This window comes from Ptychodera flava, chromosome 8, assembly GCF_041260155.1.
Source record: "Ptychodera flava strain L36383 chromosome 8, AS_Pfla_20210202, whole genome shotgun sequence".
Taxonomy (NCBI): Eukaryota; Metazoa; Hemichordata; class Enteropneusta; family Ptychoderidae; genus Ptychodera; species Ptychodera flava.
In genome coordinates, this window is record NC_091935.1 from 30,143,680 (window position 1) to 30,202,584 (window position 58,905).

At 38.9% G+C, this 58,905-nt stretch overlaps 5 protein-coding genes and 1 pseudogene across 5 annotated transcripts; 5 read left to right on the forward strand and 1 right to left on the reverse strand.

Moving 5' to 3' along the window:
- The first annotated feature begins 1,501 nt into the window (after window positions 1-1,501).
- LOC139139014 (peptidylprolyl isomerase domain and WD repeat-containing protein 1-like) lies at window positions 1,502-15,563 on the forward strand. Its single transcript, XM_070707701.1, has 16 exons — window positions 1,502-1,702; window positions 4,116-4,218; window positions 5,958-6,058; window positions 6,475-6,570; window positions 7,357-7,444; window positions 7,771-7,873; window positions 8,123-8,266; window positions 8,886-8,960; window positions 9,385-9,559; window positions 9,955-10,052; window positions 10,476-10,675; window positions 10,931-10,997; window positions 11,822-11,904; window positions 12,745-12,857; window positions 13,383-13,534; window positions 14,117-15,563. Exons 1-16 carry the CDS (start codon window positions 1,573-1,575, stop codon window positions 14,258-14,260), a joined length of 1,872 nt encoding a protein of 623 aa, XP_070563802.1. The 5' UTR covers window positions 1,502-1,572; the 3' UTR covers window positions 14,261-15,563.
- A 1,425-nt stretch (window positions 15,564-16,988) lies between these two features.
- Window positions 16,989-24,297, forward strand: LOC139139013 (tubulin polyglutamylase TTLL11-like; annotated as a pseudogene).
- A 2,489-nt stretch (window positions 24,298-26,786) lies between these two features.
- Window positions 26,787-34,898, forward strand: LOC139139018 (leukotriene-B4 omega-hydroxylase 3-like). The gene is made up of 9 exons (XM_070707706.1): window positions 26,787-27,212; window positions 28,121-28,268; window positions 29,510-29,682; window positions 30,129-30,250; window positions 30,937-31,189; window positions 31,515-31,711; window positions 32,118-32,254; window positions 32,808-32,955; window positions 33,570-34,898. Exons 1-9 carry the CDS (start codon window positions 26,958-26,960, stop codon window positions 33,754-33,756), a joined length of 1,620 nt encoding a protein of 539 aa, XP_070563807.1. The 5' UTR covers window positions 26,787-26,957; the 3' UTR covers window positions 33,757-34,898.
- Window positions 34,899-37,158: 2,260 nt separating this feature from the next.
- Window positions 37,159-46,437, forward strand: LOC139139019 (ultra-long-chain fatty acid omega-hydroxylase-like). The gene is made up of 9 exons (XM_070707707.1): window positions 37,159-37,537; window positions 38,454-38,601; window positions 39,448-39,620; window positions 40,093-40,214; window positions 40,897-41,149; window positions 41,722-41,918; window positions 42,889-43,025; window positions 44,306-44,453; window positions 44,919-46,437. Exons 1-9 carry the CDS (start codon window positions 37,283-37,285, stop codon window positions 45,100-45,102), a joined length of 1,617 nt encoding a protein of 538 aa, XP_070563808.1. The 5' UTR covers window positions 37,159-37,282; the 3' UTR covers window positions 45,103-46,437.
- A 144-nt stretch (window positions 46,438-46,581) lies between these two features.
- On the reverse strand, window positions 46,582-47,349 carry LOC139139021 (uncharacterized). Its single transcript, XM_070707711.1, has 2 exons — window positions 47,160-47,349; window positions 46,582-46,978 (listed from the first exon to the last, which is right to left on the reverse strand). The coding sequence occupies exons 1-2, from the start codon at window positions 47,231-47,233 to the stop codon at window positions 46,666-46,668; spliced, it is 387 nt and encodes a 128-aa protein (XP_070563812.1). The 5' UTR covers window positions 47,234-47,349; the 3' UTR covers window positions 46,582-46,665.
- Window positions 47,350-49,941: 2,592 nt separating this feature from the next.
- Window positions 49,942-58,477, forward strand: LOC139139017 (leukotriene-B4 omega-hydroxylase 3-like). The gene is made up of 9 exons (XM_070707705.1): window positions 49,942-50,294; window positions 52,511-52,658; window positions 52,935-53,107; window positions 53,391-53,512; window positions 54,026-54,278; window positions 54,608-54,804; window positions 55,129-55,265; window positions 55,487-55,634; window positions 56,903-58,477. Exons 1-9 carry the CDS (start codon window positions 50,013-50,015, stop codon window positions 57,087-57,089), a joined length of 1,647 nt encoding a protein of 548 aa, XP_070563806.1. The 5' UTR covers window positions 49,942-50,012; the 3' UTR covers window positions 57,090-58,477.
- The last annotated feature ends 428 nt before the right edge of the window (window positions 58,478-58,905 follow it).

Here is a 58,905-nt window from a genome sequence, read left to right on the forward strand (position 1 = left end):
TGAATTTGGAAACGTCTCTTCATTTGGTACACGTTTACAAACCGATACGATATAATAGGCATATATAAAATTGTCATTATGATATATTTTCTTTTAGATGGGATGCTCTTCAAATGTCTTGTTCCACATACATTAAGCACAATCGAGAGGTGTGCGTACCTCACACTTTGAGGGGAAACAACGTCACAGTTCCTGACACTATTTGTCGAAGACTATTTTTGTTTTTATTACTCCCCATTTCCCATATCCATATTTTCATTACTCCCCTGCAATAGCATACATAGACTACGTTTGGATGATATGTAGGCCTATTTGCCATGCTGAGATCCCCATTGAACCAGAAACCCTCATGTTTATTGCACTGTAGAGGTAAGCAGGAGGGTAGTTTTTGGCTGTCTTGTATAATTTATTGAAACTCATTATTATTCCCGGGGAGAAATACATTGTTTGCCCGCACAGTAAAGAAGCGTATCATCCGCACAACCGCAGACAGCAGAGGGAACTGTCAATGGCACAACGCAAAAACAGTCGATCTATTTACGGGATAGATTCAGTGCCATGCAGTCCAAAAATGAAATCATTGTGCAGTCCTCGATAATCACATGCATTTCAATTTCACATATGATTGTTGCATCTTCCTTTGTCTCCGTTTGAATAACAACTTAGTAAATACGTTTTGCGCTGTTTTAGAACGTTTTATCAAGTGTGAAAGATCGTCTTGATCACGTGACTTTCAAACATTTATTTATGGACGCCGTATACACGGAAAATTACATCAACGATTGTTATTCTAGGATTTTCTTCCTTCGCAACTGTCGGAGATGACGGATTCTCCATTATACGCCTTCCCTAAACAGGAAAGGCTTCGGAAAGCTCTAGGTATTAGCTGGTCCGACAAAGAAAGTCTTCGAGCATATAGCGCATGGACCCGCGCTTTTGTACAGATCAATTACCGTCAGTCGAAAGCAGTTCATTGTTGACGACAAATGCATGCGAATTCACCTTGCCATGGAGCTATTATTAACTCTTTGAGTGCTGTAATTTTTTTCTGAAATTTCAGTGCAACATTTACCAATTTTCGTGGATTTTCTGTATTTTTTAATAATTTTGGACCAGATGGACATAACTTTTTGTCGGCTACAGTTTCTGATCAAATTTTGAGAAAAATCTGGAACAATTGTGTGTATCTGAAAAAAATTGTATGGATTATATTTTATAAAGGCGACAAAAATAGCGCTGATCGCAAATGACGTCATTAATATGCATTAATAGATAAAATATTAGTCAACATTTACCACATAAACGACGAAAATAAAACCTGCTTGTGTTACAATGCTATTAAAAGTTACGCTAATTCGTAAGAATTTATGACTCGGACTACAAGCTGCAGCAACAGCCGCACATGCAACAACAAAATTTGTCCGAATTTTAGGCAGCGTTGTCCGATGTTGCGCGCTTGCAACTATATTCAGTAACAAACCTGATAGTCTATGAAAACGCGAGAAACTTTTCCAAGTTTTGTTTTTGTAGAGCATTATGGGAAAGCTTGTAAAAATGTGACGTCATAACAAAATGGCCGCGTCCATGGCTGGTGTGAAACGCTCGGTCGACGACAAAGATGATGGAACTGGGCAAGAAAGCTCGGAAGATGAGATGATCGGACCTATGCCCACGTTAGCGGCCAAACCGAAGAAGCGGAAAGGTACGTCCTAACTGTAAATGATACAGAGGGCAAAGCGTATGCACAGTTTAATGTTACCCGCGCCTAGGAAGCCGTACTACAACGTTGTGTCATTCAATGTCTTGTACTGCAGTCTGTAGAAGCAGGGAAGCAGCGCTGTGTACGCTACCTCCATTGTACAAGCGAGATCCACCTCCATGATCGTGCATATGTTATATTGTTGATTGATTTTGGTTAAAGACGCGGCTACAGTTTGCACGTCGGCATCACAGACACTGGGAGAGTAAAGCATTGCCAATTGAAAGTTGCTGTTCATAGCATGGAGGTAGTACTACCTCCATGTTCATAGTGAACCCAACAGCCCGAGTGCCTGTGGTCAGCATCTTGCAGTATTACAATATGTTGTCATTGTGACAGTGATATTTCAAAGTGGTAAACCCTCCTAGCACATACGTAGGACTAGCTGTCTACAAGGAAGTACTACCTCTATATGGGAAATTCTTTATTCCACATCATGATTGAACGAGGATACCGCGACATTGGCACTATAGGCATTATCGGATAATATTATCTAAGTTATCTAAGTTAGAGTCTAATATTAGACGAGTGGGGAAGGGGCAGATGCCCGACATGCTGTTTTATCGGATAATATCCGATAAAATCGATAATATCGTCTAAAATCTAAGTTAGAGTCTAATATTAGACGAGTGAGGAAGAGGCAGATGCCCGACATGCTGTTTTATCGGATAATATCCGATAAAATCGATAATATCGTTTAAAATCTAAGTTAGAGTCTAATATTAGACGAGTGGGGAAGGGGCAGATGCCAGACAGGCTCTTTTATTGGTGATATATTGGCCACTTCACTACTAGCTGCAAAATTGTAGCTCTACGGTGAGGGGGTCGGTGAGTTTCGGTTTTTGCGACCTCGCTCACCAGTAGAGCTACAATGCCGAAGGCCCTGTAGCACAGACACGTCGATCGCGTTCCATAAACATTGAGCATGTTTCTGGGAGCCGCCATTACCGGAAGTTGGTAATGGCGGCTCCAAGAAATGTTTTTTGAACGCGATCGACGTATTTGAACTAATACCAAACCCCATACACGACAAGGTTAGTGTAGTATAGTATTTAATCTTCAGTAGTGACAAATCAGTATGGCCAAAGGCAGTAAATATATGGGATTTTACATCAAAATGCCATACCATGTGCGGCGTGCTTATTTTGTATGCTACAGAGCCTTTGGCATTGTAGCTCTACTGGTGAGCGAGGTCGCAACAACCAAAACTCACCGACCGCCTCACCGTAGAGCTACAATTTTGCAGCTACTTCACTACCTGTCTAACATTAGACTCTAACTTAGATTTTAGACGATATTATCGATTTTATCCGATAATATCCGATAAAACAGCATGTCGGACATCAGCCATACCTCACTCGTCTAATATTAGACACTAAAATCTAAGTTAGAGTCTAATATTAGACGAAGGGGCAGATGCCCGACATGCTGTTTTATCGGATAATATCCGATAAAATCGATAATATCGTCTAAAATCTAAGTTAGAGTCTAATAAGAGACGAGTGGGGTCGAGGCAGATGCCCGACATGCAGTTTTATCGGATAATATCCGATAAAATCGATAATATCGTCCAAAATCTAAGTTAGAGTCTAATATAAGACGAAGGGACAGATGCCCGACATGCTGTTTTATCGGATAATATCTGATAAAATCGATAATATTGTCTAAAATCTAAGTTAGAGTCTAATATTAGAAGCAGATGGGTTGAAAATTCTAAAAACGCTGTTTTATCGGATAAAATCGATAATATTATCCCTGTTAGATCACTTTGGTCTCATGTTCCTGGAACTCTCTAACTTAGAAATTTTAGACGATATTATCCGATAATAAAGAAAAAACCTATGTCGCGCCTTCATGGATTGAACTGCCTGCTGCGACCCCCATTTTATTTATAAGCTCTAGGGGTCCTAGTAGTGCATGCTTCTCTCCCAAGGACCAAATGCAAAATTAGCACCTTGTGATCAAATAGAATCAAGAATACAGAGAAAGGTCTTGACACTTTATTTTACGACCATTTCGCAAACAGTTCTCTCTTGGATCAAACCTTAGAAGGCAAGCAAATATAATCACCACTGTACAACAAAAACATTACAAAAAGCAAAAAAAGAAACGAAAGCTTGAAGTATCAAACATATTATTTCTATCATCCACAAGATTTCTGAATTATACGGGAAATCCTTTGGTTTTGATATCTAGTATAATCATCTGATCATTTTGTTCAGTACCAAAAACCCAAAGTACTATAGTTCTTTACATCCAGCTCATGCAAACACAACCAAATCGTCCCAAAACTATATAATCACTTAACCAGCCCTTCAAGTGTTATACTAATTAACAAATATTATTTTTATTGCAGTTTTGGAATATGAACATGTATATTTGAATAATTTGCCCAGTGCGGAAACATATGAAAGAAGTTACATGCATCGTGATGTCATCACTCACGTAGCTGTTACAAAGTAAGACTATTAAAATATGGACTTTGGTGTTGTGAAAATTGCCAGGGATTTGTTATTGATTCAAAATTCGATGTTCAACCCTCAAGTATTTTTTGGAGGGATGGAGGAAATTGCTGATCGTGCTTTTCCAATGTACACAACAACAACCATTGTGTCACTCTTTTCAGCATTAGAATAAGTACTGCTGGATGCAGTATTAAAAAATACCGCAATTATACGGTGTCGCTCAAATTTGATCAGAATTGGTAAATACCAGTATGGGTTAAAGGGATATAGTCGTCGGAACTGCGCTCAAAGGTCGTATGGGACCCATACGACCCGTGGCAACAATGTATTCAAGGCACAATGGTGATTGATGACAGTTAAAACATGTTTATCATAATCTATCATCGTATAATTTAAATGTTGCAGCTCTGATGATGAGATGCATCTTGATATCGTGCAAGAAATACATTGTTTGTAAACAAGAAACTCGCACAGGCGCAGTTCCGACGACTATATCCCTTTAATATGATCAACAATAAATGTTGTTTCTATCTGTTCAGTGGAGGAAAATTCTATTTTGATGTTATGACAATGATTTCTGCACAGTACGACCAGAAAAACAACAAGAAATATTTAACCCTTTCACCACCATGGTTTGTCCCAAATCAATTGTTTTCTATGGTAAGGTTGGACCTGTATACAGGGAACTGGGGGTGAAAGGCTTAAACCAGAAAAACAAGAATGACAAAAGTAATTAAGGTCTGAAACTTTAGGTACTGGAGGTCAACTTTAGCAACATGCATAGCAGAAACAAGCCCCTCTTAGTTTGAGTATAGACGGTCTTCCCTCCCTCTACTGTCTATGGTTGCAGCTGGTCTGTTAATATGTAACAGTTCATAAACAATGACAGGAAATGATTCAAGATCAGTGGAGTTGGCCTGTTTCTTACTGGCCTGCACATTTGCAGGATTTCACTTTTTCTTACCTCATTTGCACATTTTTGACACTGATGTGTTCATTTGAACAAATTCACATCTCAATCCCTACATCTACCTGTACGCCAAATACTGAGACGGTAGCTTTGGCGGTATGGGAGCCTTTGTGTGTGACGGACATACATCCGCACATACCCACAAATATACAGACATACAGACGCCACTCAGACTCATCATATAAGCTCTTTTTGGTATCTATATATAAAACCAAATATGAGCTAAAAAACTGTATGATGTCTTCTCAAAATATGACAAAATGACAGAAATATGTCTCAAGTTTATACTCTTTAAAGGTTTTGTTTCACAGCTTTGTTTTCTATATGGTTTCAGTCGGCAATATAGACATTGACCAGCTTTGACAACATGTCATAATGACCGATCGGCAGATCGTCCATGTAGCCGACACGAACACGAAGTGTCTGTTACCGGCTACCAAAAACTATGAAAAATAGTAAAGAATGAGCTACAAAATCACTATCTGTTTTAAGTTGCAGGTAGAATAAGTCTGTGCCTTTGTAAAAAATACTATAAAAATAGTAGAAAGTGAAGAACCAGCTGAAAGTTAGTTGAGGAGACCTTGACCGCATATCATTTGCATCTCATTGTCGGCTACATGGATTGTGTGCCGACCGATCTACTAAATTTCACATCGGAGCCTCTTGTGTCTTTCATTGTAGTGTATTTACATGCTGTTTAATATTGCAAATGTACTGACCTCTGATCATTTATTTTGCTGTAAATTTCTAATTCATCTGTCAGAACACAGTTTGTAATCACTGCAAGTGTGGATGGATTTGTCAAGTTTTGGAAGAAGCAGGACCATGGCATTGAATTTGTCAAACTCTTCAGAGCTCATCTGGGTGAGTTAGCCATATACATTGATTTTCATACATGCATGAAAGACTATCTGCAGTATTTTCAAATGGGTGTCCTTGGGTAGTCACCTATACATACAAAATGGAATGAAAAGGTTAAATTTGACCCAATGTATCCCCTTTTGTTTATGATAACACCAACTGTAACACTGATTTATCAGTGGAGTAAAAGCTGTTATTTGAGACACCTCTTTGGTAATGTCAGATTAAAAGATGTTATCTTAATCTCAATGCAACAGCATAAATTCATCAAAATTGAAATCTTCTTGCTCAGATGCGTACAGTGCTCCATCTTCAAATCATTATGCAAGCATTAAAGTTTGTTATGAACTAAAGATATACAGTTTACATTGTGGCATGTCTTAAAGATAAGATTTTATTTATTTTCCATTTTTTCACAGGTACTATTCGGTGTATAGCAGTCAGTTCAGATGGTCTCTTCCTTTGCACAATAGCGGAAGACAAAGCTCTCAAAGTGTTTGACATCGTCAGTTTTGGTGAGTGCATCAATTGTATCATCAGTTTGTGTCAACATTTTCATCATTTAATGTGTATAGACATATGATGACTCTCAACGAATAGGATCACGAGCAGCTGTCATTTTAACACAAAATGCACCAGATTTTTCAATTATTGATGAAGATGCCACTCTTGATATTATTTCAACCATTTTGCTGTCAAGATCGTAATGTAAGAGGAAATTCGTTGTCTTCCATTGAAACACAACTTGTTGAGCTGTCTGGACCCAATACGTGTACGCTGTCCTTTCCTCTTTCTACATCAATGGAATACTGTAAAACACTTTGAATTATCTGCACGCCTTTTTAGCATTTTTGGATTCATTGCAATTATCAAGTCTTTAATGTAGCTAAAAAGACATCCTTACCATAGTAGGTGTTGGGAAAAGTTTAAAATTAATGAATTGACAAACTTAGTGAAATTCACAAAAAGAGGATGCCAGGTAAAATTAAAATTTTATAAAAAGGCAGGTGAGTATGTGACACTTACCAAGTAATACCTACATGCCATGAGAATGGAATTTCACTGATGCGTAGGTTGGAGTTCATCATTTTGGCATTTACTCCAGTGAACATGACCAGAGTTGTGATTTGACAGCTGACAGCAAAGTCAATAAAGATAACTTCCACCTCAAAAGAAAAAATGACATCAAATCTGTGTTAATTTACTAAAACAGAACATAAGTAACTTTTAATAAGAAAGTAGTTACACTAAAATACAGTTATAGTGAAGCTAGACATGCCATTTTCTATTATATCTCTTAGATATGATCAATATGATGAAATTGCCGTATGTCCCGCAGTGTTGTGAGTGGATATACTCACCAGGGGATCCTCTCTTTGCCGTTGCCTGGTGAGTTTGTAGCTTTCTTTATACAGAACCTTTTTGAGATGTTTCTCACCTCAGTTCAATATTTTAAACTTTTTTGTGTGTGTTGCTGGGTTTTTTTTCAGTAGTGTTTTTCATGTTGGTAGTGTAGCACCAACTCTTTCAGATATGATGGAATTATGCAAACATGTAAGTTTTATTCGTATTGCGCCCAGGCACATTCTACCTTCAAGGAGTTTTACGGTGCTGTCTCCTTTGTGGTGATATAAAATTTTGGCTTGAGTATTTTATAACTATGAATTGTACCAGTGTTAGTTTATATTTAATAACTCTGTGCATTGTCCATGCAGTTCCAATGAGAAAGGGGAAGTATTCATTTACGACGGAAACGGAGACAACACACCGCTTCACACACTGGATAAGATCCATTCCAAGCCATTGACTTTCATGAAGGTAAGTCAGTGCACAGACATACCTTATTGGTCCGTATTCTCTTGACAGTCCTTTGCTAACAGCCTCACAGGGAAACAGACACTAGTACCTTACAATGCATCAATAAGTTATCTTGTGGCTATGTTTAACCCCTTTGATTAAAATTTATTTGAGATCGTGGATTCTATGAGTATGAGTCATGTGCTGCTTTATGCCATGTTCAACGTATCGTAAATCCAATTATTTGTCATGATTTTTCTGGTTTCACAGTACAATCCATTATTTGATGTGATGTTATCAGCCGACACATCTGGTATGCTTGAATATTGGACTGGACCAAAATACAACTATGCATTTCCAAAAAATGTCAACTTCAAGTTCAAGACAGATACAGACCTCTATGAATTTGCCAAGGTAGAATACCATTGAATTAACCTGGATATATCAGTGGATGGTGTTTTTTATGACTTTTCCAATATTGTCACTCAATTATTGAATTATTGTGCAATTCAACCCTTGATGAAACTGGTGTTTGCATCAATGTCACCAATCTGCTAGTTCATCTCTGAATGTTGTTCATGTACCTTTTGAGTCTGCAAGTAGCAAATACAATTAAAAGTTGGTCAGTCATTGCTTTAAACTACAGGAAGGCCGGTACAAGTACCATGCCTCAAAAACAGGATTGAGCAAAGAACTTGCAGTTATATCATTCTGTTCAAGTAAACTGATTATGATTGACCCTTAACCCCTGACCTCGGAGGGGTCGCTGTCCTTGGCCTCCTTCATTCCCAAGGAATATTCAACAAGTCAAACACATTTGAGACACTGAAAAGTTGGCACTCTTTTATCCAGGAATACGAGTCTATGAAGTGTCAAAATAATACAATGTTACAATAATTAAAAGTCATACTGTAATTTTCGGATTAAGATGTAAGTTTACCACCAGATGGCAAAAATTTATCACCAGATGGAATTTGACCTAATTGTGTGAAATATGTGATGGCTAATTCTTGTGTCTATTTTTCTATTTCAGAGTAAAACAGTACCAACTACTTTGTCATTCTCACCAGATGGCAAAACATTCGCAACCATGGCAATGGACAGAAAAGTAAGGCATTGTATCTATTATTGAGCAACATTATTTTAAAGAAATTAGAATATGTAATTAAAAGTAATACCTCAAAGTGATGTAAGCAGTAAATTCAATGTGGCGTTGAAGACTATGCATAACTTTGGGTTTTTTTTGCAGATTACAGGAATGACGACAAAGTGAGGCTTGTTTTCAACTTTTCCACAGTCTTCATTCACCACTCTTTTTGTTGATACAGTCATTACAGTTGAGCTACTTTACTTTGGAGGTCAAATTTAGGATGTAATGATGAGTCTAATTGATGAGTCTTCATTCAAGAGCCTATTTTATCAATCCTGTCACATTACATATTGTATGCAAGAGTGTGGAGCCAATGCAAAGAAAGAAGTGTTCTCCAGACCGCAGTCAGGTTATGAAAAGTCAATTTCTCTTTCTGTTGTAGGTTCGAGTGTTTCGATTTTTGACCGGCAAACTCACAAAAGTTCTTGATGAGTCACTGCAAAGGTTTACAGAGCTACAACAAATGAAACAACAGCTACCTGACATGGAATTTGGACGTCGAATGGCCCAGGAACGTGACTTGGAAAAATCTGGCAGTCTGAAATGGGCCAACGTCGGTGAGTGTAGAAGTAGTAGAAGTGTGGTCAGTGGGGAGGGATTTCTAAACACCAGTGAATGAACCCTGCTTATAGGCAACCAGTCAGAATAGCTGAATGATAAGATCTACGGAATTTCAACATCCGACCTACAAGGTGTCTGTGAAATCATAGAAACCTGTAATAAGCCAGATCGGATGAGTACAGCACAATAAATTGAATTCTAACCATGAAGGTTTATTGTGAGTGTTGGTAATAAACTTGAACTGAAGCTAATCACAAGTGGAAATGTAGTTCACTCAGTGTCCTTATTTTATCCAAATATTCAATAGTTATATATTTTTCTCCATATTTATGGATTAGTCACAATGTCTTTATACTGTTTCTCACAATTATTGCTGTAAATATTTTTGCAGTCTTTGATCAGAGTGGTCACTTCATCATGTACGCCACCATGCTGGGAATCAAGGTCATCAACCTGCATACAAATAGATGTACACTTAACCTCGGCAAGGTAGGTCAAGGTGTTTCCCCAAGATATTGCAATGTATTCAATAGCGTTTATCTTTCGCACTGTATAGTGGTATTTCACCCTTTCACCACCATGGTTTGGTCCAAAGCTATTGTTATCAATGGTGATTGTGGACCTGATTACTGGGAACCGGGGGTGAGCTCTTCAAGTGTGTGAGTCGTCATAAATATCAGTCCTGTTCATTTTCAAATGTATGATCAATGCAAGCATCAGTGAAGCTTGTTATATAAATTCAAATGGTGGTACAAATATAAAACTGAAAATAATTTTTAATTTATGCTTCACAATCAGTCATAACTTGCTGATTAATAAGATACTTAAGACGATTAAAATCTGTCAGAACATTAGATTATTAAAAAAATCCTCTTTGTCCATTCATGGTATTTGTCAAATTTCTCTTTTCAGCCAGAAAATAACAGGTTTCTTCACCTATCCCTCTTCCAAGGGCGGATCACAAAAAACAAAGCGGCAGAGACGCTAGAAATGAAAGCTTCAGAAAATCCACTCCTTCAAAACGTCTCAGATGATCCGACGCTCTTCTGTACAGCTTTTAAGAAAAACAGATTTTTTATGTTCACAAAGAGATTACCAGAGGATACAAAGAGGTTGGTAGTCAGGTTTTTTAAAGGATTTTTTTGTTTTTCGTCCAACTTTACCTTTGAAATGTGTCACCGCTGAACTAAAATTCACTACTGAAAAAGGGCCTGAAAGTTTCTTCAAAAAAACAAATCATTGAATGGAAAAAAAGATCAAAAAATACCAAATAGTATTGTAAAATTTATAAATGTTTGTGTTAAAAGTTCATAGTGTCACTGAGAGATACATTGTTTACTTACACTTTGAGTTTGTTCAACTTGCAGCGCTGACTCTGAACGTGACGTTTTCAATGAAAAACCTTCCAAAGAAGAAGTGATGGCAGCCACACAGGTGAGAAGTTGGAATATGGAGCTTGACCTTTGAACTGTCAAAACATTGGCAGAACCTTGTCTGTCTTCCGTGGCCAAGTTTGACAACTCCAAGTTAGGAAAAATTAGTTGTATAAAGCCAGTCATCTTCTTAGGAGTGTATTGCCAATGATCTTTTTTGAGTTTTATGTAATATCGTTTATTTATGTTTTAGAAGACAGTTCACAGTACTCAACAAAATCATGCTGTAGTAGAGATATTCTGTTTATAGCAGGCATTACACGTTGAAGTCAGTATGCGCCTCGAAATTGAAAGATTTAAACTTTTGCCCAAACTGTCCTCGGGGAAGCTTTAAACGATTCCCTTTTAAATTAAGAATAAAAATCAAGGGTCATCGCACAAAATTTGGTAACAGAGAAACAAATTACCCAATGCTTAACCACACTTGACATTCAAAATTATGGGGTATTTACCTGTGTTAGAGCTTTGGGGAAAATAAAGTTTTCAATTTTCACAAAAATAAGCCGGTGAAAAGTTCTTTTACCCAATTGGCTTCAAAATGAAGCTCAACAAGTGGTAGACAAAAAAAGTGTCATGAAAGTTTTAGAGTCCAAATATCTGTCTCAGAGGTGCATTCTACCTTAAATAATTTGTCTGGTTGTGGAAGAACAACTTTGAGTGCTTTATTAGAAAGACACACAAAACCTAGTGAGGATGGTGACTCTGTTTGCCAAACGAAGCTCTTCCTTTCAGCCACTAGTATAGCACAAAAGTCTAACACAGCTGTCTGTCCTTCTTATACCTCAATTGTCATTTACTGAATGAGTTTTGTTGGTGCTCTTACAGAATCCAATTTCACAGAGGATATCAGAAAACGCCATCATACACACATCAATGGGAGATATGCATATCAAATTATTCCCAGTTGAGTAAGTAGCTCTGAGGCAGTAAATAATACTGCTTCATCTATGTAGACTTCATTAGTGTTCAAGGGACAAAGTCACTCACTATCTTTTGACATTATTTTGGCAATGTATTAAAGTTTCATGTCACCAACTATTCATGTTGGTCTGCTGACCTAAACATTCTAAATTGTCAGTCGTCAGATCTCTACGCCTTCCCAGTCTCCTTGTGGATACAGCAATAAATGTGTCAGTGACATAATTTATGGTATATGAATTATGCCATCAGTGTATTTACATGTTATGTGTGTACGCAAGATGTGAGTTGATCATTAATGATTCTATATGATTCAGTGAGCAGAACAACATGACTAATTTTCACAAGAAACAAAAATCAATGTAAATAATTTGAAAAGATTGAGACTATCCCTTTTAATGTAGGTTCTTACTCAGCATTGAAATTTATCATCGATGGAAGAATAACAATGATATCACAGCCTATTTGTGAATGTCTTTTTGTTGTTGTTATTGATTTTAACCGCATACACTCATCATTTGGTTGAAATCTGCGTTATGATCCTTGAAGTAGAGAGACAACTCATCCTGGAAGACTGAAGAAAACTTGACCCGTTCTAAACAATTTTACCAATCACCATAATCCTAGGGGAACAAGTTGGTTCATAAAGCTGAGGAAGACCCCTTAAGAAAACCCGATTGTTTCCGTGATGAAAAGTGGGGCTAGTGTTCGTTTGGTGCCACTCCTGTCCTTCAAATGTTGAGCACCTTTTTTCAACCTCTGTACGTAATCTGAGTGACTAATGTTTGTCATTTACTTACAATAACTAACTTCTTTATTTATATTGACAGATGTCCAAAGACCGTTGAAAATTTTTGTGTCCACAGCAAAAGCGGTTACTACAATGGACACATTTTCCACCGTGTTATAAAACAGTTTATGATTCAGACAGGTGACCCCTTAGGTGAGTTAATAATTGTTTAAATCTTTTGAAGTAAAAGACACCCTAGGACATTTAATTAAAGTAAATCTCATTACATTGTCTTTACAGGCAAAAAGCTATTTGAAATTTATTAAAAGTAGTATTTTTTGTTAACTGTAATCTTTGTGTGTGCAAAATATAAAAGTTCATATCCTAGTTAGGTCTGTGAAATATTAACCTGTGTGTGCAAAATATAAAAGTTCATATCCTAGTTAGGTCTGTGAAATATTAACCTGTCTGATGTTTCAATATAACTTCTTTTGTTTGATGTTTCAATGTAACTTTTCTTGTCATTCTGCCATCATTGATTTAACATTTACTTATCGTGATTCCATTGTAAAACTTTTGTTTCAAACCATCAGTGTAGAGAAGTTAATAAATAATCATCACAGAGTGACTCATAAATAAACAATAAAAACAATAATTGAATTTCATAAATATTGTCATTAAATCTTCAAGTTTAGAATTTCAGAATTGAGAATTTATTCAATGTCTTTCTACTCCTAGGTACTGGAACAGGCGGTGAATCAATATGGGGAGGGGAGTTTGAAGATGAATTTCGTCCGAATCTTCGACACGATCGGCCGTATACAGTCAGTATGGCAAATGCCGGTCCCGATTCCAATGGATCACAGTTCTTTATTACCGTAGTGCCAAGTGTAAGTTTTTTCTCATTAGCCGTTTTAAACATTAGTCAACTGTAGAACCCAAATTGAGGCTATGGTTAAATTGTATCCTGTACATAGTGTCCAACAAGATATCATATAAGTCAATAGTGATTGGCTGGTACACACTTTGTTCCCTCAGAGATATCATCATGTATTCCTCCTTTGACCCAGTTTATGTCTTGATAAGAATTCTGAAATGAAATGTTAATCTTTGCAGTATGACTGAATACTCAGTGTACGCAAAGTCCAATGCTAAATTCGTTTTTCAAATATTTATTCTTATTTATGTCAATGTGGTGTTTGCAGGGTTTATATTCATAAAAGGATGATTTCCATTCTGCTAGTTATTCAAAACTTTGAATGTCTACGCAAACCACCAATGCTAGTCTTGAATGTAGTTGTGCCCCCAAAGCTCTGTGGACTACCACACAGACAGCATACAGCATAGGACTGTGAAAAGCGTTTTTAACTCTGCAACTTTGTTTACTTGTCAATAAACATTATTATCCCACAGTAATCGATCACTGAAGCAAGACAAATGACAAGCTAACTTTTTTCTTACTGTTTTCTCAGTCCTGGTTAGACAACAAACACACAGTGTTTGGTCGCGTCGTCAAGGGAATGGAAGTTGCTCAGAAAATCAGCGAAGTCAAGACCAATCCCAAGACTGATAAACCGTACGATGATATCAGAATTATCAGCATATCTATCAAATAGGTGCTCCAGTATCAAGCTTAAGATGTCATCAGCCCAGAATGAAATCTTAGGTTTTCATGTCTCTAACAGCTCCCACTGGTCACCATGTGGCTTTTCTTCACAGCAAAATGGAACATTGACTTTAATAAAAGGGATAACTCATCTGCAAGTGGACTGCCGGGAATGTCATAATTGTAGATTTTAACCCTGTAAAACACCATGGTTTGGCCCTAAGCTATTACTTTTTCAATGGTGCTTTCAGACACGTGAAAAGAGAAAGCAGCAAACAGGTTGGTTAAGCAAGTTCACAGCTTGAAATTGAAAGACTTAAGCTTTCACCCGCAATATCTTCAAGGAAAATTTAAACTATTCCTTTTCAAATCAAGAATAATAAAAATCAATTAACCCTGTTGGAGAAACAAAATTTTCAATTTTCACAAAAATGAGCTTGTGAACACTCCGTTTACTCCGTGAGCTGCAAACTGAAGCCCAACAAGACTGTGGTGGACCAGGAATTATTTGTAAAAGTTTGAGTGTCTCAATATCTGTCCCTAATGCACATTCAAGATGGAAACAGATCCAGACAGATTGGGTGAAAGAATAAAATGTATATATTGATGGAAAATGTTCCTATGACTAATGTAAATGAGACAAGTTGTGATTAAATAAACCAACCATTTAAAACATTGTGCATTATTTGAGATTAAACAATAGGTTATTTCATAGGAAATGTTTTTAATATCAAACACATTGTGAAATGTATCTATCTAAAAGTTTCAAATTTTGTGTAATATGTTGAATTCCTAGGAAAACTTCCAATTTGTAAAATCATGTCAATACTGCCCTGTAGTTTCATATACAAATGCAGTGATAAGCCAGACATTACATCCCTACATTAGTGATACAACTGTTAAAACAGTACGTCTGTTATTTAATAATTTGGTCATAACAGGTAAAAAATTTTGCCCTTTTGTGTATTTGCAAAGTGGTTTGTCAGTTTCTTTTTCAAGTATGTCAGTTTTGTTTCACAATCACTGCCTTGAAAGAAGTATTTTCTAAATAGCTTTGAATTCTATCGAATAAAGATTTTGTACTCAGGTTTTGACAAGATACAATCATTGACCAGATGGCACTGCTTGGAACCAAAGATATCTGTTTGGAAAGAAAGCTTCCAATTTTGCTACACAGTGGAGCAGAAGTGAGGTTTTGATGACGCAGATGTCATTTCTAAGAAAGGAGTTTGTGAGAAAGACCAAACTCTACCCTTTACAGGTATTTTTTATAATAAAGTCACAGTGTGTTCTGTGTCATTTTGTAAAAATCATTCACTCTGGTATGTTCACAGCAGTACCTTCACTCACATAAGAGAGTGTATCATGGTTTTGTTGGCTAAGTCAAGCTCGTATTTTGCACAGACCCATGAATTTTAATGCTTCTATTCTACTGAGCAGGTGAACAGGCGAACAACATTGCAGGACACAATGCAGGAAATAGCTTTTTAATAATATGGATACCTGATGGGTTCGCACTGTCCACATGGATCAGACCACAACTTTTATTAGAATCTTTGTCCAGGACTTTTTTATCTCAGTGTCTCTCCAGGTCATCAGCTCACTAAAGTGGTCTTGAAAATTGTTTGCACAAGTTTAAAATAGACATGAAAGAACAAGATCTAAAACAGAGCACGTACACGGTTAAAACGAAAAAAATTAGGAAGACGTCGATGGTGGCGCTATAATTGTAACGGTAATTCTGAACCACCTGTTGATAGTAACAGCACTAGAAGTCAATGTAAACTTTGAAGTGAAACAGGCTCATGCAGAAAGAGCGCAAACAATTACAAACCTGGCATTTTGATACAAGATTAAGACTTCTTGAATGTTACTCCAAGATTGATAAACTCTCAACATTTCTTATTTCGTCTAATATGTCTTTTCCTGTTGTTTAAAAGTTTGTCGCTGACCTTGCTTGAACCGTGGAGGTAGTAGGAGCTACTACTACTACTACCTACTACTACCTCCATGCTTGAACCACGGTCCCTCCACCGTGCTTGAACGCCTATTCAATTGACTTTGTGATCTTCGAAATTCTGAGGGTCTATGGCAGTAATAAATGTCCATATTTTTATAATGCCACATTTGCACAGATACCAACATTTTGAGGACAAGCGTCAAAAGTCAAACGTACTTGGCGTATGACGTCCATATATTTTGACTCAACCCAATGATGCAAATACGGTCCCTCAACAATAGAACCGTGATGCTAACTTCATACGAGTGCAAACTATTTGTAGGAGTGTATCTGTTTGCACCCGCAATAATACGTGCAGTTGTCGCTGACATGCCTCTTTCCTATTCATTGGCGCAAAGATACGCCTGAGTGGCTCCAATAATCATCATTTTCGTTTTGTGCACAAAGAATACAGTAATGCCATTACACCGAGCTTATGGGTTTCTGCTTCAGTGCCTGTGGTAAAATTAATCTCTTTTAAATTGGAGCTACTTGTCTTAAGGGGGTTTCACTGCCTGCAATGACTATTTCAGTAATTTCGTAATTACAGGGGCAGTTGTGTAGATCTTTTGTAAATACGTCTTTCGTCCTGGAGTAACCTTTGCACACCACTTGAAGTTTTATGGTGCATAACATTGGCGAATGAGAACCCCTGCTGCGCACTGTGTTAACAAACTAACAATTAAGCGACGCCCCTTCACTCAAAATGGTACAGTCCAGGTGTTGAACAACGATAGTGTCTTGGGACGATCGCTCGATCTATTGTTCATCATATTCAAACCCCACTGTCATTTAGCAAACATTACTCGACATGTAAACTGCCAACCAGTTCCACCTTCGGCAGTTGAACTATGCGGGCTCTTCAGACATGAATGGCAGAACCACTACTACTAGACCGGAGAACAGGGTTCGACATCTAACCAGGAGACGACCAAAGACGATAGCCTTTGATGGTAAGAAGGGCACAACCATCGAACTGAATGGCGCTGTCTTCAGGTCTCACACCACCTCGGACCTTCGGGTCAACAGTGCAGGGAGAACCAGGCAACTTTTACTTCCACGGACCATATACGGAGAAGAGGACAGTCGCGTTCGGCGAATTGTCAAGCGTCGGAAACGCACGAAATACATCACCGTCGATACTTCGCGGGCCAGAACGGCCGCAGACGTCGTTAGACTTGCGATTCAAGAACTTGGACCTGAGTGGAAAGAGGTTGGTTACTGTTTTTGTGTATGATGCATTCGATTGCTTTCATGACGACACACCTACCGGCCCGTGAACGTTGTAAAGGTATTTGTTCTGTGGTCATCGGCTGCGGGCTACTCATTAAACCACGATTTGACTTCTTTATTGTATCATGGAGAGGTCTCTGCAATAACCATAGGGTGTGCAACGCATGTACACGAAAGAACAGCACACGGACGTGGACTGTGAAAAACACGGGAGGGTGAAAATTGATTGGTATCAGAGCAAGATGACATTGTACATCTCACGAAACCACGGCAAATGAATTAAACAAGGCTATGTGGTTAATTATTTCACCTTTTCACTTCACTGTCAATCGGTACACAGTTCCATTAAATAAATGCAATCAACCCAAAAAGCCACATTCACCAGGCGATTTATATTGCGCAATGGTTTCACCGAAAGTTCGATCTTCAAGAGGTATTTCACATGTATGTACGTAATTAATATGGGTTTTTTTTTCAGATTCCCCGTAGTCATCGCAACAGTTGCAACATCTACTGGCACGGATTGTCATTCTACGATTCAGCTATCCCCATAACCTCGGGAAAAATAAACAAATTTCCAGGTAAAAAAAACTCACGACCAAACAAATGCTTTGCACCACGGCACACGACCACTCATTTCACTTTCAAAATACCGCCATGGCCGCGAAGCAATCTTAGAATGGCAAGCCCTTCTAAAAAAGAAAATAATACTGAAGACTTTTAGATGGAAATAAGTCTTCCTCACGCAGCACTTGTGCACGTTTTATTTCATTAAACTCATGCGATTGGCACTCAGTCAGTTTTCCAAATAATGGGCAGCTAACAAAACAGGCAACGAAAGAAAGGAATAAAAGTCGTCTAGGTTATTGATTCGAGTCACAGCCATGGGGTATAATCAATAATTCTTCCTTCATGACTTTTTTACTTTGTATTTTATCAAGTGCATTGATCACAAGTGCTGCATGGCTGTGTAGATGTCGTGTTACTTGGCTTGCCATCAACGGAGGGAAGGGTACTGTAAACTTCAATAGCCACCATACACACCGACCAACAATCGATTATGAATTTCAAATTTAATCGACGGCATCAAATGTGAATACAGGCAATAATAACGTTTCACTGCATTTTTCACAAAAAAATTCACTTTTAAAGCCCCAATAGCACCAATTTTTGAGTATTTTTTGTTCTGAATATCACTACATTATTTTTTTTCTCGTGTAGTCCTAATCATGCCTCATCCCCGAAAACTCGTCTGTTCAACAGAGCATACATTAAACGTCACTGATCAAAACCTTTGGTTGGTTGATCATGTTGATTGATTGCATGTTGAAACACTCATTACTTTGTTCGTCAATGGTGTGGATATGTGTTGAGTCGATTCTTCTTGTCGAAAATCGAATTCAAGTCGAGCTGGAAATTCAATTGTCAACGTTGAGATACACCTAAATTACGGATATGAATTGCTTTTGCAAATATCGGGTATTTCCATGCTGTACACTGATGTTGATACGAAGAACAAGATCGATGAACTTGATTCAAGTCGAGAATAAAAAATACGCCTCGATCGTTTGAAATAGCCTATCATGCGTATCTTTGTATTGAACGCGAAATTACGTAGGTTCCCTGAGTGCAGATATCAGCGGTATTTTCTTGCTGTAAGACTGCACGCGATGCAAGTAGTTAGCGTTTTATGATTTCTAGTTTAACTAGCATGTGTCGCGTTCATCTTATTCGAACAATGCCTGGAAAGTGATCATAAATAAGAGAGAAGTGGCTTAAATGGCAGTTTAATCCAAGTCTACATCAACGTAGAAAATGTGCTAAAGATATTAGGGGTTTTAGCAGATTTAAGTCAATATAAATTTTTGGGCGAAATCATCTAAACCTTAATTGAAAACAATAGTTAAAAAAGAAAATTATACTTTTTTCAAAGTTAATTTTCTCGAGGTGTAAAATAATTTTAGTGACTGAAAGACTGCAATAAAAACAACATTGAATACAAAAAACACCCTTAATATTGATGGCACATTTCGCGGAGGGATTGCAGAAGACACGTCTACTCGCAGTGTTAGCTGATCAGAACACCATTGCGGAAAAGGCTACGCCACAATAATGAAATTCACGTGCAGACCTTGAGTCTCATCTCGTAAACTTAACGTCTGTCCTGCAATCATAAATTTCATGATTTTTATTTCTCTCACAGGAATGCTTGAAATACTCCGAAAGATCAAATTCTCCAAGATGATTCACAAAATGCAGCTTCTTTTCCCTGACGAATATGACTTTTATCCCAAATCCTGGATGATTCCCACCGAACTACAACGCTTCGTCCAGGAAGCCAGGATAGCTCAGAAAAAAGCCTCGTCCCAGGGCAAGAAATATTACATCGTTAAACCAGACAACTCTTCGCAGGGGGACGGTATTTACCTCATTCGCAACCCTAACGACATGGTGAAGTCGGTGGCGCTCAAACCTGTCGTTGTACAAGAGTACATCTCCGACCCCTTCTCATCGATAACAAGAAATTTGACCTGCGGATTTATGTAGTTTTGAAGCGGCTCGAACCGTTGGAGTTCTACCTATGCAAGGAAGGGATGGCTAGACTCTGTACCGAGGACTATCAGCCCCCTTCCGATAAAAATCTACATCACATATTCATGCATCTCACGAACTATTCACTCAACAAGAGAAGCGGAAATTTCGTCCAGAGTGATGACGTCAGCGAAGGGAGCAAGCGCACTCTGACAGCTGTGTTACAACTCTTGCAACAGAAGCAGTACGACGTTCGACAGTTTCACCGCGATCTGGAAGAAGTGGTCTGCAAGACGATGCTAGCAATAATACCCGACCTGAAAGTGCGATGTCATCTTGAGCTGCCGAGAAACCCCAAACGACCGGGGCCATCTTGTTTTCAGGTACTAACTGGTTTTACTATATTTTTAAAACTATCCTATGGTTAATGACTCTAGATACATAGGGGTGGGTGGGTGTCAATAAAGAGCAGTTTATTTATTTATTTATGTATGTATGTATGTATTTGTTTGTTTGTTTGTTTGTTTGTTTGTTTGTTGATATGTATTTCCGAACCCTAACCCTAACCCTAACCATCGGAAATACATATCAACAAACAAATAAACAAACAAACAAATTAACAAATAAATAAATAAACTGCTCTTTATTGACAAGTATTAACAAAACGGCTTTTCGCTGTTTTTTATTAAAAATAACAAATAAACAAACACAAACACATACACACAAACAAACAAACAAACAAACAAACACAGACACAAATAAACAAGGAGCACGAGTCCTCTGTGGTTCTACCACACACACACACACCCCTCAGTACACAAAAAAACACACAAACACACCATGACGCTTATAATGTTTAGATTAAGCTCATTTTCAAGTTCAATAAAGTCGGAGAATAATACGAATGTTATTCAGCTTTCTTACCGAAATCTTTGGTAGCACCAGTAAGTGCAACGGCTTTTTCGAATTTGCATGAAACTGGAGTCTCTGTCATGAATTCCCTCTGTCTAATCCACGGCACAATGCCATGCAGACTTATCCACGTACGACAATATCTCAATCAAGGTTCAAATAGTGGCATATACCATAGATGTTTCTCCAGCTTTCTGATACAGACACATATCATTATTACAACCAATGTCGCACAGTTTGTAAATCCTGAACGGGCGATCCCTTAGCTCTGCGTGGCAGGGCTGTGTGTTACCGGCGTTATAGGGAGGCCGTATAACTCCGGTAACAAACAGCCCTGCCACGCAGAGCTAGTGATCTCTGTGCCTTTCAGTCATCGGTAAGGTTAATGTGGTATTTCTCGTGAGAAAGTTATTTCAAGGCGAGAAATATGGAATATTGTGACTACATAAGTGAAGAATAGTCGCAAATAAATTTGATGACAGCACAAATATATATTTTGATACCTTCCTTGACTTTCTTTTTTCAGATTCTTGGTCTTGACATCCTTTTGACCTCTGACCTCAAACCATATTTGCTCGAAGTCAACGCAAGCCCGAGCTTGAATATCGACTTTGAAAAGGAAAAATCCCCGGGCGTTTACGAGTCAATACCGAGCCCTGTCGACCGAGAGATCAAGATTCCCTTGGTTCGAGACACCCTGGCCTTGTTGAAACCGAAAAGCAGAAAAATGTAAGGAGAAAATTCATGAAAAATGTCGATGCTAGTTTGTCCTTACCCAACCGACATCAAAGCTTAGAATGGTACAATATGTGACCTGTACCGTCTTAAAATGGGTTATAATCACGCGACACATGTTTCGTATAGAGTGAATGAGTTACGATTGCTCTTTACGTAGCTGTGGCTCAATGAAGCTGTTTAAGAAGTTTGTCTGAGTTTTGTATGAAGCTGGAGTCAAAATTTGTTTTAGCGAACATTTGACATTGTTGTTCAAACAGACACTTGTAAAGATTATCAAGAAGGGTCTAAAATGTGATTTCTTCGAAATATATTGATTACAGTCATCTTCCAGTGTTTGATATATCGACTCAAAATGATCTAGCTTAAATGAAACGTGTAGTCAAACGTCATACATGGTAATCGATGCTAAAAATGGCATCCTGTCGTAACTTGCCGCGATAGAGGTATTTTGCTGATTCAACATCCAATTGGTTGATTTCAAATCGATTTTTAACGTCGCCCTTTATTCCCATAGGAGCGCATCAGTCGTGGTGCCTCTGGAATGCAGCGAGGCGGATTCGTGCGCCGACGATGAGGGCGTCGATGCAATCTCTCATCTCAGTCTTGAAGTCAACGCTGAGTCGGATGAAGTGAATACTGGGGAATCTCCAGGATCTTGCTTGGTGGAACTTTTCCCGGCGAAGTATGTTAAAAAACTGAAATATAAGAACTTCAGAGTATTCGAGAGGATAGCTTCCATTTACATCCATTTCTTGGGTTTCCACGGCAACGGCAGGATGGGACAAACATGTTTTAGGAAGTTTACGAGGTAAGAGCTCATTTTTATGTCTCCGCTGTGACCAAACATCTCGCTAGACAATGTAACATTTGTAGAAATCATTTGCCTACTATACACACTGTTGTGACGACCACAAAGTATATACTCAAGTTATTTATAGGGAACTTATAGATCATATTGTACGAGCCAATGAACATATAAGCTTACCAAGAATTTTTTTACAAAATTATGCGTGCAGTAAAACAACTTTCTGTATTTTCCCATTTTGTTTTCTATCCATTTCTCTCAGAACATGCAAGCTTTGCGTCAACGGGTTCACCTCGGCGGAAGTTGACATCATGTACATCGACATCACCAGGCGATGGAATTCCCTAGCAACGGTGACAGCCGACATCACCGCCGGTCTCTGTTTCAACGGGTTCACCGAGGCCTTCTCGAACATTGCCGGGCGCAAATTTCCGAACATAGGGAACCACCTGGAGAAGGTCCTAGCCCTTGCTGATCTCTGTGAAAGCTATATAGCTTTAGGGTAAAAAGCTGGAGGAGCTGTAGATAAAACCTGCAGCAGTCACACCCGGGGCCGGGACCAAGTCATACTTGACGGTAGTAAAGTGGACCCGATCGGCAATCTGTCGACAGGAATGCAAAAACACTTCAATTACTCAAGGAGCATAAGTCTGCAATAAGTATTATCACCGACATGTCAAAACTGCTAAACCAAGGCAAAGGATGTACCATTACTTTAGGTCTCGGGCGAAAGGTCTGAATATTTCGATGACGCACAAATTATTTTTGCCTTCCAAGATTTGTCATGTTTTTGGGATAGGCAGAGCATGCAAATCCCTTCCACAATATCACACTTCTATACCGTTTGTTCATATCAGTATTTTTTTACAGAATCGGCAAGTTCATGTAACGGTCCATCCCTTACATTCAACTGACAAACAATAACATGTCTTTCATACACACCTACGGAATCACCGGCCACTGTTCGATTTGTACCTCCCAAACGTAATCGACCGGCTAGAACTTTCATCTCTGTATGTCGGTTAAAAAAAACTTATTGGATGGGTTAAGTGCCTTAGGTATGCAATTAATTCGCCGAAGTTTTATCTTCACACATCAATTCTGAAGGTGAATCCGATAAAAGAAATCGAATTTTTGTATTGTGAATGAAAGGGTCTGAAAATAGCTGAAACTTCTGACGCACAAGTTTACTATTGACTTGGATAGCGCACGCGCAGCGAGACTGACGTGTCGCGTACAAAACAACTGGTGTTAATTTTTACATGGCTCATGTGAATAAGTTATATGCGTCACTTTTGGGCAAATTCATTTCTTTCCTTGTCAGGATCCATAGCCATTCGAGTAAGAGTCTATGATTAGATTTATGACAGGTATACGTGCATGCATCTTTTTACATAAAATGTGTCAATTTCATGAGTATGAATACAGTTTTTAAAAGCATTATTATACAAAGAGGTGTTTTACTGACATTTTTCCGAATTATGAGGCTTGTTTGTAAATCACCTTAGACGACTCATCTTAGACGATGGTATGTAAACCATTTTAGGTAATGACGTCAAGGAGGGTTACTTTTTAACTCATTTGAAGGATGATTCTGTTGTCATAACAACCCCGTCCATTATTTACATATTCTCCTTTGACAGGAGATTCCGTTCTCAGTTCCTTGAGGGTACGCACGATTCTTTCACGTTGTAAACTTACACGACATAAACCTTGATACTGTGAACTGATGCAATAATTTTGATAAAATGAATGATTTTATAATGATATCTGTATATGTAATCTATGTTTGAATCGATTAAACAGAGGGGTTTCTTCCTGAAATCAAGTGGCTTGTCTTATGGTCTCTGTTACGTTATTAATGAGGGAAAATGATCAATGAGCGGAGGTCGAAACTTCCCTCGTAGCAAAACTAAACTATTTTTTACGAAAAGTCTTTTATTTAAAAAAAATGCTTCAGAACTATTACACAAGGGAAAAGGGCAAGAACACGGAAACTTCCCTAATATCAACGTTTATGGAGCGGTCACTTAGATTAATCAATAAGGAGAGATGGAAGGAAGAAAAATGGTGAGTGATGTTACTATGGAGATGGGAGTATGAGAGATGAAATGGTGACTTCTCCATTTTGTGGGAATGGATTACTCGAGATTCACTCGCTGAGAGGTACTCGAGGTGTTCTTCAAAACTGTATGCAAAGACATGGAAGTTCGTTTCAACTACATATTGTATTTAATTCGAGTTACACAAGTTAGGCGCTATCGCCAAAGATACAACTTCTTCCATGTCTTGGCGTGTCTTGGTGTGCAGAGGAGATAACACATATCGATTTTGTTGTAAGAGGAGGGGAGCGTACAGAGCGTCCTCGAGCGACGGATCTTTGAGTTTGTTTTGAAAAAATATCAAAAAGGCGTGACTTCACTTATATCATACCGTACCGTTAATATGATTCAAAGGTAAATGAATTCATCCCATTATAAATATCAATACAGCTCTTCAGTGTTCCACAATTTACATGTCACATGGTACAAGTAATAAAACATAACGGACACGTTACAAAACCATCACGTGAGATTCTCATGTTCATTCATCAAGTGGTAGATGAAAACGGAGTCGTAAAACAGAGTTTGTCACTAAAATAAGTCACTCATGGATACGTGCTCGTAAAACACCGGCTGTCTTTCTGGATAATGTCCGCTTTGTATGCAAATCAACTTATAAAGGACATACTGTTGTTCGAATCGATAAGATTGGTGTCAACAACCTTATGAATCTTTGTGCATAGTATTGAGAAAACATGGAGGAATGAGTTGGCTCTGTCGTAGAGATCTCTTATACCTCCATGGTCACACAGATATAGGACATTGAACAATGGACAGATGCGAACAGTGACAGCGACTATGACCATGTGATCCGCCAAGTTCAGTTTGGATAGGTTTGCGTTCAGTGGGAGATTTTGTAAATATAGTGAATGATATTCAACACCTTTGAGTATTTGCTTAATAGACCTATCAGAATCAGAACAATTATATCACTAAGACACAATCTACATCATAGTCATACGTTCCATAGTGACAAACTCGATTTGACAAACACAAACAGCACAGCACAGATGGACAACAAACAAGTACCGGTACACACAACAAAGTCACATCCGTAGAAGAAAAATATATGGACCTACGGTAATTTAGACAACCGAGCAGTATTACCTGAAATAAGTTTACTGTGCGACAGGAAGAGGGCGCTGAAGCAAATTGCATCGTTGTTTGAGCCAGGTAGTGGGGAGCGTCGTAACAGGTAGTTAGGATGAGGAGAGCTAAACCTCTCTCATATTTTCGAAGAAGCTTAAAAATATTAAAACAGGTCTATTTATGCCCGAAATGTGTACTGTGTATACCTGGAAGGGAATGGTAGAGTTACGCTACAAGTCCTCGTGTATGCTTACAACATGGTCTGAAGGCACGTACGTTTCGATTAACTTGTTTATTCTAAAAGGCATCGTAAGACGGCGTATCACTGATATGAGTAAAAGTGGGACCAATATCAGCGTTTTGTCTACTTACTGTGAGAATGTACGCCCTCAATAGATTACCCGTGCAATATGAGGACGAATCAAAGAGACAAAGTGGCTCCTTTTATAATTTTTCGGATTTACTTTTGTTTCAGAAGATACACTCTATCATTCTGCATTCTGCTTACTGAAACACTGTCGTTAAATCGTCAACTTTCAGAACACTAATCAAACCTTGCGTACACATAGTATGTTAATATGCCGATGAAATAATTCCCTAGAAAAAGAAAAGAAAGAAAGAAAGAAAGAAATACAAGCTATGTCTCATCGCACTTTTGATTGCATGATTTTCAAAATTTGGTAGGTTTGTACCAGGTTTGCCTACGGCTTGAAAATGTACGATAGGAACCTGTCTTACATATTTCCCCAGCAATTAAAAGATAGAAGACTTTCTCAATGCTGAGCTTTACGCTATATAGAGAACCCCTTTGCGAATATTCCAAAGCTTATTAAGGACGTCCTAGTGTGTCTGCTCAGAAAACATTCAATACATACTAAAATCGGACCAAAATTCAGACGAACGGTGCTTGAACAGAGGATCGAAATATTTCCGAATGAAATACTACGGGTTAGCCTTTCGATTGCTAGTTTCCGTATCGTACTCACATTTTGTCACGCTGTGGGACTAATCTATTTCGTGAACGGGCAATATTTCACCTTGCTTTCCGGGAAGGCATCGGATCGAAAGACTGACAGGTCGACTCCAGCGCAGAAACCTTGTTGCGCCCTCAGTGACTGAAGTTGTTATCTCACCTGAGTAGACCAATCATGTCAACAACAACAACATGGTAATGCACGTACGTACAGGTATTTAATCGATCACGCGCACATGCGAAGAGGCACATATTTATCGGAGAATAGAATGTTCCTAATTTACGTGATTCCCGACTTGGAAAGCGACTGACAGGACAGGCAATATGATTGCGGACTCAGTCCTAGATTTTTTCTACTCTTCGGCAAATGTTGGTTCGTGGTCGGAGATATCTAGACAAATAATTCCAAGATGGGAGACTTTCAAACTGGTGTTTGCTTTCACAGCGATCTTACTCGCTTTACAATTACTCCTAGTGGTGGTGAAACTACTTAAGATGCGATGGGCTTCAACGGAGGCCGTCAAACCCTTCCCGACCATTAATATGTACAGACACCCAATCATGGGCCATCTCGAACTGGTGAGTAAAACGGCAGCCTGGTACTATACTTTGTCTCGTTTTAATACGTTTGGCTAGTTAGCCTCGCTGGCCCACGTTAATGGCCATTCACAAACTTGAATGAGCCTTTTCAAATGGAGTGTAGTGTTCTTTATATTGAAATGTCGCTTGGCCATAAGCTGCCAACAGCTTATGTCTGATGATACAACAGCTGACATTTCACAGCTTTGGTACTCAGACGAGTAGCGAATTTGAAAGCAACCTATTGCAATTTCTGTACAACCCCTTTGGCGAAATCAGTGAAAACGTCTAACTGTCATTGCTTGTTTCCACCTGACTGTCAATGCGTATGTTTTGAAAATTTATTGAGATCTGTGTGGAGAAACCTAAGGTTCCAAGTTCACAGAGGGGCCGTAGGAAATTAACGTGATCTTTTGCAAATGAATCATCTTTTACTGTGTTCCCGATCCCTGTCACCTTGGGTGTTTAGTTACCCTTGTCCATTGATGAAACTTCTGCCAAACACTGTCCTCTCCCCTTCCAGTACAAGCAAGCATGCAGACGACTTTTATTTTAGTGTGAACACAGTCGTTGTCACTCTCATAAAAGCCAGGCTCTGAACAGGAACACTGAACCGTACCATTGCCATAACCGAAACACACTATTTATGAAAAACAACGCCAACTTTTCTGTATAATGTTATCAGTAAATTATCGTTCAGTTCCAGTACAAGGACGAACCAATGAAAAATTAATACGACTGGATTACGTACTTTGGTTCGGATCTGGTTTTCAACGCCTGTTCAAAGACCGTACTCGAAGGATCAATAACATGTTTACCAGATTACGGTCAACGAACTTTTTCAGCCCAGTTGTGTTTTTTCAATCAACGATCTCTGATTTGACGACGGCGAGCTTTTATCCACACAGATTACAATAAACCAAGAAGAAACGCTGCAGATAGCCAGCGATATCACGGAAGATTACCCCTACGCTATACCGTTATGGCTGGGCCCATTCCACTGCGCTTTGGTGTGCCATCACCCAGATACAGTACAACCTTTGCTTGCTACGACAGGTAACGTCCTCAAGTTCCGTTGAAAAATGCCAGGCCTGTAGGTTGCTGTTTCAATGAGCGAAGGGATGGGCTGATTTGCTCCTGCAAAGCCGTGACGAAAAGTTAAAAACTTCTCATTTATTGAAAGAGTCAGCAAACCTTGCATTAAACACGAGTGGAACTAATTTGGGAGAATTGGATCTTCATATTTTTCAAATTTCTCAAAAGTGTTACTAGTAGATGCCCTATAGCTGAATGTTGCAATATTACAAATTACTCATAAAAATAACTGTATAACTTAAAAACAAAAGCAGATCAACTTAATTTGTCGATCAAAACGACTTTCTTCACTGTCAAATTATCCCGAATTAGTTCCAATCGTGTTATTATTAAATATAAATTGCCATTATTAATAATAAGATCAAGCATAGTGGCACTGTCATAGTGGCTCTAATATATGGTTGAAGGACTTTGATTCGGTGAAAACCGGTCCATGTACCATCGTAACAACATAAAACTATTTTACAGTCGTACTTGTTGCATGCGACCCTTGTATTTCCTTAAGTCAAGGGAAGGACTGGGCCGATTGTTACAATGAGGAACTTTGAAGACTATGTGAGAGAACTTCTTTCGGGGTTTCTTCACACATTGCTCCTGCAGAATTTTATTCATTCGCTGAAAAGCAGATAAAATAATGTTCATGCCTAACCACCTGACATATTATGTATCTTCTATACTTGGCGAGCTGATGGCTTGATTTTTGTCAAATGATGTTTACATTTTATCTTTTGCCAAAAATTTCATTCTACAAATCGATAATCTATCACCAATGCGTTCGGTTAGGAGAACATGACAAAGCTAAGATTGAAATAAGATTAATTGAACTTGAAAATCTGAAGTCAGAGTTTAATATAACGACACAAGATGTTGATTTGTTTTACACGACATCGTTATAAAGAATATCGACAATACATGCACACATTGGAGAGCTTGGTTGTCGCTGTTGGTAGTGGTGGTAGTGATGATGATGTCGGTGATACTGGTGGTGGGCGGCAATGATGATGATGATGATGATGATGATGATGATGATGATGATGATGATGATGGTGATGGTGATGATGATGATGATGATGATGGTGATTTTTGCTATCTTGTTATTATTTGTCACAAATTTTTAAACCTTTCATTATCTTTCGAAATCCTAAGTGCATTCCGGTCTCACGCAATTCTTTTTTTGATAAACATTACATTCTATTCTTCAGAGCCAAAGGATGAATTTGTGTACGGACTGGTTAAGCCATGGCTTGGAGATGGTTTGTTGATCAGCAAAGGAAAGAAATGGACAAGGAACAGAAAACTTTTGACTCCAGGGTTTCACTTTGACACCTTAAAACCATACGTGAAAGTTTTCAACGACTCAACAAGGGCAATGCTGGTATGTAACGCGGATATCTTTGTAATGACGTAAAACGGTCACTTGCAAGTGTATACTAGAAGCTTGTCTTTAGGATTATATTTTAAGAATGCAATGTACGTTTTCATTATAAAATTTAGCCGTCTTGTCTTTGAGTGGACAACACAATTCTAAGACGGTTAATTGTATGGAAAACCATGGATGACATAAGAGGGATTCTGGAATACTGTATTTGTCCGTTTGAAAAGCTTCCCTTTAATTTCGTTGCTTCTCAGTTTAAAACACTTAAAATTCGTTGTCATGCCATATCAGATTCACGATCAGAATTACAGTCCCTCAACGTCAGAGAAACTGCCAGGAAAAGGAATTATAAGCTATATCCACTGTTATTACATTGTCAATAAGTAATTGTATGGACATTCATATTTTTTCTCGCTCTTGAAAACAAAATACTGTACTGTGTTCAGCAAAAGTGGAATAGCACGTGGCAAAATGGACCGCTTGAGATGTTCAGCAATATCAGCCTGATGACCTTAGACAGCTTGCTGATGTGTATCTTCAGTCAGCAAAGTCACTGCCAGATAGAAGGGTAAGTGCAATGCTTCATGGGTGTCTTGTACTTGGAATGAAGGTTGAGTCCATTTCCTTTACTGCTTGCAATGAGTAGATCTGTGATTTGCATCGTAACAAATGCACTTTTATTGACAAAGTTTTCAGAAACGTACCAATAAATTATTGATCGTCACTGTATATGTACGCGACTTCTCATGGAGAATAAAATCACTACCACCCGCGATAGTTTTTTTTTTTTTCGTCTCATTTTCTTTAATATTCAACATCCCCAATGAAGATCTACTTCGTTATCGGATAATGTTTCGTCACTAGGCCGTCATTTTTTCGAGCTCTCGATCAAAATGGTCCGTACAACACCTTTTTGTCCGTAAACACCGAGAACGCAGGTTCACAGGAAACCGAACTTGAATGAAGGTCTTACAAATTCAAAATTGGAAAACGGTGTGTAATATGAGTATCGGAATGGTACGGCTGACTCCGGATTATTTCTGCTTGTTACCGAAAACTCAAAGATGGGATATTCATGCAGGACAAATAAAAACCGTAACAACGAGATACTATCGCAATACAACGATACCATATGTCGCTAGAATGAGATAGTAATAACGTTTTACGATATAACTATTTAGTTTTTCCTACACGAAAATGACTTCGTTTTATGAATATGGGCAGATTAACAGTTTTCTCCAAATTCCTTGAAAGGAATGCGCACCCGTACATCCGGGGAGTCTACAAGCTTTCCGATCTTATCATGAAGAGGGTGAACTTCCCACCCTACTACAGTGACGCAATCTATCACATGACACCGGATGGTTTCAGGTGGAGAAGAGCTCTGAATGAAGTTCACGGTCACTCCAAGAAGGTCATCAAAGATCGGAGACAAGTTTTAAAGGAAGGAAAGGAGGACACCTCAAGAAAATATGTAGATTTCTTAGATATATTACTGGCTGCACGGGTAAGACTAACTCATACAACAGGAATGTGTCTGCAGACAATCCTTAGACCAAGAAGCAGCTCAGACTGAAAGATCCATCGCTCGAGGGCGCTCTCTATGCCCCCCCCCCCCCCCTCACCCAAGCCATGGATCTTTCAGTCCAGAAGCACCCGTGGTTTGTGTAAATTATTGGTCAAAAATCAAATAGAAATAAGCGATATAGCTAATAGATATTAAGGAAAGACTAACATTCGATAACTTCTCATATATGTGTATGTTGGAACAATATCTGTGACCTGATGTGTAATTCTAAATGCCAATTTTAATCATCTACTGGCCTGCGCAGGACGAGGATGGCAAAGGTCTGACGGACCAGGAGATCCAAGACGAAGTGGACACGTTTATGTTTGAAGGCCACGACACCACAGCAAGTGCGATATCATGGTGTCTGTATAACCTCGCCAGGCATCCTCAATATCAAGAGAAATGTCGCGAAGAAATCGACGAACTTCTGGACGGGAAAGATGAAGACGAAGTGTCATGGTTAGTCCATTTCAATCGTCAGCTCGCTTGTGTGTCGGGTCTTGCAAGAAACAACGGTCACAGACGTAGAAGAACTCAAAAATTAAGCTGAATTGTTGTTTTTTTGGATGAATCATATACATATATTAATAACGCATGGCATTACAGAAGAGCAACCGTATTTATAAGTAACTTTCAAGGCATTGAACATTTTAAAACTCAAATTGGTATGAATTATGAAGAAAATCAATATTACATTACATTCACTGTTTTCCTTAATATTTTTCGTATATCTGAGAAAACACTCTGTGCTGCCAATGATCATATTAGAGACTAAATAAAGGCAGAGTCCGTATACTCAATCCGGTCCATGTTGGAAAATACTGGTTTGAAACACTGTGAGAAATAAAAAACACGTTTCTTACAGGGATGATCTTGGTACACTTCCCTACTTGACCATGTGCATCAAAGAAAGTATGCGCCTGAATCCGACTGTTCCGGTCATTGCCCGACAAACGGAACACCCGTTGCACTTACCAAAGCTTAAAGTCACTATTCCAGCTGGTAGGTGCCATACACACAGTGATATCTTGTGGTTCTGTAGGTTTGTTTTGTGTTGCGTCTTGGACGCGCTAATGTTATAGCCCATTCAATCACCTGTGACACAAGTACCTAGTTCCAGGATATGGTGTCGTGTCTAAACACTCGGATGTATGTGAACGGGGTTGTTATATTTATATAAACACTGTAATATGAAAACATAAGCACTTTGCACCATATGCTTCTGTACGCTGTTTTTGCAGTTCTCTCTAGGTACGTAACAAAAAAAGCTGTACTTGGCCTCAACGCATACTGAAGTCTACTTGTGGAATAAGTGAAATCTAGAAAACAATAAGTCTAGCAAACATGAAAGCCTGTGCAGAAAAATAGCGCCAGGTGATGTTTTATTTAACTTAACTTGCCGAGCACCTAGCGTGAAATTTTATCGAATCGAGAGTCATTAAGAATAAAAGTCAAACAATGATTATTGAGTTGCATGGCATATAATATGCTATACCAGTGCAAACTTATTCCGAATTGTTAAAAAGTCATCTTTGGTTTTTTTTATTTATTGTAGGTCAACTGATTGTTATCAACATCATGGGACTTCATCACAACCCGCAGTTTTGGCCAGATTCTTACACCTATGACCCTGACCGTTTCTTGCCAGAAAGTTGCAAAGACAGGCAGCCGTACTCCTATGTGCCATTTTCGGCCGGCCCAAGGTATCGTTTCGTGGCGACTTCCTACTATGTACCCTGTTGATTAAGTAACTTCCCCAAAGCAAGATTTTGACGTAATCATTTGACTGTATATGTCAAACAACATATTTAAGTTCATACAAACAAACATTGCTGCACACAACATAAACCAATTACAAAACAGCACTATGTAAAGAACAATATGTCAAGAACCATCAGAAGCCTTTGAGCGCAGAAGTCAATTTTTGTCGCCCTTATAAAATATACCTCAGTCAATTTTTTCAGATTTTTGCCAAAATTTTGATAAAAAACTGTGGCCAATGAAATGTTGTGTTCATTTGGTCTAAAATTATCAGAAAAATACAGAAAAGTTCATAAAAATTGATAAAATGTTGCACGAAAATTTTGGTGGGAAAAATACAGCAATCCAAGGGTTAATCAAGATTCAGAGACTTTCTGAACGAGACGGTTTACGTCACGTAAAAACGAAGCACTTCTCAGCACATACCTACACAGGTGCGAAGCACCGTACACAGCATAGCAGTAAAGGACTGCAAGACAAATCAGATACAATAACAAATGAGCATTATACAGGGCAATGCAATGCAATATATCTGACATTTCTTTCCATTTCACAGAAATTGCATCGGTCAGAATTTTGCAATGAACGAAATGAAAGTGTGCATCTCGTTGATTCTGAGGAACTTTGTCCTATCCATCGATGAAGACGTGACCGTCAGACGATTATTCAACATCGTGCTTCGGGCAGAAAAAGGCTTACACGTCAGCGTCCAGCCAAGAAAAAGAAAGCAAAATAAAAAATGAGAACCGCTGACCATTCAGTATTTCGTTCTTTGTATGTGCTTCCATGAGTATGTGACTTACGAACTTTTCGAGAACAGAGAATACAGATGTCTTTATGCATGGTAGGGATAACAGTTTAAGATATCATTACTTAGGGCTTTATTGGCTTCATCGTACTCATAGTTCGATTGCATTTTTATTGTAACGTCGCGATAAAGGAGTTACGTTATAATTAAAACAGCTCGCAATAACGACGTAAAGATGAGAAACATTAGATGTAATTGTCATTTCTAGAGTTGTTCAATTTAAAGAATAGTTTGAAGATTAGTTTCGTTGATTTTACAATTCATGTTGTGACATATACCGAGGTATTCGAAGCATATAGCTGGCTGCTTCAAATCTCATGTTTTTTAGGCAGATTATGGCGTCGACCTGGAGAAACTTGTACCTGTAGTTAAGACGCCTTTTCTGCCAGTATGGGGAAAAACTTGTTAGCGAAATAAGTAGGTACGAGTGCTCAACTGAAGCTGTGAAGCTATAATTTTCTCAACTTGTTCGCCAATATGGTGTTGTCCAGTATACGTTTCATTGTCATAGGATATGAATCAATATTTCAAAGGGATGGATGCGAGTGAAATAATTGCGTGGTAGGACTGGTTTATCTACAAGCGATACAGTGATCATTAGATAACGATGGCCGTGGTGGTACATGAACACGTATAATTCTACAGCTCCACTGTCCTGTTGTAGCGATTACATTCCCTTCACAATACGCTGCAGAAATAGTAACGACCGAAACAAAGCAACAAAAGAGGACTCAGTAGTCAACAAGTAAAATGTTTAACATGAAGAATATGTTACAATAATATCAAGAATTCTTTAGGGGGTTATTTTCAAATTGACTGACAACATGAGTTCAAACATCAGTAGAAAGCATGTGGCTCTTCCTTTTTTCCTCTACTTGCTTATCAAACTATTCGTTAGAATGTCGTTTTTGAAGATATTCAATTTCAAACAACTACATGCCGAAACAATGCAAATACTTTGAAAGAGCAATATTTTTACAAGTTTCATGTTTTACAATAAAGAGAAAGAAATTTTCTTTAATAAAGAAGTTTAAATATTAATAATTATTGAAATAAAAATGATCTTGTAATATCATCTTTAAGTCAGCGAGAGTTTTTTTCTGAGTATTGATAATAAACTCCTCCTTGTAGCACTTTTGTAACTGAGTATATGATACACACAGAAATACAGGCATCTGAAAAAAATGACCACTAGGACTCAGATATTCGATGTGAAAATGTTTAATATAAATACATATTACTATGTTACAATAATACCGAGAATTTCACATGAACTTTTGGTGATGTTATTTTGAAATTAGCTGACTACATGAGTTCAAGCTTCAGTAGAACACGTTTCCGTCTCCCTCTTTTCGTGGTTCATATGAATCCACTCTCTCTAGTTCCTTTGGAACGTATTCGTAAGAATGCTGTGTCTGCAGATCTTCCATTTCACGTCTCAGTCTCTTATTTCTGTCGCTTTCGTTGTCCAATTGTTCCTGCATGTCATCGATGACATCGTCCTGGTCCAGCACCATAGCCGAGAGTTCTTCCTTGCTTCTACGATACAACGTATCCAGGACTTCTTCCTTGCTTTTAGCTTTTTTCATTTCCACAAGTTCATCGTGGATACTTCGCTTTTCTTCCAGAGTTACCCTGTGAACCACAAAAAGCCCTGATTTGTATTAAATGCAATAAACTGAATAGACGTACCAGTCAGACTACATCACTGACGTTCGATAGAATATGATACAACATTCGTAGGTATGTTGATGCTGTGGATTACTTTAAAACAACACAACAGTATTTTTGACTCTTACCTCTCGGCAGACGAAACTCTGTTCACCACGGAAGGTAACACGTGAGCGAAAAACAGCCAGACTGTCACAATCATGATTGATATTTGGAGGAAATTTCGTTTTAAAGTAAGAGAAGGACGAGCCAAACACTTTCTTTGTTGTAGAAAACACTTCTAGAAGAGCGCTCTAAACGTGAATTCGATTATGCGCTTGTCAGAACAGTGACGTCATAATGAAATCACGTGACTAGGTTCCGTGTGTCTGGTTGGTTTTATAAATCGAACACATGAATAACGCGTCCCGCACCAAAGACTACTGCGAGACTCACTAAGTAGTGCAGAATGGTATTCTGAGAAAAATGCTAAGCATACAAGTAAGCATTTGTCAGGAGAGTTTGACTTTCGTTTATCACTTTGCTCCATAAAATCAATAAAAGGTTACTTTGGAAAATGGCCATAATCATTCCATTTGTGATATTGTGATGTGTGTTACTTATGTTGCGAATCACGATGTTATGAATAGCCTACACATCACAATATAACAAATGATCATCCCAATATTATAACCCAAACACGGGACTATGTGCCCGAGGTCAGGTGACCATTTGCCCTACGTCAGTAGGGCAAAAGGTCTCCTGCCTCACGAGTTCATAGTCCCTTGTTTGGGCTATTGTTTGTATCACATGCCATTCTTATATGCAGATGACATTTATATGCTTTATTTCCATGATTGATGAATATTCGTCAAAAATAGAGCGATATTTATCATCGAATGGCGTAGTGATGTTACGCGGTTTATCGATTTTTTTAATGCATACATTTTTTAAAACTTGCACTTCCTATGCAAAACGTGTCATTTGGTCATTTTTAAAACCCGAAGTTGTCAAGTTGAAAATAGTTCCGGGTCTCTTTCAGTCAAATGATGACTAGGCGACCAGCTACGTCATCAACGAGTTCATTTAGGACACCTTTCCATACCTTTGCTCTTCCAAAATGATTCAGTAATTTAGTTCATCAGGCAATTCGTTTTACATTTGCACGAGTTGCCGAGACCTCGGAAAAGTACGTAAAGTCTACTTTTGTACTTGTAAAAAATTTCCGTAAGAAATACTACGTGTCAGCCTTTTCTTCATCGCACTAGCGTTTGCTGTGGGACTCCTATGTCATGTGAACGGGCAATGCTTCATCTAGCCTTGCCTTGATTTTATGGGAAAGCATAGAAAGACTGCAAGGTCGACCCTTTTTACTTTAAATAACATTTAATAACAAACAACGTCAAATCTACATAACTGTAAACATGTTAAGTAAACAAATAAAAGCACAGAGAATTGTTATGAAAAGATAGCTGTTTAGCTTGAAAGACGAAATAAAAACCCCACGAAATATTAAAAAAGTGATATCATTTTAGGAATGCGTTAAAGGCTCATCCTTTACCATCAAGTATCATATGGCTTGGATATGTCGACTTCTACGCCGAACTTTACCTTGTAGCGCCCCCTGTGACCGAAATTCTAACCGATTTGTTGGACTAATCACGTCAACAACAACTGCACGTACACTAGGATTTTATCACTCACCCGCGCGATAGTTATATGCACTGATGCAAACACGCACATTTTTCGGGGCGTGGAACGTTTCAAATTTTGGTCATTCTAGACTTTGAAATAAGCTTATTGGTGGTAACATGATCATGGACTCAGTCCTAGATTTTTTCTACTCTTTCGCAGATGTTGGTGCGTGGTCGGAGATATCTAGGCAGATAATTCCAAGATGGGAGACTTTCACGATTGTGTTTGCGTTCACGGCGATCTTACTCGCTTTACAACTGCTCCTAGTGGTGGTGAAACTACTGAAGATGCGATGGGCTTCAACGGAGGCCGTCAAAGCCTTCCCGACCATTGAAATGTACAGGCATCCTATTTTGGGCCATCTCGAACTTGTAAGTAAAACGACAAGCTGATAGTTTGTCTCATTTAATGTGTTGAGTTAGTTTGCCTCACTGACCTACCTCAATGGCCATTCACTTACTTGAATGAGACTTTTCAAAGGGAAGAGTGTTTTTTATGTTGAAATGTGGGTCGGTATAGTAGCTTCAGTAGTGTCTACCTACCTACAGCCCGTCTGATACCGTTGATAGCTCGACGAAACAGCTAAAATTTCATGCTTGTTACTCTCGACGGGGAGCAGATTCAGCTTTCGCTTCCTATATACCCGTGCTGTATTCAGTATAGTAGCCGAAACCAGTGCAAATGCCTCAATGTGGTCGCTCGTTTCCACTGTCAGTGCGTGTATTTTGAAAAGACATTTAGTACCATGTCGAGAAACCAAGGCTCCTCGTGCACGTAAAAATATGAACATAGTCTATTGCAAGACATCACCCTTTACAGTTTCCCCGATCCCTGTCACCTTGGGCCTTCACTTGCCCTTGTCCGTTGATCAGACTTCTACAATGTCATGAATATCTGACTAGTACAAGTTTAATAATGTCCTCGCCCAAGCAATCAAGCAAGAAGGCGGCTTTTATTTTAAGGTGAACACAGTGGTTGTCATGCGGATGGTCACTGCCATAGAGAACCACGGTGACCGTACTTTTAAAAAAACAACGCCGACTTGTCAGTATAATAGTTATCTATGTAATAGTTATCTAATGTGAAAGATTAATCGTTGCAGACTTTGGATGGGACGTTTTTCAACGCCGGTGCAAAGAGCGTACTTGTACGATCGATAATATCATTACAGCAAGTTACGATCAAAGAACTTTTATCAGTCTAGCCATGTTTGTTTCAATCCGATGATCTATCTGATCCATGGTCCTTGATCTTTGATTTGACGACGGCGAGCTATTATTTACACAGATTACAATAAACCAAGAAGAAACTATGCAGATAGCCAGCGATATCACGGACGCTTATCCCTACGCTATACCGTTATGGCTAGGCCCATTTCACTGCGCTTTGGTGTGCCATCACCCAGATACAGTACAACCTCTACTGGCGACTGCAGGTAACTTCTGGCGTTTCATTGAAAAAAAACCACACTACGCCTGTGTGTATAAATTGGTCTTTCCATGAGCGAAGAAATGGGCTGAAAAGAAGAAAAGCTGTTATCTGTAGACGTTTAACAAAATTTACAATTATATTGGCATTTATTAGTAATGAGGTCCATCATATCGGCACTGTGGTTTACGAACATTGTTCCACGCGACACTGGACAATATGATAGGAAGACTTGGCAGATTAAGAGAACTTCTCAAAGGGGTCTCTTCGCCCTACTCTCCCTATGATTTTTATTCATCCGCTGAAAAGCAGACACAATAATCTGTCATGCCTAACCATTACGAAGGATGATTTCTTTTTTTTTGGCATATTTTAATTAACTTCCATACCAACTGCGACAGTAATTTGGTATAATTTGTAAATATCACATTTATCATTTGTTCACCTTTAACCTTTCGCCAAAAAAATTCCTTCCCATATATTAATAATGAGAACACGAAAGAGCTGCAACTGAAAAAATAATTGAACGTGGAATCTAAAGTTCGAGTAAATGCGGCAAGATTAAGTTAATCAAATTAATGTTGCACGATTTTATTATAAAATATTCTTTCATAACAATTAAACATTGAAGGGCGAGGTCATCTTTGAAGGTGGTAGCAACTAATGAAGATAATAAAGGTGGGCGCCAATTACGATAATGATGATGATGGCGATGGTGGTAGTTGTGGTGGGTTGGTAGTCATGGTAGCGATACTGTGTTATACTGTGTTCTCCGGCTTTCTGAGTGCACATATCGAAAGTCTGAAACGCACATTTTGTTCGTAAGGATCACATTTATCATTCTATTCTTCAGAGCCGAAGGATGAATTAATGTACGGACTCGCGAAATCATGGCTCGGAGATGGCTTGTTGATCAGCAAAGGAAAGAAATGGACCAGGAACAGAAAACTTCTGACTCCAGGGTTTCACTTTGACATCCTAAAACCATACGTGAAAGTTTTCAACGACTCAACAAGGGCAATGCTGGTATGTAACGCATATATCTTTGTTATGACGCCACCGTGAAACGGTCAGTTGCTCAAGTGGCTACAGCTAGCAAGGGTTTTCCTGACTGTAAATTTGAAGCTAGTCGTTAAAAAAATTATATATATATATATATATATATATATATATATATATATATATATATATATATATATATATATATATATATATAATATATATATATATTTAAAATTTGACAGGCTTGGATCAGATAAAACAGTTTCAAGATGATATATATGTTTGTGTGAAACCATTAATGACAAAGACAGATTCGAACATTTTTTCCCAAATACAATATTTCCAGTTTGAAGAGAAACTTTGATTTCGTTGCTTCTCTCGTTCAAACATTTGAATCATTTCAATGTCAGAAAGTTTTATCAGCACACATACATTGTCCAAAGGGATAGCATACTTTTTTCTCGCTCTCGAAAAACAACTACTGTACTGTTTTCAGCAAAAGTGGAATAGCACGTGGCAAAATGGACCGCTTGAGATGTTCAGCAATATCAGCCTGATGACCTTAGACAGCTTACTGATGTGTATCTTCAGTCAGCAAAGTCACTGCCAGACAGAAGAGTAAGTGCAATGCTTCATGGGTATCCTATGCGAGGAATGGAAGTTGAGTCACATGCCATTCGCTTTCCTTTACTATACTGGAGTAGATCTGGGTTTTGAATCTTTACAAAATAATTTTTTTGTTAGAAAAGTTTTCAGAACCGTAATAAATACATTGCTGGTCATCACGGTACATATAAACACGCTCTTTCTTGTCCGGAACGAAATCCTGGCAATAGTTTTTGTCGCCCTGTCTAAAATCTTCCGCATCCTGCACGAAATGGTGGTCTGTACAACACCGTGATCGTAAACATCGTGAACCGAGAGCGAGAAACCAGACTTAAGAAAAGGGTCTAAAAACGGAAAGCAGCAATGGTGTCGGACAGATACGTAGGATTCAGCACTGACGGCTGTTTTCGCCATGGCAGATGTTGGTAACGAAAGCGCACGCAGAGGCGCAGTCTTCATGTTTGACAATTCAAAAGATTGCACCGTTATGACGAGATACTACCACAACACAACAATATCATAATGTCACCATGAGTTCGTATATCGTCATAATCCTTTAGGATATTATTTCCATCCCCCCCCCCGCATGAAAATGACCCCGTTTGCTTTCATGAATTTAAATATACATGTACGGTAAAATCAGGACCAAAGAGACATGTGCAGAATAACGCATTTTCACCAAATTCGTTCAAAGGAATATGCATCCGTACATCCGGGGAGTCTACAAGCTTTCCGATCTTGTCACGAAGAGAGTGAGCTTCCCACCCTACTACAGTGACGCAATTTTCCACATGACACCGGATGGTTTCAAATATAGAAAAGCTCTGACCGAAGTTCACGGTTACTCTAAAAAGGTGATCAAAGATCGAAGACGAATTTTAAAGGAAGGAAAGACAGACACCTCAAGAAAACATGTAGATTTCTTAGATATACTGCTGACTGCACGGGTAAGACTAACATTATTAGAGGGGTATGTCTCATAGGCCAAAGAAAAAACTTTCTGTTCACGGATTTTTTCGAAATAAGGCGACAGCGCCATTGTTTATATTTTTCCCTTCGAGTCAGTCAATCTGCTCACCAAACATAGATTCATATGTTACGTTTAATGTATTTTATTGAATTCTGGGCATTTGAATGCTGACAGAAGAGGCAGTTTGAATCAAGCTCATCATCTTCGACCTTTTCAAATAGACCTCATTTTCTCCATTGTCAATCTTTGCTCCACAGAAAAGAAAAAGTACGCGAACGCTTTCGAGGAATGCGTGCACTGGCCGAAAACAACCATTTTTGCTTAGTGCATTGATGAGTAAAATCCCCAGATCAAAAAGCAACAGTGATTTGTGTAAAAATGAGCTCGTCAGATATGACAATCTTCATGCATGTACGTGGAAACAAACTGTGACCTATTCTCGGAGAGCAAAGGTGGAATAATGACTCACTGATATACACGTTTCACAGAATATCTGATATGTAAATCGGCCACTTTATGCCAATTTTAATTCTTTACCGCCTTGCGCAGGATGAAGATGGCAAGGGTCTGACGGACCAGGAGATCCAAGAGGAAGTGGACACATTTATGTTTGAAGGCCACGACACCACAGCAAGTTCAATATCCTGGTGTCTGTACAACCTCGCCAGGCATCCTCGTTATCAAGAGAAATGTCGCGAAGAAATCGATGGAGTTCTGGACGGAAAAGATGAAGAGGAATTGTCATGGTTAGTCCATTTTAATTGTCGGCTCGATTGTTACAGTCCCTGTACTCAGTCAGGCCTTGCGAGATACTGCAGTCACAGACGTAAACCTAATCATACAATTCACTGAGTTGTTGTTTTATAATGAACTAGGTAAATTTACATTCGTCCAACACTTGAATTTTTATGTTAAAACCCACATAGATTCAGTTTTTTACTATAATGTGGAAAAGTCAAGATACGCTACTTTCAATATTCTCTACCCATTGTTTACCATCAGAGAAAGCAATCAAATCTGTACAGGTGGAAAATAATGGAAACCAGTCTTTGTCAGATCTGTATGTCAACAAATGACCTTTGTCATATGTTCATAGAGTGTGAGCGTGTTAAGCTTTTCTGGAGAGACTTTCAATCCTTTTTACGACAAAACTTTCATTGTCATGTAGAGATCACCTTGAAGACACTTTTATGTGGTCTACCAAATCAAAACAAAGTTGTTAATCTTCTTATAGTAGTAGCAATGTTCACCATCTATAAGTCATGGATGCTTTACAAGATACAAATAAGCTGCAAAATATTAATTTATTTGAATTTTTAACGCCGAAGTGCGATTAAGAGAACATGAAAGTGCTTTCTCACAACTTGTAAAAGACAAGTAAAGAAAAAAAAACTTATTACTATTCTGTATGTTTTCACCCAGTTACAACCAGTTATGTATTGATATTTTTATTTAGATTATTGATTTACTGAAAGGAAAGCTGCTTTCAAAAGGGAAATTTTATATAAGATGGTTACCAATTTTGTTCAAATAAGAATGTAAAACTTTCATAAAAGCAATAAACGAGTAAAAAAAAAAATCAGAGAAAGCAATCAAAGCTGCCATGTGTGACGTAACAGATGTAAATAATAGCACAGCCCGTTGAATCCATCAAGTCGACATTGAAAATCACTTGCTTCAGAGATAATATGAGAAAATTTCAAAATATTTTCACAGGGATGACCTGGGTAAACTTCCCTATCTGACTATGTGTATTAAAGAGAATATGCGTCTGAATCCAGGCCTTCCGATCATCGCACGGCGGACTGAACATCCGTTGCACTTACCAAAGCTGAAAGTCACTATTCCGGCTGGTAGGTGCCACACACGCAGTTACAGTAATATATTGTGGTTCAGAAAGTTTGTTTCTGTGGATGTGCAAATGTTATCTTGAGGTCGATCAATCACCTGCCCTTGAGGGCGTCATCTCCGGAAATGGTGTCGTTTCCAGGCACTCAATGTCATATTAAACACCTATTGCCTGGTCATGAGGGCTATAGCGACCGTCTATTACCCCGAGGGGCCGTGTGTTACCAGAAACAGATCGCTATTCCCCGAGGCCGTAGGCCGAGGGGTATTGCGATGTGTTTCTGGTAACACACGGCCACGAGGGGTAATAGACGAGCGTTATAGCCCGAATAAAGACCAGGCTATAGGTGTTTTATAACACGCCACATGCTCATTTTGTATTGTCATATAGTTTTTAATGTGTTTTGATATTTTGCACCGCAACAATCCATTGTGACAAGTTTACTGGGCGATGTTTCCACAGAGCTTTCAGTTGTACGTGGTACCACTTTCTTTCAAAAAATATTCTTAGCATACCTAGTGACATCCTTAGTTGCACCTTAATCTTTTCCGTCGATGAGCTATTCAAGTTCCTACGCTGTTGGAATGTTGGAAAATGTTGGAAAATCTGTTTTAGAGAAAGTGTCGTCACCTATCCCGTACGCACATCACGTTCTAGTCACCCGCCATTGTTGCAAAGCTGCAGACGACACTACGGTCACGTGACCGGGCACTTTTCCAAATTTGGTCACAACTATTTCCCTAGGGAAATAGCTATTCAAAAATACCCTCTGACGTCACTTTTGTCGATTTGGCGGGGACTAGACGTATCTATTTTCTCGTCACGTGACATACTCTGGCAAATCGCGACACGGAATGAGCATGTGGCGTGTTATAATAACATATAACCAGTTTGCACCGCGTGTTTGATGTATTGGGTATTTCCCTCCAGCTATATGTAGTTTTTGGAAAAAAGTGTCTTTGCCCTCAACGCAGTTTGAAGTCTTCACGTCGAAGAATTGGGATATAGAGCAATCTTACAAACATGAAAGCTTGTGCAGAAAATTTATGCCAAGCGATAATTCGATTTATCCATAGACCGTACAGGGGGAATTCCCCCTATACTGTCTATGATTTATCACATTACCGAACACGCAGTGTGATATTTTGTTGAATCGAAGTTCAATGACAAGAACAAAGCTCACAATATGGATTTGCACGACATGGCTATATAGCTTCTGACTCGACGTCTGCATAAATGTACCTCACAACCTTCTTTGCTTCTGTTGGTTAACTTTATTTGCAGATCAACTGATAGTTGTCAACATCATGGGGCTTCATCACAACCCGCAGTTTTGGCCAGATTCTTACATCTATGACCCTGACCGTTTCTTGCCAGAACGTTGCAAAGACAGGCCGCCGCACTGCTATTTGCCATTTTCGGCCGGCCCAAGGTATTGTATTTAACCATAGACAGTAGAGGGGGGACCTCTATACTGTCTATGATTTAACCTGGAACGTCCAACAATCATTGTCTTTTGATAGTAACTCCCAATAACAGTTATTTGACATTACAATTTGACTTTTGTCAAACAACATAACTTCATGCAAAGAAAATCATTGCTGCACACCACATAAAACAACACAACGAAGCAATATTCTTACCATTACAAAACAACTGTGTACAGATTAATATCATGTCAATTACCATCAGATAAATCAAGATGCAAAGACTTTCTGAATGCCACGGTTTAGGTACACAACCGCAAAACCAAGCACTCAGCACATACCTATAGCTACGTAGCACAGTACATAAAGTAGCACTGAATGACCACAAGACATATAAGATGCTATAACAGAAAGTTATTTTAACAGTTTAATGCAGTGCGATATAGTTTAAATTTCTTTTCATTTCACAGAAATTGCATCGGTCAGAATTTTGCAATGAACGAAATGAAAGTGTGCATCTCGTTGATTCTGAGGAACTTCGTCCTATCCATCGATGAAGACGTGACCGTCAGACGATTATTCAACATCGTGCTTCGAACAGAAAATGGCTTACACGTCAGCGTCCAGCCAAGAAAACGCAACCAAATTAAATGAAACTGAATACTGCTGACCATTCACTATTCGCTCTTTCTATGTGCTTGCATGTCTTTGTGACTAGAATTCTTTTCACGAAATAGATAATACACAAGAAATCCGATACCACATCTACCGTATCTTCCATTAAAGAAACTGTCGATGATATAATGAGCCGAATGACACACTTTTACAGCGTCTATCAAAGCTTGGAATAAGGTCTACTCCTCTTCAATGGCTTCAATTCGTTGATACCTTACCTCTCCTTATGTCAACATTTTCAAAAGACGATTAAAAACTTACATCTTCCAGAGAGCATTTTCATTGTAACGTTAAGCGCCACTGAGCATTGTTTATCTTTGGAAATTTGGCGCTATACAAATTTGCTAGATAGATAGATAGATGGTGGGGATAACAATTTAAGTTATCGTTGCAAACGACTTGCGATCCTTCATCATGCACATTAAGTCGATTACATTTTGTATCGTACTGTCGCGATAAACTTCGGTTATTAAAGGTATACTGTCACCCGTTCCAATTTTGCCGCAGTCACCATGGAAAGAGAAAATCTAACCAATCACAGATTTTAAGCGGGTGGCCGCTTTTTAAAAACAGCGCCCTCACATGGGCATTTTGAATACCAAAGAACGCTCCTTTCACCATATTTGGGCATATTTAGATTACAGGTGACTGTATACCTTTAACCTGCGTGCAATACTGGCATGTAGATAAGAAACGTTGAAAGTAATTGTTATTTCTAATGTAAAAAATGATTTCAATAAGAGTTGTTCCATTTAAAAAAAAAGTTCCTCTAACTTTTAAGAATTTTACAGTTCACTTTGGGAAATGCAACGATTTATCCTAAGCATGCATAGCTGGTGGTTTCCGAGCTCAAGTTGAGAAGGCAGGTTATGGGTTTGGCCTGGAGAAACACGCTCTTTAAGGGTCAACTTTTCTGCTAACATAGGGAATAGCTCGTTGTTCAGCAAAACAAGTGCCATTGGGCACAAGTGCTCGACTGAAGTTGTAAAGATGTTATTTTCTCCACCTGTTCTCAAGTATTGTGTGCTGTCGAGTATACTTTCCATTGTCACATGATGTGAATTAATATGTTAAGACGTAAAGAAAAACAAGTGCACATTGGCCCTGGTTTGTAAGCGAGCGACAGTGACAGTGACACAGTGATCATAAGACAACGATGGCCGTACCGCATTGCAAAGCGTATACTTCTAAAGCTCTGTATTTACATGTTTTACAATATGCTGAAAGCAATATCTTTATGTTCCCATTTTTTTCAATGAAGAGAAAGAAATTTGCTTACACCATGTTTACATATTAAATAATTCTTGAAATCAAAGTTATCTTATAATATCACGTCGTCCAATGATTTTTTTCTGAATATTGAATATTATATACTTCTTTTCATAGAACCTTTGTAGTAGGCAGATAATATACATATAATTACAGGCACCTGAAAAATTGACACATTGGAATCAGATAGTCGATAAGGAAACTTTTTAATATAAACAATATTATTACAATAATACGTTATTTTGAAATTAGCTGACTACATGAGTTCAAGCTTCAGTAGAACACGTTTCCTTCTCCCTCTTTTCGTGGTTCATATGAATCCACTCTCTCTAGTTCCTTTGGAACATATTCGTAAGAATGCTGTGTCTTCAGATCTTCCATTTCACTTTTCAGTTTCTTGTTCTTGTCGTTTTCTCGGTCCAGTTGTTCCTGCATGTCATCGATGACATCGTCTTGGTCCAGCACCATAGCCGAGAGTTCTTCCTTGCTCCTGCGATACAACGTATCCAGGACTTCTTCCTTGCTTTTAGCTTTTTTCATTTCCACAAGTTCATCGTGGATACTTCGCTTTTCTTCCAGAGTTACCCTGTTAAAGATAATCGAGCCGAGATATGTTGGTTGTTGGTTGTGAATTAAATAAAAACTAAAAAGACTTACTTACTTCATGTAACTTAGACAACTCAGTGATGTTCAATGACAATGCCATGATCTGAGGTGTTTTGTTGCGGTGTACTCTGAAAATCATACACCAGTATTTTGTCACGTACCTCTCGGAAGATGAAACGCTGTTCACCACGGAAGGTAATATTTGAGTGAAAAACAGCCAGACTGTCACAATCATGATTGAGTTTTCGGTGAAATTCCGTTTCAACACGAGAGAAGGGCGAGGAAAACAGATTGTGTGCGTGGTAGAACACACTTGTAGCACAACTCTCTAAGAATTCGATTGCGCGTTCGTAAAAACAGTGACGTCATAATGAAATCACGTGATTGGATTGTGCGTTCCTGGTTAGGTTTAGAAATCGATCACGTGATTAACTTCCAAGTCAGCGACTGTGAGACTCGCCACGTATATAGTTGGGCTTTCCGAAGGTAAATCGGCACGCATATTTGCCCATTTTCTCGGGGAAAGTGTGATTTTGTTCATCATTTTGCTCTATTCAGTCAAGAAAAAAGCTTTTTTAAAGAATTGTCAGAGAAAGAAGGAAGATTACGATGAATGTCTAAAACCTAACAGGGCTCGAAATTAACTTTTTACCCTGGTAGTCCACTTGGGCTACCATTTTCTGAAGTTGGTAGCCCAGTGACAATGGCTGGTAGTCCATGAATATTTTAGTTTAGGGATACTGTACTCGTCCGAGTATAAGCCCCGGTTCAGCAACACAAAATAGCAGTAAAACTAGGGGCTTCAACTCGAGAAATCCCATGTTATGTGTCACGAAAGCTTAATTTATGCTAATTTATGTACATTTTAACACTTTCTATCACTTTCAAAATCGGCTTATACATCCAAAGAAATTGTAACTTGAGTAAAGAAAAACAGAAAAAATATTCTCATGATCTTTATGAACTGGCATGCCTTGTTACACCCGAGTCTCTCTATACAGAACGTAATACATTGATACTGATCGACAACCCTAGATAAAAGACAGCGAAACTCAGCCAAGCTGTACTGACACAGTGTTTTACATTACTATTTCGAAAATCAAACTGATTACACAATCTCTTGATATAGAAGTGACAGTTTTGTGAAATTCAGCATCAAAACCCCAAAACTTGACACAAGTACGTCTTGTATGCTGCCGATCAACAGTATGGTGTGAACTGCAGGTGCCGCCAACTAAGCTGTTCGTGCAAAAAGGTGTTCGTGCGAAGTTTTTCAGCGGGCGGGTAAATTTCAAAACTAATCAGCGGGCGGGGAGAAAAAATCTATATTTACTGTGGGCGGGGAAGAAATTTCACTATTTTCAGTGGGCGGGGAGAAAATTTTTGACAGTGGGCACAGGAAGATACGTAGAGGGAGGGGAAAGCGGCGTGGTAACGTTGATAGAACTTGAGGGGAGATTTAGCGCCTTACTTAGGGGGTAGCAATGTTCCAAGCTATACTGCCAGCTGCTCCACGGTTTGCGTTGATCTGGGTTGCCTATTAGCATCTAGTTGGCAATGGGAAATTTCAGTAGTGGGGAGAGGGCAGAGGGGAGCGTGAAAAGTTGTGGGGAGTGGGGAGCGGGCAGACTATAGATACTGGAGGGCAGCGGGCATCAAAATTCAGTGGGAGGGCATATTTTCCGAGTATGCCAGTGGGAGGGCAGTTACGAACAGCTCTACTTTCCCTTCCAAATTTTGGGTCAAGGTCAAAAATACGAAAAATCGGTATATCAGCCTTCAAAACATGTTTTGTGATGATTTTGCGAAATTCATGAAATTTACCAGTTGGCGGCACCTGGAACTGGCATGCAAAGACTGCAAACGGAAAAGCAACTCAACATTCCAGTATCAAACGCTCTGCATCTTGTGAAAACAACAACATAGCAGTGAAAATTGTAATAGTCACCAGAAAAAAACTCTCGATAGATGAAAGATCATTGCTTCAAACAAATTAAACTGCATGTTGACTGCATTTAGCTCTTCCGAAAGTGACAGACATCGCACGCCAAGTATTTCATGTCCCAGGCTTTGGTAGTCCGTGTGGGCTACCATTTCATGGACTTTGGTAGCCCCAGGGAAAAGTTGGTAGTCTGTGGACGCGGGACTACCGCTAATTTCGAGCCCTCTGTAAGCTTATTGTCCGGTGGTTTTAATTATCTCCCTATGTCGGTAAAGAAGATAAAGCTTTCTTGTTCCCAAAGATATGATGTGGTAGTCACAGAAGTCCTAGAAATACCATATCTTACCATTTTCAAGAAAGACTTTGTACATCTATTAGGAGGTATCAACGTCCCACAATCTTTCTACAGTTTACTTTGAACTGTTTTCTAAAGAAAGTCTTCAGTCTCGTGTAAAACCGGGCGAATAAACAAACAAACACAAATACAAATAAACAGATCGATGAATAAAATGATAGATGGGTGAATAATAGATGAATAAATAAATTAATAAACAAACAAACAAATTATTAAAAGTCCCCAAAGCCAGACCTCTTTCTGAACCATGGGGACGTAGTCAGATCTTCAACCGTTCACTGGACATTCGGTGGACCAATCGTTCCATATCGAACGTTCCATATCTGTGGCCGGTCAAAGATCGTCAGACTATCAGTTGCCAATCTCAAGGGAGCAGTCAGCTCTTATTTAGCTCAATAGTACCAAGTAGTTCGGCACCATTATTGTTGATGTGCCAAAATACGTCATTCATGTGTAGTTTTAATAACCCAAACTTCCGGAGGAATGTAATGATGACTTGCCGTAAAAATTTAGAGACCTAAAATATATTCTTATGTAATATAAAAACATTTCCTCCGTTATCTTGTCGGGAAAACTAGACCAACATTACCGGCCGAAGCCCTCCCCCTGCTCTGCGATGTGGACACTCCCTTATGTCATGGCTGTACCAAGTAGGGAGTGACGTAATACGGCAACGATAAGCCCCAGCCGTGCCGCTGTAAAGTAACGCACGAGTTTATGGTAGCGAGCGCGGGCAAAACCATGTTTACGGGTTCATTCTCAGAGTTCGTGCACTCGACGTTAAACAGTGGTTCTTGGTTAGAGTCACTGTCAAGGCAGCTGAGTCTACGATGGGAAGTCGTCATGATAGCCGTCGTTTCTGTTGTTATTTTGGCGGGAATGCAGAGTGCACTTGCCGTTGTCAAACTGTTAAAAATGCGCTGGGCGTCAGAGATTGCAGTCAGGGACTTTTCAACCATAGACACATACAGACATACAATCTTTGGACATTTGGAGATGGTAAGTTAGATACCATGTTGATTAATTCTTGAAAAGTACTAGCGGGATATTAATACATTGAGGCGGTGTTCTGTCATCAATACTCATGTGTTACAATGTACGTATCTACGGGCGCGACCGTGTGAGGTCTGTTATCAGATCGGGCGAGCCTACTATATACACCAAGTATTGGGAGCCGGCGAGGCTTGATCAAGCGAAATTCACACTCTATAATACCAGCCAACACGGAAGGAACTCACAGAAGGTGAATAGTAGTGTCCTTCTTTGCGTGACGGTTCTCACCCAGCAGTATCTGTACCTGTTCACAGTCCATAGAGCGACCGTGACTTGTATGTACTGTGTGAGTCATAACACGATAGCAACTATGTCTGTTTTCTAACGTTGATGGCGCACTGACCAAAGTTGATCAAAGAATTAGAAGGAATGGAGAGGTAAACGAGAAGTTATAAAAAGGGGTATTTTCATTCAAAGATATGATGACTGTGGCAAAAAAGTTGTCGACATTGAAGAAAAAATTAATGCACTCCAATTAAAGTGGCTTATGAAACTATTTGAGAAAAATCCAGATAAGGGGACCCCTAAATGGGCCAGCTTATCAAAATATTTCATAGCGAGTTATGACAATAAACTTAATAGTGATTATCACTACCTCCATCTCAATTTCAAAGTCAACAACAAACGAACCCCAATGGTGTATGGGGATATGTTAAATACCTGGAAGTCACTTAGACTTACAAGAGTGAATCTGCCAACATCAAAACAGAATCTTCTTAGAGAAGTTCTGTGGTATATCGACAATATTAAGAATGAAGGAAGTGTCCTCTTTTATGACAAATGGTCAAAGAGTGGAATTTTAAGGCTTAGGGACATCTGGAATGATGACAGAAATGACTGGCTTCAACAATGGGAAATAATTGCAAAAATTAGAGGAGGTACAAATAGACATGTGCAAGAGGAAATCAAAACAGAGTATGAAACACTCCTCAATGCTATTCCAGATTCCTGGAAACAAATCATTTCTTCAAACATCCAAAATGAAGAAAACTATGATATCTTAGACTTAGAGAATTATGGTCTGACAAAAAGTGAGGTCAAACCAAGTCACTTTATTGGAATTAGTTGATAAGAAATGGCAAGCAGTCAGAGGTCAGATTGGTCAAAATGGGCTGAGAATCTAAGTCTTACTAACAGTTACAAAGCTACTCTATTCAGCCGTCTTAATTCAACAGAAATTGTCAGCAATTCAGTAAATGATTAAATTGGAAGATTTTCCATCGAGGCCTAGTCACAGGAAGCTTGGCCAAAACTTTCAATTTAAGTGATAGGAAATGCCATATTTGTGGCCAAGAAGAAACACTGGAACACATCTTATTTGAGTGTAAATATGTTATCAATCTAGCAGAAATGTATTTCTTTCTCTGTCAGAAACCACAACTTTGATAATAATATCAATATCAAAAGATTAGCAATTGCAGGAATCGAAAATGATAATAATGCAACATCTGACATTATTTACTGCATTACTTCCTTTGTAAAATATACAGTTTGGAATATTCGAAATGCGGTTACTCTTGATGGGATTAAAGTTTCCCTTCAATCCTATGTCATGCAATTGAAATGTCATCTCTCCTCATGGATGAATACATTGTATTTCATTTATAAGATGATGAACAAAACTGAGGATTTTATCACAAAGTTTTCAAGCCTTGTAAGACTTGAAGGAGAAGAATGCATCCTGAATGCATTCATATGATGATCTTTGTAATCAAACAGCTAATTATTTGTTTTTTCACACAAGACGCATTATAATTTTAACGCATTCACAGTTATGTAGATTTGTTTTATTTGTGACTATGTTGAAATAAATTTATCTTTTTCAAAAAAAAAAAAAAAATTAGAAGGAATGGATGGATAAATGGACGCATACGCTTAGACTGGCCCCCAGTCGCTTGGTTTTTCTCGGCAACAGTTACTCGCTGGGCAAGCCAAGGGTTCAACTCACGATCTGCGCAACAGCCTACTACTAACGCGACAGTCTGCTAAAGTTTATTCCCGCAATTTATTCTGTTTTAATATTTATATGCCCGCAGACTTGGAGCAAGTCTTGGATGCGCTCAACTATGTTCGAGTTTTCAACTGCATAGAGAGTATGTTGGTTGTCGGGCACAACATGTACATTGTAATGCCTTTCTGCATGTGACTTTATTTTCCATCAGTTAACACTGAACAAAGAAGAAACCCTCCAGTTCATGTGTGATATCACCGTAGAGCACCCCCATGCGATGCCGGTATGGTTAGGGCCTTTCCACTGTGTACTGCTCTGTCACCACCCATCAACACTACAACCCATCCTGGCAACAACAGGTAATTGTGTAGCCGATGTTTCTTTTCTGACTGGTACGATTAATTTTCAAGCATTGCCGATACAATTACAGCTACAGCGATAGCAGTATAACGAGGCAAATGATATGCATTCTACTCTATTCGCATGAACGTGGAATAAATTAACACACAGTTTTTGTGGTACGGTAGGACCGTAGAGACATAACTGTAAAAGGGGTGAGAGGATTACGTAGGTTCACACCCTGATCAACATTATAGGCTCCTTGTCCACACATATTATTCTCACTCTTCCGTCAGAGCCCAAAGATGAATTTGTCTACGGACTGGTTAAGCCATGGCTGGGAGAAGGCTTGCTAATCAGCGAGGGAAAGAAATGGACCAGGAACAGAAAACTGCTGACTCCAGGATTTCACTTCGACATCCTAAAACCTTACGTTAAACTGTTTAATCATTCAGTCAATACCATGCTGGTAAGTGACATACAGAGGTGGAGCAAAGGCGTGAGTATCCATTAAAAAGGCTCGTTGTGCACTTACAATTTTGTCCATGAACTTGACGAAGCCGCAACTCCAATTATGAAGGTAAGGTGTGTGACCAAGAGTATCACTGGATGTCAGAAATGGACATAATGAATAGAGGACCTTCACTGCACGATGGGATTTCATTTTTGACTATGCAAGACTAAGTTCAGGACCCCAGTGGTATCAATATGCACACAACTGTAACTGACACATGTCAATCATTTCATTACAGCATAAGTGGAAAGCTAAGTGTGGAGATGGACCCCTTGAGATGTTCTCAAATATCAGCCTGATGACTTTGGATAGTTTACTTATGTGCGTATTTAGCCAGGAGAGTCACTGTCAAACTAAAGGGTGAGTTCTACGTGGAGAATTTACTATCTTCAACCCGACCGTAAATGCAGAAGTTAGACTTTTATTAAGGTAGTATGCGCCTCGAAAGTGAAACACTTAAACGTTTGCTCAAACTTTCATAAGGAATCTTTCAACCATTCTCTTTGAAAATCAAGAATAAAAATCGGGGTCACCGTGCAAATTTTAGTACTAGAGAAACAAATAACCAACGATTTACTGATGTAATTAAAAATGGCCACCATCCCTGTGTTAACTCTATGGAGAAAAATTAAATTTTCGAATTTCGAAAAACTATGCCAGTAAAAGGTTTTCTAACACCAAGAGCTTTAAAATGAACCCCCACAAGTAGTATATCAGAAAAGAATTGTAAAAGTTTGAGAGTCCAAATATCTGTCCCCGAGGTGCATTCTCTCAAAGTGCGAAAGTTAGTCGACAATGCTTTCAATATCCTCTCTTCAACTAATATAAGCATGCATGCGAAGCAGTCACACCATTTCTGCGGTTTTTTTTCAGAGATGCTCATCCGTACATCCGGGGAGTCTACAAGCTTTCCGATCTTATCATGAAGAGGGTGAACTTCCCACCCTTCTACAGTGACGCAATCTATCACATGACGCCGGAGGGTTTCAGGTGGAGAAGAGCTCTGAATGAAGTTCACGGTCACTCCAAGAAGGTCATCCGAGATCGAAGACGAGTTCTAAACGAAGGAAAGAAAGATAATACAAGAAAATATGTGGATTTCTTGGATATATTGCTGGCTGCACGGGTAAGGCGGGAGAATGTATCTACTCTAGTTTGTTTGGATATAAAGCAAAATATGACAATTTAGTCACATTTCCTCCACGTATATCTCTACATTTCGCCATATCCTTCTCTCCGTTAGCCCATTCTCTGATTGTCGCGCGACATCATGTGCTGGGTAGCCCCATAATCGAGCGAAAATGTGTGATGCATTCCTGAAATGATACTGAAATGTGATAGCATACTAGAAAATAGAACACGTACTAGATTTTGCTTGAATGAGATGCCATCATACGTTTCATACGTTTCATCCTTATGTGTTAACTTTGCCTCTAATTTTCCCTTCCCATCCAGGACGAGGATGGGAAAGGTCTGACGGACCAGGAGATCCAAGACGAAGTGGACACGTTTATGTTTGAAGGGCACGACACCACAGCAAGTTCAATATCCTGGTGTTTGTATAACCTTGCTACGCATCCTCAATATCAAGAGAAATGTCGCCGAGAAATCGATGAACTTTTAGACGAGAAAGAAGAAGACGAATGGTCATGGTAGGTTGCTTGCAGAACTTTTAATTCACATTACTCTTTCTTAATCTGTTTTACGCCCTCACACACTAGTATTTATGTAAGCGCAAGCAATCTTTCCCCCTCTAGACTACTGTCTATGGTGCAAGTTACATATTTTTTTTTGATTATTAAGTATTCCTGCTTGTGCGATATCCGTTGGCTTCTCTGCGGCGCTCTATTGATACTGCCGTTAAACAGTACAACGCTTTTACGACGATTTTCATTCCGTAATTAATGTTCTTGATACTGCATCCCCTGATCAAACACCGATGATATCATTACTATTTCCTTTATTGCCTGGAAAAGGGATGACTTAAGCAAACTCACGTACCTAACCATGTGCATCAAAGAAAGTCTTCGTCTCTATCCAGCGGTGCCTGTCACAGCCAGGAGACTTGAACGGCCGTTGAAGTTTCCCGATCTCGACGTCACTGTACCAGCAGGTAGTACTATAAATTGGTATTGTTTCTTGCATTCGCGTCTCGTTTTCGAATGAGAAAACTACTGTGGCATATGAATACACGGAAATGATTTTGGGGTTATAACAGTTTGCTGCGCATTATGGTATTGTGGAAAAGCAACATTTGATTTATTTTATTCCGTATTCTAACTTAGTCACTTCCATAAAGAGATAAAATAGCTTCTTTGTCTGTATATTTATTAGGACAAATAATCGCCATTAATATCCTTGGTCTTCACCACAACACGAGTGTTTGGCCAGACCCATACACCTATGACCCAGAAAGATTTTCGCTGGAAAACTCGAAGGACAGACGGTCTCACTCCTATTTGCCATTCTCGGCAGGTCCAAGGTGTGTATATTGTCATGAAACAGCATTTACGGTAGTTTAACTAGCCTCAGCGGAAAACCAAAGGGTCCATTTGTATTAACGTATCTCTTTGGTATCGTTTGATTTGAGGGAAAGTTTCATCGCGACCAGGGTAAGTTCATAATGTTAAAAGTCATGAGATTAAATATGAGGACCATTCCACAACGCATTTTTCGTCATTCGAAAAATTGTACATGCGTCGCTTCATGAAAAGTCGTAATGGTACCAAAACTTTATCAGGTACGTCTCACCTAGCAGAACAACAAAATCTACCGCCAGATTAAAGGGATACAGTCGGCGGGACTGCGCTCAAAGGTCGTATGGGACTCCATACGGCCAATGTAAACACTGTATCCAAGGTACGATGATGATTGATGTCTGTTATAATCTACATTGTATACTTTAAATGTTGCAGCTGTGATGATGATGAGGTGCATCTAGATATCGAGCACAAAATACATTGTTTGTCAACAAGAAACTCGCACAGGCGCAGTTCCGACGACGGTTTCCCTTTAATCCAGGTCGGTTTTGCGCTTAAATTTTATTTCTGGAGGAAATTCGATTCTTTTGTCAAAATCAAGCCAACAGAAAAAATTTTGCCCTATACCTAGAGTGAAAATAGGCACTACACAATCCAAAGTGATTCAGTGGTTTTCCGGTATGCTCAGTACTAATAGTGATTTCACAAAAGTTGGTGCTGAAAATCCTCTATGATGCACAAATAAAACTTCCTTCATAGTTTATACAATAGTAGTTGCACCATGGACTTGAGTTTGCTGTACAGTCACATATAATTGCTCACCATGTAGATAGCTGTGCTATTTCCTTTGAAGTAAGCTGCCATTATTTGACAACATGATAGATCAGAACACGATAAGTCGAAATGTATGATTTATCCTGCACAGACGGTGTCAATGCAAAAACCTAATAGTTTGTACCAAACAGTGCTTGATGTGACAGCGCCGTCGTTTGATAATATTGCAAATTCTTTTTGTTTTTGTCAGTCTACGATTTGGCATGGTTTCTGACCGACCAGGCAAATCCGATCGTTTTCGTGAACCTCATGTATATGGTACATAATACTGCGGGTACCACGTTACACATACAGCAAAGTGGCATATAACTATAACACAACACGATACGGATTCATACACTGGAGGTATAAATGCAAAAACACGAAAAAATGATGCAACGCCGATTTTCACAATGTCAATTTCATGTCCTTCTTTCTTTCTTTCTTTCTTTAACAGGAATTGCATCGGCCAGAATTTCGCAATGAATGAGATGAAAGTATGCATCTCGTTGATTCTCAGGAACTTTACATTATCAGTGGATGAAGACGCAATTGTCAGAAGAGCGCTGATGCTAGTACTGAGGGCGGAGGGAGGGTTGCATATTAAAGTAACTCCCAGAAAACAGTCAAGTGATAAAATTTAAGTCGAGTCATGTACTCGTCTTCTCAGTGGATATCATGACGTAATTAACTATCAGTGCATCTTCTAGAGGGTATGAAATGACAGAACCCGCGCTCGCGTTTGCCGAACTTTTGAACTTGATTGAAATGAAAGAAGAAAGGTAAATGTTGCGGAAACGTATGATCAATGTGTTCTTTTTGCGAGACAGAGCAGTTTATAACGAAATTCAGATCACTGTACTATTTGAGGACAAGGTGAAATGGTAAATTTATTTAATAACTGTGCTGCTTCTTTAAGGTGTAGCTTCCCGTGATGCAATCGAACAGTTAAGAATACAGTCGACTGTATATTTGATGAACATAACTTTTGGTCTGAATATTTAAGACTTAATGAACAGGCAATGATTCGCGATGCTTCAATGAACAGTCCAAAAAGTGACAATAATTTCTTAATCACAGCAGTTATAGCGTGTCCGTTATCTATATACGTTTTTTACACCACATTGCTGAAGATGCATTAAATTCTCATGTATCAATTTCTTTTGTCCTTTGAAGTTTTTGCAGAAGCGATCGAGAATTTTCACTTTTCCAAACTACTGGTATACCATCGTCACTGTCGGCAGCGTTTAGCTGCCATGTCTACCAGCGGTGGACTATCTCTGTTCTGACGAAATAAACGAACCCTTTCCATCCTTGGAGAGATATTTGTTGATGTCCTTCCAAAGAGCAATAAGAAAATGCGGTGATTTGTACCGAAAGAGCCCACTGAAATCATGCGCGTAAAATCGGTTGTTATTTGAATAACAGCAACATGAGACCACCGCAGTGCAGTCTGGGTAACGGAGACTGCAACATTATACCTAGTACTTCATCAAAATAAGTCTGCAATGTTTTACACATCGCAGCCGGCTTCAGAACGTCTCGTCTATTTTTCACGATTTGAAATACTTTCATTATTTGTTCAAGGGAAGTATTTATCGCATGCTGCTTATCCGCAAATCAGAAATGTATCAACTCATATATTTGACATCTGATGTCTTTCATTACTCATCCACAGAGCATGATGTTGTCTTAGTCTTAGAAACCACTTTCACTAAGGCTATCCTCGCATCGAAATCCAGCTGACCTTGAGGGCAAGAGGGCGTTCAACTAATGAGTGTAGAGATCGAATATGTCTCAACATATGTAGATTACATTGACCCTGTATACTAAAACATGCTACAATGAGCAGAGACGAGTTTTGGTGAAATTTATTTGTGCATGTTTGTACGGTACGGTACGATGGTCCACGGTATGTATTTGTGTATGCATAAACGCATCTGTACAAATGCTTTCGTCCGTCCGTCCGTACTTACGCTATGTATAAATCTGTTCGTGTATCTATACAGTATAAAAAAGGTAATGCAATGCTAGTTATTTGAATGAAGTGCTGACGTCTGGGTTCGTATGTCGTAACTGATGTCACCGTAAATGATACAGGGGCCCACAGGAATGATAAATATTGCGTTGACAATGGCAATAGTACGTTTGCCTCGTGTACATATTATTTCGATCCATCTTATGTTATTCAGAAACGCTGAACTCAACAACACAACTAACCGAAACTTTCGAGCCCAAATCTGCACACTTGCCCTTTACATTATCCGTCCCTGTTTTTAAAATTTAACACTCGGTCTAGTTTCAAAGATACCTACTCGACGAGTGAAGTCGACAGTTTTTCTCGGCACCATAAGTCACAGTTTGTCGGGATCCTCATAATTTCGATTCGAGGAAGATATTGACGTTCTAGCGTCGCTACAAGATGTAAATTCGCTTCCAATTTCTGAGTAGAAGTAGGCT

Coding starts and splice junctions, on each gene's coding strand:
- LOC139139014 (XM_070707701.1), top strand. CDS start 1,573: ATGGCCGCGTCCATGGCTGGTGTGAAACGCTCGGTCGACGACAAAGAT. Junction 10,998..11,821: donor AAGTGATGGCAGCCACACAG/GTGAGAAGTTGG, acceptor GTGCTCTTACAG/AATCCAATTTCACAGAGGAT. Junction 11,905..12,744: donor ATCAAATTATTCCCAGTTGA/GTAAGTAGCTCT, acceptor TTATATTGACAG/ATGTCCAAAGACCGTTGAAA.
- LOC139139018 (XM_070707706.1), top strand. CDS start 26,958: ATGATTGCGGACTCAGTCCTAGATTTTTTCTACTCTTCGGCAAATGTT. Junction 28,269..29,509: donor ACCTTTGCTTGCTACGACAG/GTAACGTCCTCA, acceptor TCTATTCTTCAG/AGCCAAAGGATGAATTTGTG. Junction 32,255..32,807: donor TAAAGTCACTATTCCAGCTG/GTAGGTGCCATA, acceptor TATTTATTGTAG/GTCAACTGATTGTTATCAAC.
- LOC139139019 (XM_070707707.1), top strand. CDS start 37,283: ATGATCATGGACTCAGTCCTAGATTTTTTCTACTCTTTCGCAGATGTT. Junction 40,215..40,896: donor AGTCACTGCCAGACAGAAGA/GTAAGTGCAATG, acceptor ATTCGTTCAAAG/GAATATGCATCCGTACATCC. Junction 43,026..44,305: donor GAAAGTCACTATTCCGGCTG/GTAGGTGCCACA, acceptor CTTTATTTGCAG/ATCAACTGATAGTTGTCAAC.
- LOC139139021 (XM_070707711.1), bottom strand. CDS start 47,233: ATGATTGTGACAGTCTGGCTGTTTTTCACTCAAATATTACCTTCCGTG. Junction 46,979..47,159: donor AGCGTTTCATCTTCCGAGAG/GTACGTGACAAA, acceptor TATCTTTAACAG/GGTAACTCTGGAAGAAAAGC.
- LOC139139017 (XM_070707705.1), top strand. CDS start 50,013: ATGGTAGCGAGCGCGGGCAAAACCATGTTTACGGGTTCATTCTCAGAG. Junction 52,659..52,934: donor ACCCATCCTGGCAACAACAG/GTAATTGTGTAG, acceptor CTCTTCCGTCAG/AGCCCAAAGATGAATTTGTC. Junction 55,635..56,902: donor CCATTCTCGGCAGGTCCAAG/GTGTGTATATTG, acceptor TTTCTTTAACAG/GAATTGCATCGGCCAGAATT.